This window comes from Henckelia pumila, chromosome 4, assembly GCF_033568475.1.
Source record: "Henckelia pumila isolate YLH828 chromosome 4, ASM3356847v2, whole genome shotgun sequence".
Taxonomy (NCBI): Eukaryota; Viridiplantae; Streptophyta; class Magnoliopsida; order Lamiales; family Gesneriaceae; genus Henckelia; species Henckelia pumila.
Genome location: NC_133123.1, coordinates 147,774,114 through 147,835,061, shown reverse-complemented (window position 1 = coordinate 147,835,061; position 60,948 = coordinate 147,774,114). Strand labels below are relative to the sequence as shown.

Genomic DNA, 60,948 nt, shown 5'->3' with positions numbered 1-60,948 from the left:
TGAACTTTTCTCAGCACCAAATCTCCTACCTGGAAATCCTTCCTGCGCACCCGACGATTATAGGACCGAGCTATCCTGTTCTTGTATGCCTCCATCCTGATAGCAGCAGCTTCTCTCTTTTCACCCAAAAAGTCTAAGTCTTCCCTCCTTCTCTTTCCATTTTCTTCATCATAGAAAATGATCCGGGCCGACTCCTCTCCAATTTCTTCTGGCAGGACGGCCTCATTTCCATACACCATACTAAATGGAGTCTCTCCAGTTCCAATTCTTGGTGTGGTACGATATGACCATAACACACTAGGGAGCTCTTCCACCCAATTTCCCTGGGCTTGGCCTAAACGCGTCTTCAAGCTTTGCACCAAAGACCTATTAGTCACCTCCACCTGACCATTACTCTGAGGATAATGGACAGATGTGAAGTGTTGCTGAATTTTCATTTCTTTACACAAAGCTTGCACTCGAGCCCCTTGAAACTGCCTCCCATTGTCAGATATGAGCTTACGTGGTACTCCAAATCTGCACACAATATTCTTCCACAGAAATTTCAAGACTTCCCCTTCAGTAATTCGAGCTAAAGCCTCTGCCTCAACCCATTTAGAGAAGTAATCAATGGCAACCAACAAGAATTTCTTTTGAGCTGGGGCTGGAGGGAAAGGACCCACAATATCAATTCCCCATTGATCGAAAGGACATGCTGCTACCATCCCTTTCATTAACGCTGCTGGTTGGTGCTGAAGTTTACTATGTCTTTGACAACTATCACAAGAAGTCACCAAAGTTATGGCATCTTTCAGAATAGTGGGCCAAAAATATCCTGCCAAGAGAACCTTACGGGCTAGAGAATAAGACCCTAAATGATTACCACAACACCCCTCGTGTATCTCCTTTAGGACATAATGAGCTTCCTTGGGGCCTAAACACTTGAGAAGAGGTCCGACAAATGACCTCTTATAAAGAACTCCCTCCATCATCACAAAGCGGAGACTCCTCTGTTTCAACCGATATGCCTTCTTCAGATCCTTTGGTAACTCACCCTTCTCTATGTAATCCAAGAGCTCCTTTCTCCAGTCACTCTCTTCCTGAGCTAATGGTGCGAGCTCAGTAGAGGGTGTCAATTCCACTTGCACAACAAATTCCCTGGTCTTCCAGCTATGAAGTGAGCTAGCCATCTTGGCGAGATAATCTGCTTTTTCATTGCCCTCCCTCGGGATTTGTTCAAACAATACCTCATCAAAAAAACCCTTAGCTTCCTCTATCGTCCTCATATATTCCTTCACCTTTTCATTTTTGACTTCATACGTTTCATTCACCTGCTGGGCTACTAACTGTGAATCGGAGTAGAGGTGCACCCGAGCTGCCCCAGCTTGCTTAGCTGCTCGGAGGCCAATCAACACAGCCTCATACTCTGCTTCGTTATTAGAAGCTCGAAAATCCAACCTAACTGCCAATCTGATCTCATCTCCACGAGGGGAGATCAAAAACACCCCCACCCCACATCCTTCACTATTAGAAGAGCCGTCAACGTATACTTTCCACAAATCCTCTGCTTCCATATGTCTCGTTTCGGCAAGGAAATCAGCTAACGCCTGGGCCTTAACGGCCGTCCTTGGTGCATACTGGATATCATACTCACTGAGCTCCGTAGTCCACTTTACCAACCTTTCCGAAATATCAACTCGAGTTAATATCCTCCCAATATGGCTGTTGGTTAGCACCACAATAGGATGTGATAGAAAGTAAGGTCTGAGCTTCCTTGCTGTCATAACCAAGGCTAATGCTAACTTTTCCACCTCTGAATACCGAAGTTCTGCACCCTTAAGGGCATGTGAGAAGAAATAGATAGGGTGTTGAGCTGTTCTCTCCTGCCTAATAAGTACTGAGCTAACGGCCCCTTCCAAAGCTGATAAGTAGATGTACAATGGTTCACCAGGAATTGCCTTAGCCAACACAGGGAGCTCAGCTAAGTAACTTTTTAAGTCATCAAATGCCTTCCCGCATTCATCATCCCATTCAAACTTCTTGGCTTTGCGAAGCACCTTGAAGAAAGGTAAGCTTCTATGGGATGATCTTGATATAAATCGAGACAAGGCTGCAATCCTTCCTGCCAACCTTTGAACTTCTTGCAAGTTACGGGGAGCAGACATGGATCGAATAGCCTGCACCTTCTCAGGATTGGCCTCTATGCCCCTCTCAGTAACCATATACCCCAAAAACTTACCTCCCCTGACTCCGAATACACACTTCTCCGGATTAAGCTTCACCTGATAAGCCCTCAAAGTCGAGAAAGTCTCCTCTAGGTCGGCCAGCAACCCCACATCATCCTGAGACTTTACCAGAATATCATCTACATAAACTTCCACATTTCTGCCAATTTGGGAGGCAAACACTCTGTCCATGAGTCTTTGATAAGTGGCCCCTGCATTCTTCAAACCAAAAGACATCACTCTGTAACAAAAAGTTCCATGAGAGGTGGTGAAACTTACTTTGTCCTGATCTTCCTCCACCAGAGGAATTTGATGATACCCCTGATATGCATCCATGAAGCATAAGTACTGATGACCTGCCGTTGAATCAACCAATTGATCAATTCGAGGCAGGGGATAGCAATCCTTTGGGCAGGCCTTATTTAGGTCCCTGAAATCAACACACATCCTCCACTTGCCTGAACTCTTAGGGACAAGGACCACATTGGATAACCAGGTAGGGAATTGCACTTCCCTAATGTGTCCTGCCTTAAGAAGTTCCTCTACCTCTTTTTTAATGACCTTATCCTTGTCTGGACCAAAGTGTCTCTTCTTCTGTTTTATCGGTCTTACTCCCGCAAGAATATTTAATCGATGAACCATAATTTCTGCACTGACCCCTGTGAGCTCCGATACAGACCAAGCAAAAACATCTTTGTTCTTCCTTAAGCAACCAACCAAATTTTGCTTCACTGATGGGCTCAGATCAGCAGCTAATTTGACAATCTGAGCTCCCGAGATTAATTCCACCTTCTCATGACCTTCTTCGGACATCAGAAGCACCTTCTGTCCGTGCGCCTTCAATGTTCGACCTATTGAAACCATTCCTACCTCCCTCTTCTTCTTCTTTGAATCAATCCTTACCTCATTCACATAGCATAACCGAGCTGCTTTCTGATCACCCCGAACAACCCCCACTTCTCTTCCACTTGGGAACTTCAACTTCTGATGATAGGTAGATGCCACGGCTCGGAAATCACTCAGGGCAGGGCGCCCCAATATTCCATTGAAAGAGGATGGTGCCTCCACCACGGTGAAGCAAGCCATTTTGGTTACTCTCTGCTCTCCACTCCCAAGGGACAAGGGGAGCACTATCTGTCCCAATGGTTGCAGAGCATGACCCGTGAACCCATACAACTCTGTGGTGATTGGATCCAATTCAAATCCTTCCAATTTCATTTGGTCCAGAGTTTCTTTAAAGATAATGTTTGCTGAGCTCCCAGTATCCACAAAGATACGAGCCACGTCATAATTGGCTATGGTCAAGGTGACCAGTAGGGGATCATTATGAGGTAGCACCACATCCTTTAAATCTTCCCTTCCGAAACTGATGTTCGGGTCAGTGGGACAGCTGAGCTGAGAACTTACCTCAAAATTTTCCAACCTACGCCCGTGAGCTTTGCGAGCCCTTCCCGAATCTCCATCCGTACTACCACCGGAGATCATATGGATAACACCCCGATCGGGATGATTTGCAATCTTTTGCACCCTATCTCCTCGACCGTTTGGAGGAGCTCTTCCCTGATGATCACCTTGATTCTCTCTATCTTCATTCCTTTGATTCCTCCATTGGGGAGCTCGGCCTTGGCGAGGAGGATTTGCTCTTCGAGTCAGCTCAGCTCTGATTCGAGGGTCATCATACATGATCCTTTGAACCTCCTCACCTAGCCTCTGACAATCATTGGTGATATGCCCATACTCCTGATGAAAATCGCAAAACTTGTCAGATGGCGGTAACCGCGGGCCTTTCTCAGCATTGCGGGGCCTCACAAGTGCTCGCCTATCCTCATATACTTGCATTGTCTTCTCCAGGCTCACCGATAGGGGTACATAGGGGTAGGGTCCTTTGGCCCTATTCATCTCTTCTGCCACCCTCTTCCTTCCTCCTTCTGTCTTCCCCTCGGCCTTTGCTCCCACCTTGGCACTAGGCTTACTCCCAGACATTCCTTCTTGTCTCCTCTGCCTCTGTGCATCCTCCAAATTCACGTACTTCTCAGCTCTACTAAGGAGCTCATCATAAGTCAAAGGAGGCTTCTTGACTAAGGATCTGAAAAACTCCTCTCCTCTCAACCCTTGAGTGAAAGAGTTGACCAAGGTGTCAGTAGTGGCAGCAGGTACTTCCAGAGCTGCTGTATTGAAGCGCTGAACATACTCCCGCAACGATTCCACCTCAGATTGCTTCATATTGAACAAACTGAGAGAAGTCTTCAAATATTTCTTGCTACTCGCATACTGGTGTAGAAAAGCTGAGCTGAAGTCATTGAAACTCTGAATACTACCAGGCTGTAAAAGGTTGAACCATTGCTGGGCTGACCTTACCAAAGTAGTGAGGAAGACCCGACATTTAATTGCATCTGAATATCTATGCAACAAGGCTGCATTTTCAAATCTCCCCAAGTGTTCCTCCGGATCTGAGCTCCCGTCATACTCCCCTAAAGTAGGCTGCTTAAAATTTGCAGGGAGTTCCTCATCTAGAATAGCCCGAGCAAAAGGACTTTCCCTTTGTATAGGCCCAGGCCGACCTCCTACTTGCCGACCTAGTCTCCTAATCTCTTCCCACACCGCATCCATTGGGTTTAGCTGACCCACGGGAGGAGGTGGTGGATTGTGACCCATGGTCGCTTGCACCGTTTGAGTGATGAACTGGCTGAGCTGATCTACAGTCATATCCGCCACATTTCCTCTTCCCCTTCCTCTTCCTCTTCCTGCCATATCTACGTCTTAGCTCGATTTTCCCACAGACGGCGCCAATTGATCTACCTAAATAAAGTGATCTCCTTGGACGAGCTGAAGAAACTCCTCCAAATAAGAGATGAACTGCTGCTAACCTGAAACCACTAACAAGAATGTTAAGGGGGGCCGAAAGGTGTTCCGGTGTATCCCCTCCGACGCTCAAGTCAGATGTTAGGATAGCGAAAATATAGAGAGTGGTGTGTGCCCACGAGTGAAGAATTAGGATGCAAATAATGAAAATGAACCTGGTATTTATAGGAGAGAGCTCCGGATTTAGCGCCTACTTTCCTTATCAAGAATCCGCGAATCCCGAGATCACAATCCCGAATATTTAGGCTGAGATCTCGCCCGAATCTTGTCTGACAAAGGAAATAACAAACATTTAATCTGAGCTGAACTGTTATCATGAGGACGCTATACTACCTGGGGTCATATGGAAAAGGGATGAGTGATCTATTGCTGAACCCCTGAACTCAACCCGAGCACTGATCCTAACATCTTAGCTAGCTCATCAAGGTTGTCCAACCCCTTTACCGAGCTAACTCCCTACTGACATCGGGGTTGAGATGAATTCCAGAGCTCCCAACCTAAGATGGAGATGATGGTGGAGGAGTTTGAAGGAGGTCCTGAGCTCCCGAGCTGAGCTCCCGAGCCGAACTGGATGATGGTGTGGAGGAGCTTGACTGAGCTCCCGAGCTCCCGAGCTCCCGAGCTGGGTGATGGTGGTGGAGGAGCTTGACGGATCTCCCGAGCCGACCTCCTGGACCATCCTGTCTATCTAAGGATTGATCTTTACCTTAGGGTCGTCTTTGAGCTGAGGTGATTTCCTCATCGGGGTATCAAATATGTTTTTAATAGAAAATGAAAGGTGTTATAATATACAATTAAAAAAATTGATCTTTCTATAGATAAATATATACATTTTTTTTTTTTTGGTTATCGAGTCTCCTTTCCTTATACGGATACGATTTTCTACTTGGGGTGAAGTTTCCGGACACAACACCATCAAAAATTGTTGGCTATTCATTATAATTTTAGGCAAAGTAGTTTAATTGTTGGCTAATCATTATCTTGTGTATGAATCACATTCAAGTATCCAATTACATCACACGTGAACCAACGCATACCACAATTGCGGCAGACATTCAGAAGAAATCCCAAACTCTATTTTAACTAGCGACCGAGGCACACGCGATGCGTGTGCGACGATTATACATGAATATTAAGTATAACATGTGTAATAATCAATGTGCTATGATATAAAATTATGCTGAGATTGATGGTCTAAAATAATATTGTATCTTGACTTACAATTGAAATGACATAGTTGTTGATAACATAAACTTGTACATAAAATTCAAATTAATTTTTGCCGTAGGTTAGAATTGAATATATATATATATATATATATATATATATATATATATAAAGAGAGAGAAATTTTCAGCTGCCCAAACATATTTTTCCACTTGGTTCGCGACCACTAAAACCCGGTAGTGGGTTTAGTGGTTTTTGTATTTTTTTCGCATCACTTAAACCCACTACCGGGTTTTAGTGGTCGCGAACCAAGTGAGAAAATATGGTTGGGCAGCTAAAAATTCCTCTATATATATATAATTGAAACACAACGATTTTTTTTATAAACGATCATAATTCTCAACAATAAATGCAACAAACCAACATCTACGGGAAAAAAAAATCAAAGCATGTAAGTCATTGAAAACATATTTGAGCTAAGACTGAAAAACTTTATTGTAAATCTAAGTTAAAACTTCTTGTAATAAAATTTTTAATATCTCTGCTATTCAAAACATTGAAATTGAAAGTTGTTTCACAAGCTCTCATGATCCTTGTGATATACTGATGCATTGACATGTTATGTGTCCAAACAAAAACAACCTTAAATAGAATGAATTCCGAAAGTTGACATAATTTTCAATACGAAATTTTTGTTGTATTTAAGAATGTCATAAGGGGATGAATATTAAATCATGTTAAAAATGTCATAATATTCATTTAATTCTAGCAACCGTGGCACACGCGTTGCGTGTGTAATGAAAAAATATGACAAACACATTCGTGTATATAAAAATACATGTTTCAAAAATAAATTTAATTTAATGCAGTCAAATAAGATAACTAAAATATTTAAAACACATATATATATACATGATCATGTACCTTTTATATATACAACATGTTCCACGAAATAAGCAATAATTTTAGTTAAACTTCAAATATATGAACCAAATAATCATTGCGGTATAAAATCCAATATTGTCATTATATTATAATTTCTAGCAAAATAATAGAGGAAAATCATTAATTAACATACTTATATACCAATAGTAAAATTGCAATAAAAAATGTTCATGAAAAGTAATTCTAACTAATTCAAAAAGAAACTTGAGAAATTACAATTTCAGGCTATCAAGAAGAAGACAACATTGGATCAGGAAGTCATCGGCCATATACGAAAACTTAGGAATAAAACACTATAAAAATGAAGAACACAATAACATTAAAATTTATAGATGAATTCAAATCATGGCAAAATTACAAAGTAATAAACTTAATAATATTTACAGTATATATTTACCAAAAAACATACGAATAATTTTATTTATGTCTATGCTAGCTTCAACTTTGCGTAATCAAACAAAAAATTTACACGTATACATATTTAGACAGATACACGTACATGCTTTAAACACAAATTTTTATTACTATATTTCGAAAAATTTTCAAAGAAATAAAACTTTAGAAAAAAATATTTTTGACTTATCAGAAACTTTGGGAAAAAAAGGGAAAATTGCATATATCACTCCTGTGAAATGTCGATTTTGCTAATAACTCCCTATGAATTTTTTTAAGCTAATAACCCCTTGTGATTCAAAATTTGTAGCATACACACCATTTCCAGTTAAAAATTGACAAAATACCCTTACTTAAATAAATAATTAAATTAATTTTATTTTATAATTCTATATTTAATTGAGTAAAATAATCAAATTTTATTTAAGTAACTATGAAAATTATATATAATTATTTTATCATAATATTTGTCATACATGAAATATATTTTAATATTAAATTGTATTATAACATTAAGGGCATTTTAGTTATTTTTTAGCCAAAATGGGGTGTATGCTACAGATTTAGAATCATAAGGGGCTTCTAGCTCAAAAAATTTTCATAGGGGATTATCAGCAAACATGCGATTTCACAGGGATGATATATGCAATTTTTCCAAAAAAAAAACACAAAAGCTCCCAAAACGATACCAATAAGGACCACGAAAATAAAACAGTATATGAAAAAGTTCATACTATATGCCATCATTTTAAACTGGCATGTTCGTTTGGGTTTTGTTCATGCCACCCGCAGGGTACTACCCTGCGGGCGACGTGTAACCCCATGATTGGTCAAAATCAATGGGTTCTATGTGGGCCCTACTGATTTTAACCAATCAAAATCCGTCACGCCACCCTGTGGGTGGCATCTACTTAACCGTTGGTTTGAAGCCACATTATGCAGTACTCATAAGCCAATAAAATAAAATTTCATCAAATTGAGTAACATATATAATCAGAAAAAAGAGTGATGCCTAAAAATAAAAATTCGATAATCAAATATCCTAAATAATATTGAATCAGTCATATGTAAGAATTTAATAACCATAATATTCCAAATAACATTGAATCAACCATCGTCCATCACTTTTCAGAATGTTTAAATTAGATTTTTTTTTAAAAAAAAACAAATTAAATTTCACTGTCAAGCTATTAAACTGTTACATTGGGTTTGTCCATATCGCCAAGCTATTGAACTGTAAAGCTACCAATACACACACATTGCGTGTGTAATATAATATGTAAATATAGATATTATATCTTGTTGTCGTGTATATATGGTTTATTTATAATAAATTAATTTAGTTAGTTATGATTATCTATAAAATGAATGAGATATGAATAATATTTTTTTTAACCTCGAAATAAATGAGGTATATAATAATTTTTTTCTGACCAATGAACCAATTAACATAAGTTTATTCTTGAAAACCACAGAAAATATAAATATGATTTTTCCGTTAACACATTATATCGAATAGTTATTTTGCAAATGAAAAACATAACAAACAACAATTTGATGCAAAATTGCTAAATACTTTTATTTTTCATACCGTTCACAACAATACAACTTATATTAACAATATAATTTTAACAAATGTATAACTAAATCAAGTACATATATGATTTTTCTTCTCCTGAAAAATAACATGATTTCTTGGTAATTTACTAAAAGAGAAATGACCGTGAATCAAATACAACAAAAACGCCTGCTTCAACCTTTGAAGCATAAAAAACCAGCAATAATTTTGAATCTCGAATTTAAACATTTGATAAAGATAACTTCAAATTTAGGTAGCAAATTATGAAATTTGGCAATCTTCTTCAAGAGAATCAGTCAAGGTCTCATACATGCAGATGATGGTGTTGCCCATTTGATTTCATTCTCCGGACAATAATCATGATAAATGTTTCAATTAAAGCCATTTAAGCTCAAAATAAATACACATGAAAATAAAGACTATTAATCCTAGAAAAAAGACTATTAACATGCGATCGAATGAATTAATACATAGTAATCTTCGTCTAAACACGATGATTTGATGGCATGATCAATACTAAAAGAATGAAGGTAGAAGTTAAATAACTCCCATAAACTGAAATTGAGAGCAAAGACCTAAATATCAAAATCCTATATGAAATGAAATTATTCCATGTGATAATAAATATGAAATATAATCATGAAAAAAAGTCAGTAGAACTTTAGTTAATAGTTGTGTATGGATAAAGAATTATGCCACATAAAAATAACCTAAATGATGAAGTAAACATTAAAAACTATTTTTTTTTCCCCTTGTGTCTTCGAAAAATCCGTCTTGCGAATACTACCTTTTTTTTTTTTTTTTTTTCAAATTAAATGATTGATTTTGGTCTAAGCTTTCTGCATGTTTTCCTATAGTTTGAAATGTATACTTTTCATAATTAAATTCAAATATAATTTTTAGCCGAGAAATGAAAAAGTAACCACATATAAAATACAAAAGTACCTTAATTTCCATGGCTTCAAGTCGATGGCCCCTGTACTGTAGTAGAACTTGGGAAATTGCAATCTATAGAGGAAATAAATTAAAAAATTTGCAAAGACGTGAGGATAAATTAAAGGACATCAAATTTGCAAAAAATGTGACATGTAAAACAACATCACTGTCATCATCAACCATGCATAAAAAATAAAAAAAAATTCTTCAAGACCATGTATTCCAAACACCCCCCATAAAAAAGTAAATTCCGTCTTCAAAACACATCTACGTGATCTTTATCTCTAAATTTAATGCAAGGCTAAGATAGTAAAAGTGGAAAAAGTTAAAATGTTCACGGGGTTAGAACAAATTGAAGTATCACAAATATAGCTTAAACAACCATAATAAAACAAAGAATAATTTGTAAACAACATAATATAACTAAGATGAAAAGAAACAAAGGCACCTTAAAAAAGATAAGAGGAAACCTGGAAGAAATTGATTGGCTGGATTAAAGGTATTTGACAGATCTTCGAACATCTCCGTCATCTGAGGGACTGTTAATTGGGATTCAAATCCTTAAACGAAGGGCACAATTTTTTTACACACATGTCGTCTAATATAAGGAGATTGGCTAATGTGAATGATCAATGTAAAGGCAGACAGAAATAACTTGCTCGCACTAACAGTCCCTCAGATGGTGGTGATGTTCGGTGGTACTTCTGCAAGTTCCATTTGGCTGTAAATGGTTAGACAGACCTTATTCATTGAAGAAATTTCTTCTTGGTTTATGTGGAAATATATCTCAAAACTATATTGTGTTTGAATCTGCATTAATTATTTATAGTTTTACTGATTTTATATTATCATTAATACTTTTAACTCATGATCTCATATTAATACGTAGTTCAATGAACGCATATGACTTTTGAATGTGAAGGCTTTATTATTTTTAGATTCAAAACTGTAGCTGTAGGAGTTAAAAAAAAATTAGTGTAATGAAGTTTAACGTTTGATGAGTAAACATTTGTACCTTATAAGGGTTCGTCTGTTGGTTTTGGTGTTCAAGGTTTTGAAGATTTGATGAAGGAATAATGAAGCAGTGGAACGCATTCACCTGCGGCAAAACTAAATTAAACCAATGGATAGTTGGTTTAGATTTAATTTAATGAATGGCCGGTTTGATCTCACCTCTTGTGGTCCATCTTTTGCAATTGTAAAGGAATCATGCATGTCTTCGAATCCAATTTAGTGGCTGAAAAACTTTGTCGGCATCGACTGACGAACCAATGAGTTTTGAACTGAAGGATTTGTGGCAAATAAATTTGTTTTGTTTGATGCAGGAGGTAGAAAATGCTCGGTGGTTATGGATATTATTTTCAACATCTCATGACGATTTTCACCCACGATGAGAGAAGAGGTGAGTGAAAGTGAAAGTTGTCATTTAACTGAAGTGGTTTTTTTTCCATTGGTTTTTCCCGAAGCAAATGAAGGGCCTTATTTAAGTGAGGTGATTTTTTAAAATAATTTTTAATTGATTTGGCCATACCAAAATTAATGGGTTATACCAAACAGTTGGTATAATATACTGAGTCTTTATTAAATAGAAAAAGATATGATTTGCAAAGAAAAATAAAATAAACTATTTCACGACAAACATGTACGACATTAATAATCCGAGACAGCATCTGAAAAGGTAAACAAAAACATGAGTCCTAGCATATCAATCGTGTCTCCAACAAGAGCACCATTTCTAGTAATATTAGGACACAACCAATATTCTCTGTGGACTCAAACCTAAGGCAGACATTCGAAACCATACACCTTTGGAAATATGATGGTTGGCGATTACATTTTCTCCCCAGCTCTAGTCGTCACCATGGCCATTCTCGCCATCCTCCTGTGCAGCAGCCATCAATTCGTCAAAGTTTGCTGTTTTTCCCAACACTATTTCAATCTGTAGCAACATAACAAGCTGTATTAAGGAGAGAACTCGATACACAGTATAGTTAGCCCATGATTTTGCTAATCAACTCATTCTATTACTCAGCAATAATGCAGAAAGAAACTTATGCAGGTTTTTGAATATTGATTAGATATGCAGTGTCAAATAACATGCACCGGTTAGAGGAGTTGCTGTCCGTACAAGTCATTTTTTATTATTTGGTCACTAAGATTGAGATATTATAATTTCCCTCTACTTCCATTAGAAAGCTGCTATAGCTAGCGTCCATGAACTACAAAATAGGACTATAGGAGACAAGGAAGCATAATAACTAATTCTGGACATGCAAAGGTTGATAAACCCAATAACTCATGCAGATTAGCTTCCTAATCACATGTGAGCTTAGCCCATAATTACTGACATTTCACCAACTTAAAAGATTTTTATTAGTTAAAATAATTCCGAAACAACTAAAAAGCCCCTTTTGTAAATAAGGATTCACCTTTGCTTTTTGAACGGGCCTGCCCCTTGAATCATCCTTTATCTCCACTGTGGATGTCATGATTTCTGAAAATGGTAAATTAAAACGTGTAAAATACATCTGAAATTTAAGATATACTACCCAATTTAAAAACTCTAAAAAAATGGTAGGTAGTATTGTACTGAAAACTCACTTTTCTCAACAGCAAAACCATTGTTTTTCAATATTTCAGCTATCGAGACGACTGTTGAAATTGCTGTAACAACATAACCAAACTAGAGAATCAGCACGTGTTTACCAAATCGCGCAATTAAAATTTAAAAGCATCATTCAGAATATCAAAAGAGAGTCTTGACAATCAGCAGCAATATACAAACAACAAGGATTCATTCGAGTTAGTTGCTGTTGGCGGGCAGTGTCATGCAAACTACATATCCAGACGAAATTTACTGAGTGATTGATTGATTCATTAGTTTATGAGGCAGAATCAACAACTGGAATGATATTGTTTCATAAATTTATGACAATATCAAAAGAGTCTTAAAATCCTCCTTCAACCTTCTTCCACATAGCTCCATCCATGGTTCATATCAGCAGTTTCATTTACATATCCTAGGTTCCAACAGAAGGTGGATCCATCGTATACCTATGCGCACATGAATTGACTTGACAACATTGCTCGAATTGTTGGGAAAAAAACATTTTACTCAGCTCCAACTCAAGAATGACACCAAAAAAAAATTATGTTTCCTAAAAATAATATTAATCGAGCATACTTGAAATCTCCGAACATCTTCAGTTAAGAAGCATATCTTTCCCGTGAGGTATCATAATACACTTGTTTCTCATTAGCTAAAGAATTTAGATGCTGCCGACATTCGCGGAATCCGGCCAAAACTAAGCTAAAATCTTTAACTCGGTAACCACTAACCAATCATCAGCTTCAAATAAACCAAACTCTCACTAACATAACATAACGAGCATACAAATACACAATAAGTACGAGCAATCGTAATTACCCATTCCAAGAGCCGAAAGCTCCACCTCATTGTACTGTTGCATGTATCTCTACACATTTACGAAAGGAAAACACAAATTAATAAACCTAATTTCAAAAGGACTCACATTTGATTACAGGAGCTGAGATATCGATACCTTGGTGAGATTAACGTAAAAGAAAAGAGGCTTCTTAGTATTGGAGACTTGAATCCGGTTCTTCTTCTGGAATTCCACGATGTTCATCTTGTTCACACCCTCCGTAATCTCCTCCATTAAATTCTCAACTTGCAATCGAAAATTGAACCACGCAGATACTGGAAGATCGCCCTAAAACGTATTCACCCGAGCTTGCTTCCGGTCTTCCTGCTCAAAGTTTGCGGCTGAGATATGATGGAGCTAGGGTTTTTCTTATCAGAGAATTGGGGATTTGCACCAGTTCTACTAATACCTGGATACAAGGAAAGCCCGGACTTTTGGGCTTTTCAGCCCAATATCTATTTGACATTTTCAAAATTTTTATAAAACATAATTAATTAATTAATTTCGACTACATAATTAATTAAATAATTAATTTCAACTCTTTAGTTTACAATTTATATAAATAAAATATTTAAAACATACAAATCCAAGAAATGAATTTTCAAACTTTATCAGTCATTTCGATATATTCTTTTTAAAACACGTCATGATTTTTTTAACCTTTTAACAAATCAATCTTTAACATTTGAAATTTTTGTTTTTTGGAAAGCGCATTTGAATATTTTTCAAGATCAATAGAAATCAAATAAACACAGCATAATAATTTTCTTCTATCTAAATTCTCGTCAATGTCATCTGTAGCATTCTTAATTGAGTCATGTTGCATAGAACGAGATTTGTACAAATTCTTACAACATAAGAAATTTAATGCAAAAAAAAAAAAAAAATTGTTCAAGTTGATGAAGTAGATAAGTATTTGATCAATTATCAGGTGCTCGATTATTTTACCAATATTTTCTTGGACTATACTGTTGCACATAGCTTGCTCAATGCGATTTACCTAACGAGGGTGATTTACAGAGGCTGTTGCGTTAAAATTCGGGGTTTATTCAATGCACACAGAAAGATATTAATTGTTTGTTCTCGCGTCATATAAAAAGATTCGATACAAAAATTCATTTATCAAATATCATGATAAATAACAAAATTTCACGATATAATTGTTATAAATATTGATATACTATGTTGTATTTTTAACAGTATTCATCTTAATTATGTATAATTTGTTTAACTTTTCACAATCAATACAACGTGGCCAATATTCTTTATTGGTGATATATAGATTCACGATTCCAAATCTCCCTAATTACAAAGCCATCTCGACAAAAGATATGTGTTGCGTGCGTTGTGCCTCATATTTCAATTACAGCTAAAAGCATCCACTTTTCATCATGCACACAAATCTATTAATTTTACTTCCTTTTTTTTCCCGAATGTCACCATTAATGTTAATGGATGACTTAGCACGTTTGCACTAGGGAAAAGTAACTACGCACAAATATGTCCTCAACAAAAGAGGGGTTGTTACTAATTAAACACTCCTATATTTTATATATATATATATATATATATATATATATATATATATATATTTTGTTGGACGAAGAGTTTGTTATAATTTTGTACTGAAGAGTTTGTTTGATTTTTGTAAACGATAAAATTTTTTCTATTTTACATTTATTGGAGGTCGGAGGTTCAACGAAAACAACATCAATGGATCAGTATCAAGAGCATACGTATATCCCGTGAATATCGTTTGGACTTGCGTAAATATTTGTCCAAGGTCCAACAATTAATTGGCCGCCTTCATAATTTTCTTCAAAAGTGGGTAAATTAAGCTTATGAAACAAAATGGTCATTGATTCAAAGTTTTACTTTGCCCCGATCCATCTACTCTTTGGTTTCAAAATACAATGCATCTATTATTATTATTATTGTTGTGAAAAAGTAAAAATTTACGGTAAAAAGTAAAAACTCAAAAACTCAAAATTTATCAAATTCTACACTTTATAAAATTTTTCTCTCTTCACAATTGTGTTTTTCTACACAAATGGAGAGACCTATTTATAGATCTCAATTGGAGATTAGTCAAAAATTAATACATCATTAATTACATCATCACACACTAATTTTCAATATTTTACAACTCAATTTTCAACTTTCAACCTTCAACATTCAACAATAAATAATAATATATATTTATATATATTTTCAACACTCCCCCTTGTGATGATGATCATGATAGAATGACTATCTCCATTACGTGTTGTATACTGCCTCGTTAAAAACCTTACTAGGAAAAACCCATTGGGACAAAAACCATAGTAAGGAAAAAAGAGTGCAGCCACGTAAACTCCCCCTGATGTCAACATGAATGATTCTTCACATATTTCGTAGATTGCGCATCCCAATATTATAAATGTGTTTTCTGAATATCGCCGTGGGAAGTGCCTTTGTGAAGAGATCGGATGAGTTCTCACTTGATTGAATGTAACAGATATCAATATCTTTATTCTTCTCCAGCTCTTGAGTGTATGCAAAGAATTTAGGAGGAATATGTTTAGTTCTGTCACTTTTGATGTATCCTTCTTTCATTTGGGCAACACATGCGGCATTATCTTCATACAGTGTGATTGGATTCTTGTCCACTGATAATCCGCAAGAAGTTTGGATATGCCGAGTCATTGATTTAAGCCAGACACATTCACGGCTTGCTTCATGTAGTGCAATAATCTCGGCATGATTTGATGAAGTTGTAACAAGTGTTTGTTTCTGTGATCGCCAAGAGATTGCAGTGCCTCCACGAGTAAATACATATCCGGTTTGGGAACGTGCCTTATGTGGATCAGATAAGTATCCAGCATCAGCATAACCAATTATTCTCTGATTTGTATCTTTTGGATACAAAAGTCCCAAATCCGTCGTTCCTCGTAAATAACGGAATATATGTTTAATTCCGTTCCAGTGCCTCGTCGTTGGACATGAACTGAATCTTGCCAATAAATTTACTGCAAAAGATATGTCTGGTCTAGTGCAATTTGCAAGATACATAAGGGCACCAATGACACTTAGATATGGTACTTCAGGACCAAGAACAACTTCATCATCTTCACATGGACGAAATGGATCCTTTTCTATATTCAATGATCTGACAACCATTGGAGTACTTAAAGGATTTGATTGATCCATATTGAAACGTTTAAGGACCTTTTCTGTATAATTAGACTGGTGAACAAAAATTCCACATTCTTTTTGTTCAATTTGTAAACCAAGACAATACTTGGTTTTTCCAAGGTCTTTCATTTCAAATTCTTCCTTCAAGTATAACATCACTTCTTGAATTTCTTTATTCGTTCCAATGATGTTTAAATCATCAACATATACAGCAATAATCACGCATCCCGATGTTGTTTTCTTGATTAAAACACAAGGGCATATTGGATCATTTACATATCCCTTTTTCATCAAGTGTTCACTTAGCCGATTATACCACATTCGGCCGGATTGCTTTAATCCATACAATGATCTTTGTAATTTCACAGAATAAAATTCTCTGGGTTCTGAACTTTGTGCTTCTAGCATCTTAAATCCTTCAGGGATTTTCATGTATATATCACTATCAAGTGATCCGTATAAATAAGCTGTAACAACATCCATTAGACGCATGTCCAAGTTTTCAGACACTGCTAAACTGATCAAATACCGAAACGTAATTGCATCCATAACAGGAGAATATGTTTCTTCATAATCAATTCCAGGCCTTTGAGAAAAACCTTGTGCAACAAGTCGAGCTTTATATCTCACTATTTCATTTTTCTCATTTCTCTTTCGAATAAAAACCCATTTGTACCCAACAGGTTTAACACCTTTAGGTGTAAGGACTATAGGTCCAAAAACACTACGTTTATTTAGCGAATTTAATTCAACCTGGATGGCATCTTTCCATTTTGACCAATCCTTTCGAGTTTTGCATTCACCAAAAGATTTTGGTTCATTATCTTCATTTACGATGTCACATGCCACATTGTACGAAAATATCTCATCAATATCTTGTACATTCTTTCGGTTCCATATTTTTCCAGTATTAATATAATTGATAGAGATTTCATGATTCTCGTCAGTTTGTGGTTCTGACAAAATATTTTCATCATCGTGTGTTTCTTCTGGAACACCATTTTCTATTTTCTGATCATCATTTTTCTCTATGTATTTTCTTTTCCGAGGATTTTTATCCTTTGAACCGATTGGCCTTCCACGCTTCAGGCGTTTTATGACATCATGAATGTCTTCATTTTGTTTCTTTGGAATTTCAACTCGAGCAGGGGCATTTACAACAGGTATATATGATTTTGTTACCCCTTTTGTGTCTGCAAATGCATCTGGCATTTGATTTGCTATTCTTTGCAAATGCACAATTTGCTGTACATCTTTATCACATTGTTTAGTTCTAGGATCCAAATGTAATAATGATGGTACATACCATGTGATTTCTTTTTCGATGTGTTTCTTTTCTCCCCCTAACATTGGGAAGTTATTTTCATCAAAATGACAATCAGCAAACCGTGCTGTAAACACATCGCCTGTCTGAGCCTCAAGATATCTAATGATTGATGGACTATCATAGCCGATATAAATACCATTCTTTCTTTGAGGTCCCATTTTTGTTCTTTGAGGTGGTGCAATAGGCACATACACCATACATCCAAAAATTCTCAAATGAGAAATATCTGGTTCTTTGCCAAATACAAGCTGCAATGGGGAGTGTTTATGATATGCACTTGGCCTGATGCGAATCAATGCAGCAGCATGTAAAATTGCATGTCCCCATATAGAAATAGGGAGTTTCGTTCTCATAATCATTGGTCTAGCAATCAACTGCAGACGTTTAATCAATGATTCAGCTAATCCATTTTGTGTATGAACATGAGCTACAGGATGTTCAACAGTAATTCCCATCGACATACAATAGTCGTTAAAAGTCTGGGAAGTAAATTCTCCAGCATTATCAAGTCTTATTTTCTTGATCGTATATTCGGGAAATTGATTCCGCAATTTTATTATTTGAGCCATCAATTTTGCAAATGCCACATTCCGAGTGGACAATAAACATACATGTGACCATCTGCTAGAGGCATCGATCAATACCATAAAGTATCGAAATGGTCCACATGGTGGATGAATTGGCCCACAAATATCACCTTGAATACGTTCAAGAAATATGGGTGATTCCTTTTGGATTTTAGCTGGTGATGGTCTTATAATAAGTTTCCCCAGAGAACATGCCTTACACTGAAACTTATTATTCTGAAAGATCTTCTGGTCTTTCAGTGGATGACCACTTGTATTTTCTATAATCCTTCGCATCATTATTGAACCAGGATGTCCCAATCGATCATGTCAATTTGTTAGTATTGAAGAATTTCCAATAACCATATTTGATTCGATTGGACTTATATGTGTATAATGCAATCCAGTAGGGAGCATTGATAATTTCTCAACTACATATTTCTTTCCTGATTTATATGTAGTAAGACACATATATTTCTCATTTCCTTCGGTTATTGTTTCCGTATCATAACCATGAGAATATATATCATTAAAACTCAACAAATTTCTTTGTGATCGTGGTGAATATAAAGCACTATTTATCAAAAATTTTGTACCATTAGGTAACAAAAATTGTGCTTTGCCACATCCTTCAATCAAGTCTACAGGACCTGATATTGTATTCACCATTGTTTTTGTTGGTTTTAATTCCAAGAAATATTTTTCATTTCTGAGGATAGTGTGCGTTGTACCACTATCTGGTATGCAAACTTCCAGTGCATTATTTCCATCTTTGATCATAGCATTTTCCATAATGATCTTCAAAAACAATATGCAATAAAATGAATTAAGAAAGATACATGCAAATTATAATATGTTACAATTTAATTGCAGAATAAAACAATACATGCAAAATATAATATGTTTTACAATATAAAAATTACATTGTTACATTCTTTTCCCACCAGTACATTTAATCAATATCTTCGAAATCATTCAAAAAGTAGGCAGCATCTAAATTCATTGAACCACTTGCATGGTCAATGTTTTCAGTAAAATTGGTCTCTTTTTCTTTCCCCTTTATTGAATCTTTATAGAGCTTACACAGATGCTCAGGGGCTCGACAAGTTCTTGACCAATGTCCTGGAGTGCCACATCTATAACAAACACTCTCAGTTCTTTTTGGATGATTTTCATTTTCACCCGTATTATCATGCTGCCTCTTTTGTGGGTGGTTCGTGACGTTCCTTTGAGATGAGTTATTGAAATAACTATCTCTTTTATTTTCAAATCCACGGCCTCGACCACGACCGCGATCATTTCTACGCCCACGTCCACGCCCACGTCCTCGTCCACGACCTCGACCAAAATCTTGTCTATATCTTTGATTTTGGTTTTCATTTTTACTTACGACATTTGCTTCAGGAAATGCCGTTGAACCAGTAGGTCTGGACTGATGATTTCTCATGAGCAATTCATTATTCTTTTCCGCCACGAGTAAACATGCGATGAGTTCTGAGTATCTTGAAAATCCACGCACTCTATATTGCTGTTGTAGAGTTATATTTGATGCGTGGAATGTGGAAAATGTCTTTTCAAGCATTTCCATCTCAGTAATATTATGCCCACAAAATTTCAGCTGTGAGACAATTCGATACATCGCAGAATTATAATCACTCACCTTTTTAAAATCTTGGAATCTTAAAGTATTCCATTCATCTCGTGCGGTCGGAAGTATAACTTCCCGTATATGCTCAAAACGTTCTTTTAACCCTTTCCACAAAATCATTGGGTCTTTTTCGGTCAAATATTCACATTTCAACCCCTCATCAAGATGTCTGCGTAAAAATATCATCGCTTTTGCTTTATCTTGTGAGGATGATATGTTATTTTCTTTGATAGTTTCGTTAAGACCCAATGACTCGAGATGCATTTCTACATCGAGGGTCCATGGCATATAATTCTTTCCGGTTATATCAAGTGCAATGAATTCGAGTTTCGCCAAGTTCGACATGGTGGTACTAGAAAATAACAATGCATTTTATTAGTTAATTTCCATAAATATGACAATACAAAATAATGGAAGAACGTAAATTACAAGTGCGTATACAAATAGAGAAAAAATATGTGTTGGAAAATCGCTGGTGAGTAAAAGACTCGTGAGCATGATGATCATAGTCGTTATGAAAAATATCCTTATAAATGTCATCATTTCCATCTTCGAAAAAACCGAGGATAAAATATTTTGAGAGAAAGAATGAATTTGGTGTGATTGAAAATGAGTTTGAGTGAACATATTTATAGGGCAAAAACTAGCCGTTTTGTTACCGTTTGTGACCGTTGGGGGTAAAGAAAAAATTGAGTATGTGTTGAATAAAAATTCGTGATAATCATGTAATGCATATAATGATAATCATAATTAAATAATTATGTATATCATATCACATTATTATAAGGTCAGTGTCGTAGATAGCCTTTTATATAATGTTGTGAAATTATACCAATATAGTTAGTATAAAGTCAGGTATAGTATATCATATCACATTATTATAAGATCGGTGTCGTAGACAACCTTTTATATAATAACATGAGATTATACAAATATGGTTAGTATATAAATACACAATAATATATATCATATCACGTTATTATAAGGTCAGTGTCATAGACAACCTTTTATATAATAACATGAAATTATATTAATATAGTTAATATATATACATAATAAATATATATCACGTTATTGTTTAAAAACCTTAGAGGCTTTTATACTTGTCGTATCCCTTACCGGGAGTGTGGGATGTCGTCTTAACATCCTCCCAGGATTTATAACAAGTTTTGAAAAAAACTTATTTTTTTTCATAACATGATATTATATATTAATATATACACAATAAAAATATATAAACAGTAAAATAAAAATTCTTACTTGTTGAATATTTTTGACTTCTTCTTGTATTTTGGAGCGTCGGAAAATATAGAGAACCTTCGAGCGATCGTGCTGATAACGTGTTGTGAAAAAGTAAAAATTTACGGTAAAAAGTAAAAACTCAAAAACTCAAAATTTATCAAATTCTACACTTTATAAAATTTTTCTCTCTTCACAATTGTGTTTTTCTACACAAATGGAGAGACCTATTTATAGATCTCAATTGGAGATTAGTCAAAAATTAATACATCATTAATTACATCATCACACACTAATTTTCAATATTTTACAACTCAATTTTCAACTTTCAACCTTCAACATTCAACAATAAATAATAATATATATTTATATATATTTTCAACAATTATTATTATTATTATTATTATCTATTACCAGTGTCTTATTACATGCATCGCACGCTTAAAATTTGAGATAATTATCACACTTGATAATTTTTTTTATTTTCAAATTAATGCTTTTTTCATATTTTAAAATTAGGAGGAATATCTCAAAATTTAATAATATAGATAAATAAAATAACACTTTTATAAATATAAAAAATTTTCTAAAGTGGATAAGATATATGTTGTATATAGATAATTTATGAATGATTAAAATAGGTTCTTTATTATAATTTTTTTATTAAATAATAATTTGTAACTTTGTTATTCGATAGACATATTCGGTACTTAAAAAATGTTATACTAGAAACGTTACATACGAAGACGATATACCATCGACACCACTATATATAATATGAGTTAAGGATTATACAACTGTTCATATCTCGTAATATTATCGTTTAAAGTTATAAAATTTGTCATTAGATTAAGATTAACCTAAGCAAAACCTATAACATCAGCGTGTAGAGTGTACGGTTGATTAATAAGGATTGGATAAGGATTTAAAAAAAAAAAGGAAATGCCTCCACACGAGTCACCAAACATTGGAACCTACGTGTCCACGAACCAAAACATTTGTCATTTTATTCACACGAAAAATCTGGCACAGAATCGAAGAATCATGCACCCTCTTTCCCCTATTATTTTTCTATATAAGTCCATAGATATCGCTTCTCATTTCTCCTATTACACCGCCCATAGATTTTCTATTATCATATTATTATATGCTTCTTCAAATCCCATTTATAAAAAAAAAAAAAAAAATTGCGTAAATTTAGCGATAAATTTTGGAGTAATTAAGATGAAGGAAAACAAGAGCAACCCATTGCAGCTATCGTCTTTGAATCACATCTCTTTGGTCTGCAGATCAGTGGAGGAATCCATTGATTTCTACCAGAATGTTCTTGGGTTTGTACCAGTCAGGAGGCCTGGATCATTGAAGTTTGATGGGGCTTGGTAAATTTTATTCAAAATGGAATTTGGTTAAAATGTGAATCAAGATTCAATTTTTTTTTTGAAATTCTTGTGATCTTTAATTTGATTTGCAGGTTGTTTGGACATGGGATCGGGATACATTTGCTGCAGTCGGATGATCCAGGAAATATTCCCAAGAAAACTGTGATTAATCCCAAGGACAATCACATTTCTTTTCAGGTGACTACGTTTATCTAATTATAAATAAATTTTATATTTTATGTGAATTTAGTTCATTAATTAAAAAAATAGTTTCACGTTATATGGAAAAAGATATATCATTATCGGAATATGAAATATTTATATAGTGCAAACCAATAAATGCTGAGGGAAAATTTCAGAATCATATCTATGCTTGGTGGCTGCACTTGATAATAGCCCCTTTCGACATTTTCTTAGTTGATACATGAAGTGTCACGTTTTGATTGTCAACGTATTTACTTTTGAAGAGTTTCAAAAATAATATCAAAGATTTTAATGAATTTCCACATACATTTTATAAAATTATTTTTTGAGAGATGTTTCTGGATTATAATAAAATCTCATAAAATAACCGGAAAAATCAATCGACAACTGAAAATATTAAATGGATATATTCTAACATTTTGAACCGTAATCGATTATAACAGTGTGAGAGCATGGCGACGGTGGAGAAGAAGTTGACGGAGATGGGTATCGATTGGGTGCGGCAGAGAGTGGAGGAAGGCGGTATATACGTGGACCAGCTCTTCTTCCACGACCCGGACGGTTTCATGATCGAAATATGCAACTGCGACAACCTTCCGATGGTACCGTTGGCTGAGGAGATGGTACGTTCTTGCTCCAGGTTGAATCTGGTGCAGCAACAACCGCAGCAGCAGATCAAGTTCCCCGTCGTACTACCTTAGATATTTGGAATATAATGGGAAGTTAGTTCGAATGTGTACATTCCGTGTTTTAATAAAAAATTTTAGTGTCTTGCATAAATTTGGTATGGTGCATCTCCTAGAGCTTATATGGAAAAGTTGTTTGAGTTCTTGTTGCGTCCATTTCAGATTATCCTCCCCACTTGATCGTCACATTGAACCTTAAATCGAAATCATCAATCAAACGTTGCTCTTAACTTATAAGAGTCATATCAATGTAGGTCGATTATCATTATTTTCTTTGAAATATCGATTCTCTAAGATATGGATCTTAAAATGATTATCACCACCAATTTATAGGGATCTGAACCCACATCAAGTCCGGTTCGGCGGAGTGAGTCTAGACTCGACATACCGGGTTCACATGTCGTCAAAGTCTCACCAAAAATATATTTATTAATATATATTATATATATTTATATATATAATATATATGTATATAGAGTTTTGCTATGCTAGCTATCTCCGGTGCCCACCTTCATGTCCATCTATGAGGTGTCAATCATCCGATGGATAAGATCAATCATATACAAATTGTTCATCTAATAGATGAGTGTCACCTCATAGGTAGACATGGAGGTGGGCAACATAGTTAAACTATATGTATATATATATATATTAATAATATATAAATATATTAAATAAGCAACATGTTATCCAAAATTTGAATATATAATATTTTTGGGTTGAAATGATTTAATATATATTATGATATTTTTAATATGAAAATATATTATTATAAATTTTTTAGTTTTTAATTATTAATTAAATAAAAATGATATATTTTAACTTGTGATGATATTTTTTGTTTTAAATATTGTTAATATAAATTTGAAAAATATATTTAATGATGTTTTATTAAAAATTTTTTTAATTTATTTAAATTTTTTATTTAATAAAATTTAAATTATATAAAATTTAACGAGTTCATCAAGTCTAATTCCATCTAGTTCACGAGACGAGGCAGAACGAAATCTTCTACTACACTTGGTTGGTAAAAAAAATTTCGTTTGCACAAATTATTAAAAATTAAATTCACTAAACAACATGGATAAAATATAATTAATCATTGATAAAATTTTTGATTCACTTTTTTTTTTCAATTAAAATGGCCAATAAATTGTGTCACAATCACAATAAATGAGTAAAACAATGTATTGATAATATTTTTAATTGAAAAAATAGGTGAATCAAAAATTTTATCCATGATTAATTATATTTTGTTCATCAATGTTGTTTAGTGCTTTAATTTTTAATAATTTGTGCAAACAGAATTTTTTTAACAAAGTATAGCACAGTTTGTAGTACCAAGTGTACTAAAGGATTTCGTCCCGAATAGGACTGGGCGTGTCTTTAGTTTGTCTTACACCCCGCTACCATTCCTACCTATTTCGTACCAATATTAACAAAATTATGCCATAACATTGTACAATAGTCAATATATAGCTACGTGAGCTTTATATGTATGTATCTTTGAAACAACAATGATTATATTAAATATGTACGGACAATAAATTGTCATCATATTATCTTATTATTCATTATCGTCAAATCCAAATATTTAATTTGGAGATCTACAATGGTGTTCCCGAATTCAATATAATAACTTTTTCATTATCTTTTTTTTTTTTGTTATTGAATAAGCAATGAGAATAATATTCCAACATCTCATTAACCATCATTGTCGGTTATTATTAAATCCAAATATTTAATTTGGAGATCAACAACGTCGAGTATGATATTTACAAATTCAATATAATCATTTTTTTAATCTTTTAATGTATTTTTAACAAGCTAATGGGAATACATTAATATTTGTTATATAATTACATAAGTAATTCATATTTTCAAATTTTGAATACATGCACAACAGAAATAAATGTATTTTCTGAAAAAATGGTTTTAATCAATAAGGAACTCGATGTCCACCAACTAAATAGATATGAATATTAAAAGCAATAATATCAAATTAATATCACATTATTTAATAAATATATATTTTAAAAACTTCGTTTATTTCTGGACAAGTCCCCAGCCCAAAAATCCAAACCACAGGGATCAATCCATATATGGGCCACATAAAGCCCATATTAGTTTTAGGCCCAGTAAACTCACGTGGAAATGGAGCAGATGTCTCTATGGTCCAAAATGCCATTTACCTCTTCAAATCCACAAGTTCCCGTTGATGCTGTCATTCGAGGGCACCAAACCTGTCTCCATTGCGCTTCCCTTTTGATCGATCAAACCAGGTAAAATGTTAAGATTGGGCAATTGGGTTGCTTAATAAGATTGATGTGTTTTGTGGGAGTATGAAGGCTAGTTATCATTTCCATATCTTGTTATTCAAACTCGTAACTCGTGGCCAGAAATCATGGATGGATGTTATACCAGATTCTGTGGATGTGTGGACTAGTAATTTATTGTTTGCTGAATTGTTCTATTTTTTCATAATTTGAGGGTTTCGAGTTTTGATACTTTTTAGCACTTTGAGAATGTACATACAAGCCTGCGGAAGCACTTTGTCGGGTGTATGCGGAAGTGTGAGTTTGATCTAAATGTTGTTAGCTAGTAAAGGAGTTGCTCGCCATGTGGGATTCGATATTTGATGTATGTTATCTGAATCTCATGTTTTACTCTTTTATTTGTTTGCTCTGCACTTTTCTGTTATTTGTTTGCTCTGCACTTGTCTGTATGCCTCAAATTGGAATGGACAAATAGAGAAACTATTCACTGTCATTACTTGGATGAGAATGACACAGATGATTTGATAATTTTCCAGGTTTGTTTTGTTTGAATTCATTTGTGTCTGTGAAAACTTGTTTTTTTATTTTTGTCTGTGAGTGTTCATATATCCATTTTGGAATGGGCTTCAACGGCATAAGCGTTCCTTTTTACTTGTTCCGTTAAATTCTAAATCCAAATTGACGGAAAACCAAATGGGTAAAAAAACGTGAAAATATGGGACTAAATCGAGTCGGGAAACACCCAAAAGATATGGGACTAAACCGAGAATTTTCCCTCACTTTCACCCAGGAAATTGAGTGTTCTTCCCAAAACCCAACCCGGGCGGAAGTGAGAAATAAGCATATTGGAACGATCCCAAGGTTGTGTTGGAAAATCCATTTCAGGTGAGTTTTCGATCCCTAATTTCTTTGTTTAGGGATTTATGATCGATGAGGATTTGAATTGGGTGTTTTAATCGGGAGAAATGATTGGTTTTACGGTGTAAAATGGCTTTAGAAGTTATGTTATTGTTCGTTAGTTTCAGATCTTTGCGATTTCGGATTTGTGATGGAGAGTTTTCATTTGTTTCAGGCGTCATTTGCATTTGATAAAGATTCGTGTTTGTTTGCGGAGTAAATATTTTATGTTTTTAGCAAGTTTTGGAAATGATCAATCTTTGAGTTGAGGTTTTTGCAAAAACTTTTTAATTGAATAGATATGTGTAATCCTAGTTTTAATATTACCATGGTTGAATGATTGAATTGAGAGCTCCTTCGAACAATGGCTTACCCAATAACACCATGGCAAAGGAGAATTAAGAAAGTTGAGATGCGTGTGGTTTTAGATTTAGTTTCTTTTCTTCAAATCTGTTGAAGCACATAAAAATATTTGTTGTTGAGAGAATAAGTGCAGTTTGTGAGAAGCTTATGGGAGCAGAGGGAACTAAAAAAAAGCAATGTGAAGCCGTCAGTAGATGGTTGGGGGAAGTTGAGAAAATCTGAGGCTTGTCCATTTAGAAACGATTTGCTGTAATGTAGCATATATTCAGTAGGACCTTCAATATCAGTTTCACCATGCCAATGTCGGCCACTTGTTGTCCCATTTTCGAGTTTGTTAAATTTCAAAAGACCCCAACTTGGATATAAAATGGAAGGTTATAAAATGATTAGAGATATATGGATATATTTTCAATTGTTGGAAGTTTGGTTCAATACTAGTAGAAATGTTAAAGGCTTGTTTGACTATTTTATATCATGAGCTTCTTGATGGTTCTTATCCTTTCTGTTTTGTTATTGTTCTGTGCATCGTCTATCCATCTTTTCGGGTTTAAAAATCAGGGTCTCTGTACTGGTGATTATTAATTCTTTTTCTTCACGATTTTATGAAGAAAAAAAAAATCAATAATCACTTTTTTAGAAGTTGCAAGCACTCCTTAAATATGAGAGTAGCTTTCTGATCCACAGTCGGTGATTCAGCAACGCATATTGGTGAAATCAAATTTATTAGTTTAGTCCTAACTCTTAAGTGAGATTAATTTTACACAAACATTCTAAATTTATTCTCAAATTTGTATATATATTTACATTTATCAGAAGTAAGCAACTTTAATAATGCATAACTTCCTATGCTTTATGTACATATATCATATAGCAATATAAACAAGTTCTCTCTATGCCCATGTTTGCAGGCCCACTCGATAATAGATTTACTGAGAACCTAAATTCATAGAAAACAAAGAAGAAGAGGAAGAAATTGATGGCAAGTACTGCGTGCTTCATGATAGTAAGCAAAAACGATATCCCCATTTACGAAGCTGAAGTTGGTACAGTTCCCAAAGTATGATTCTTTTCGACCCCCGTCAATTTTAGATTTTTTTTAATTTCATTTTGGCCATTATGGCAATATGATTTATTCTAATAATTTTGAGATCTGAAGAAAGAAGAGGCTGCTCATCAACACCAATTCATATTACATGCTGCTTTAGATATTGTTCAAGATGTGGCGTGGACTACAAGTGCTATGTGAGAAACCTACATGATTAATTTGGAAAAAAATTCTTGTTTATTGATTTTATTTGTGGTGTTGACACTCTCATCCCTGTTTTTGTTTTGTGAATTAGGTTCCTGAAAGCAATTGATAGATTTGATGATTTGGCGGTGTCTGTATATGTAACTGCTGGTCATATCCTTTGATTTGTTTTCATTGGTTCAATCATGTGCATTCTTTTTTTGGAAAACGCTTGGATAATTATGATACTTATTTCTATTACTGTATTTATTATGTGCTCTGGCTCGCCAGTATGAGTAAATGTCAGTTGATGCTTAAAATTTTCAAACTACAAGCCTTCTCATGTCAAGTTGGATTTAATTATTCTTATGTTTTGATTGATGTGGATCTCAAATTTATCTTTTTTTTCCGATTCGTATTAGTTGGCATTGATGATATTGAAGCAACTTTAATAAGCATAATTGATCCACTTTATATTTTTCTTAAACCAATTATGCTCATACATACTCGACTGATGCTGCTCCACGATTCTCGTAATGATGATGGAATTAAGAGCTTCTTCCAAGAGGTTCATGAGTTGTACATTAAGGCAAGTTTTATATGCGTTGTGTATTTGAAGTTTGCTTTATATTCTTATAGAAGCCATATGGTAGCTCGCTCAGATGTCCATCCAAAACCACTCTTACCTCAGAAAAATCTTCACTAAAAACTAAAGTTTCTAATGTTTTTCCAAATACTGTAAGTAACTGGACTATATGCTACTTGCCATCGTTCTATAGTACAAATTCAGCCAAAAAAATTACATGCTGAGATATTTGTTGGAGTGAAATTGCTGATTGCTGTGTTGATATTTTCCAGACAGTTCTCAACCCTCTTTATCTCCCTGGGAGTCGCATCACTTCATCGCATTTCGACACTAAAGTTCGAGCCCTTGCTAGAAAGTATCTGTGATAGTCCTTCCTTTTATTTTGGAGTCACATGTTAACTTGGATAATTTTTCAAGAATTCTTCATATGGCTTCAGCTGTTATTAATTTACTGTAAAACTACATGAGGATCTTTTGTTGTTTCATTTTTTCAACACTTTTTGCTATGAAATATTCTGGTTTTGCGATACTCATTAAGGATGTCATGTGGCTACAACAAATCCAACATGTGTGTCATGTTTCAGTATATCACTGTGAAGGACCTTTTGTGTGTTCCCTCTGTTTATTCTTTTAAAAATTATTATTATTATAAATATAATTTTTTTTTGTTCGTTTATTTTTGGTTATTATTATTATTATAAATATAATTTTTTTTGTTCGTTTATTTTTGGATTTAAACTACGTGGATGAATCAGAGTAGTCTCCTCGGGTGTCAGCATGCACGTGTCGTATAAGATACGGAAAACCGTGCTTAGGACATGAAAACAAGGCCACTTGTATGTATCAAATTCATGTTGACTTTGAGGTTTCCTTTGGAGTAGGGATATCGTTCTTAATTATCTCAATTATTATTATTACTAGCCACGAAGTTGTATGTGTATGGTAATATTTGAATATGATTTTATTTTAGAGTAAAATTTATTTTGGTATACGAACTAGTGATAAATTGTCAAATTGGTACATAAACTATTGAAAATGGCTTAATTGGTACACGATCCAACTAAAAAGTCGATTTTATCCTTTAGTAAAATTGCTTTTAAGTCCAATTATTTTTACTAAATTCAACTAAGTGCATATTTTATTTTAAAATAATTTTTATTTATTAAAAGTGTAAAACAAATTTATATTAATTTTAATATTATAAGAAATAAGTACTTTACTATTTTTATAATATATTTATATTTTACTTATTAATAAATTATTTATTCAAATATAATATAATTTTAAAATATTAATAAATATATAATCAAATGATATTTTTTCTATCTATATTAAATAATTATCCACTTTTTTTGAAAAAAAATTGAAATAAAAATTATATATTAATAAATCCACACTCAATAAATAAATCATATAAACGATTAAAATATATTTAATACAGATAAAAATATAACAAAATAAATATTTATTTATTTATTTTTAAATTTAAGCATGAGTAAAAAAATACAAACTTAAAAAATATTAAATCAGGTGTAGAAATTTTAGGTCATTAGAATAGCGTAAATTGAGACAATAATTACAATTTTTTTCTATTAGATTTGTTTTGTCATGACATAAATTAATGTTGAACATTTTTTTTTTGAATTACCAACATAACAATACTAGATTTTGGAAAAATAAAATGATGATTATGTTTTCTTCAACAGTTTAAAAACAAGATTAATGAGCTCCGGTTATATATATTTATTTTATTATATTTTTATTAATATATTATAATATTTGTTGTTGTATAATTTGACTTGAGAATCATTTATCATGATATAATTTTAAATAAATATGATATTTTTAAAATTAATCAATAAATAACTTTGAAAATAAAATTATGTACCTAATCAAATTTTACTAATATTAATTGGAATTAGTAGCAATTTAGATTAAGGATAAACTTGATCTTTTAATTTGATCATGTACCAATTAAACCATTTACAATAGTTCATGTACCAATTTGACATTTTATCAATAGTTCATGTATAAAAATGAATATTACTCTTTTGTAATTTCTTAATAAGTCTTATTAGCATGTTTTTTTAAAATCATAAATTTTACAATAAATAATTTAAATAATCAACACGGTGTTTGCAAAAAGTAGGGATATGAGCTTATAAATTGGAGAGAGTGGCCTTCATAAGTTTGAAAAAAATGAGGATAGAAGGTTATAAATTATAATTGAGGTGATCAATTTTACATTATTGTCTAAATTCAACGAGGTTATAAATTGGAGAGAGTGGTTTTCATAAGTTTGAAAAAATGAGGATATGAGGTTATAAATTATAATTGGGGTAATCAATTTTACATTATTATTTTCATTGTTGAATTCAGACGTGAATAAATTTGAGGGCTAATTTAAGATTTCTACTTTTAAAACCAAAATAGTTTTTATAAGAAGTTCATCTATTATCAAATAGTAAAGATAATTATTATTATGATTAGTATTATATGACGTTTCGTACCTCTTGTCTCTTGAGATTGAATTCATGCAATAAACAGATATTTATGTTATTGTATCACAAGTGAGAGTATCACACCTATTATTTTAAACTTTTAGTGGTATTTAATTAATATAATCAACATCAACCAAAGACATACAATAGGAGTATAATTCAAAACCACATAGGCTTCTTATGTAGAAAGGGCAAGGCTACAAATACAAAAAAGAAAGATAGTTTTTAAACGATTAAGATTGAATTATTGATTGAAAACGAAGACAAATCATGAAAAAACATTTAAAAGATCAAATTTGCAGTTTCTCTTTAAAATGAAATTCATCTTGGATGAATTTTAAATCCATTAAGCTATATCAATAAAAAGTAGATTTGAACTTCACCAAATATAATAAGTCATTTCCACAGTAATATGAATTTCAAATCATGTGTGATTTCGATTATTTCGATTCAAATGCACTTTGTAATTAGTAGCATTTTATTTGATCTCGTCAAACATTTTGTGCGGGCATAACACCGTTTGGTGCAAATCTTTTTTAAAAAACTAATTGGAAAGTTATTACTAAAACTTGAAGGATGTAACTTTTTCTTTTAAAAACAAATAATAATAATATTTGGGACAGCTTAAAATTGACGATTTGGGTGGAGGATGAAGGAATATATGTTAGGATATCAACATAAGTCGTACATTGGTAGATCAAAGAAATAATCATGGGTTAATAAATGGAATGATATCTTCATTGGTATGAGGCCTTTTGGGTGGGTTCCCAAAAACAAAAACCATGAGGGTTTATACCCAAAGTGGACAATATCATACCATTGTGGAGATATCCGGATTTCATTGATCTAACAAGTGGTATCAGAGCCATGGTCTGATCGAACCAATGTGGTGGAATCCTCGGAATTAAAAACGAAGGAGGTGAGGCTCCCGGTAAGATCCGTGTTAAGCTCTCGAGGGGTGATGCTCCCGGGAATTCATGTAAGACGTGTGCCTCAACGCAGTGTAGTGGAGTAGCCTCGATTGGAGACGGATTGAGGGGAGGCGCGGACCATGTGAATAATGGTGTGACTTCGTTTGAGGGGAGGATTGTTAGGATATCAACCTAAGTCCCACATTGGTAGATCAAGAAAATAATCATGGGTTAATAAATGGAATGATATCTCCATTGGTATGAGACCTTTTGGGTGGGTTCCCAAAAACAAAAACCACGAGGGTTTATACCCAAAGTGGACAATATCATACCATTGTGGAGATATCCGGATTCCATTGATCTAACAATATATGACGAGTATTTACTTTTAGATGCACATTTAGGATATTATCTTAGCTTGAAATTTCTCATTTACAATTAGAGATGTAAACGAGCTCGGTCTTTTAATGTTCAAGCTCAGTTCATTTATAAATGAGCCGAGCCCGAGCTTATTTAATGAATATATTCATGGCTCGCGAGCTTATTCGAGCTTTTATCGAGCCTAAACAAGCTTAATATATTTAAACTATAAATTTAAATATTCATTAAATTAATTAAAAACTAAATTATATATTTGAAAACAATATAATATTATTATTAAAATTTGTAATTTTATTCTAATAAATTAATTTTTATAGATTTTTCAATATTTTTCATAAGTAAAGTGTAAATTTATAAATTAAATATCAATACTATTATTTTTTCGTCTAAGAGATGACTTGCGAGCTTGTTAACGAGCCTGTTAACGAGCATGTTCACGAGCTAACGAGCCGAATATTGTAAAGCTCGAGCTTGGTTCGTTTGCCTTAACGAGCCTCATTAAACGAGCTCGAACGAATTTTTAATGAGTCGAGACCTGAACAATTCGCGCACTGTTCGTCACATTTACATCCCTATTTACAGATTCGAAATCTTTTCTTTTGGAAAAAATAAAGATACGAAATATTAAAGTCTAAAGGTAATTAATGAAGGAGTAGGACCACCAAAAAAATCACAACGTTGAAGAACTAATGAGCATCCACTAGATGTCAAGCTTAAGATTTAATGAAACCTAACTTGCATGACTCTTTTATTCATTGTTCACAGACACAATGCCCCTTGTGAAATAGTTAGAGTTGTCAAAGTGGTTTTCTCGTCCCGCCTCGCTATATAGACGGGTTGGATTGATAAATTTTTAATTCGTCTAAAAAGTTGTCGAGTCGACCGGTCCCACACTGCCAAATAGGTGGGTTGAGTTGATAATTTTTTAACTCATCTAAATGGTGAGCCACTCCACCCCGCGAGCCTTTTTTGAGAGCTCTAGAAATAGTCCAGCATCTATAAGAACCTACAAAACAAGAAACCAATTATTGAAGGTTGTTTTTTAAAGTTCAGGTTAAATTGGATTTTAATTTGATCATTTGATTAGCCAAAAAATTAAAAATTGCACAATAATTTGGTTTCTTTTCTATCTTTAATATTTTTTTTGTGAGTGCCAATATATTAGCAATATCTCATGTCAACTCCACAATATCATTGTTATTTTTATAAATTTATTTTTAGTCTTTAGATGAACCCTATCGTAAATATTAATTTACAATTCAACTTTTAAAAATGTCATTATTAAATTAAATGTATCAGGAAACTAAAATCAGTTAAAATTAATTTAATAATTTAATTCAAATATAATCTAACTGTGTTATATTTATTTTGTACGTGACTAAATTTAAGAATTTTTTTAAAATACTTTTATATATGGTGATAATTCTAATAATTATTCTCCATAAAGATTTGAATGCATTCAAGATGTTCTCATGTTAAATCATAATTCATGCATCAAGCATATTGCCCAAGGCACAAAGGAATAAAATACCAGACATATCCAACAATTATCGTTTCTTTTTTTCTCTTTTGAAATAAAAAGTTGATAGAATTGACACGCTTTTAAGATTAAAGTTAATTTACAAACTTCTGAATGTGAAAATTCCGTACATATCAGTCAAGTATGTACATGTATTGTGTGTAAGATAATGATAATAATTTATATAAGAGAAATGATCGATAATATTATTTTCAATATATATAATTAATCCCTTAATTTTGTAATTTTATCAAATCATAAATGCACGTAATAATGACTAAAAATTTCTTCCCAAAAAATCGATGATACTATACTCGATCGTTTGATATCTAACCTGAAGAAGCTGTGAATTAAATGAGTAAAATGGGAAGAACAAAACGATCCTATATATATATGGGAAAATACTTTTTTTGGTCCGGTAATTTTATTTTTTTTTGAGTTTTGGTTCATTAACTTTTTTGAAATTTGGTTTTGGTACATTAAATTTTAATTTTCAGTGATTTTGGTCCAAATGCATACGTGTCAACTAGAAATTGACCGAAAAATGCTGACGTGAGCTAATGTCTAGCTGACACATATGCATTTGGACCAAAATCACTGAAAATTAAAAATAATGTACCAAAACCAAATTTCAAAAAGTTCATGGATCAAAACCCAAAGGGAATAAAGTTACTGGACCAAAAAAATTATTTTTCCTATATATATTAAGATAAGCAACTATTTTTATAATGAATATATATGTCTCTTGTGAAACGACATCAAAAGAAATATATTATTATTAGTGACTCAATCAATAGAGTCATTTCGTAAAATTTATCATGAACCCGTTTCACAAGAGACTTTGTGTTTTATAATAATTAATACATGTATATAATATATATATATATATATATATAGAGTAATGATCCCCTGCACACCAGTGTGCAGGAATTTTGTGTGCACCGCGTGATGTTCGCGTGAACATCTGAGACGCGAACATCTGAAAACAAAAATCAAATGTTTGCAGATGTTCGCGCGAACATCATGCGGTGCACACAAAATCCCTGCACACTGGTGTGCAGATGATCAATATTATATATATATATATATATATATATTTGATCACATGGACAACCACCATGTGCAACTACGTGTTGTACATCTAATGAAAGATTGTCACATCAGTTGTTGTTCATGCAATTGCCCATATGATTGAAATTTTATATATATATATTAATGGAAAAATAAATATCCCTTTGTTCCTACGTACAAACCTAAAGATCACCATTGACAGAGTCAAAAAAATTATACTAACAGAGCATCATTCAACATACGATCATCCCATTGATTTGAAGAAAAAAAAAGGGTAAAAAAAAAAAAAAAATTACTTTACGTTCTGATCTTGCATATGTTTGTTGGATTCATATATATATTTTACAATCTAACATGAATACACAATATCTAAAACTCACATGGCGCGCTTACCGGACCTCGGCGGCCGTGGATGGCGGTTCTTCTCATGTTTTCCGAAAGCTGCGGCGCAGAACCCACATGCAGAAACCTTAGGAGACGGCGGCTCAGCCGCCGTAGTCACCTTTCCGGAGCGGAAACCCTTTTCTTCTCCGGTGGATGGGCTCCTTTCGATCCTTGATCCTGCGCCGGCTGCATCTTGATTTTGTTGATTAATGAGCTGATTCAGCTTATCGTTCCATACCAATCCCGATGATCCTTGTCTCCTGAATGATACTGCGGATCTCTGCAAACCTGCCATCAAAATATTAATCTTGATTTTTAAGCGATGTTTTTTGGTGGGGATATATTTTCTTGAATTCTTTGTTCTTGGGGATTTGATTAATCTTGTGTTGGTTTTCTATCTTTGAGGTTTTTGGAGAGATTTGTTATTGTGAATGATTATTGGAAATGCATGCGTTGGGGGTTTTATAAATTTATTAGGATTTGATTTTTTCTTATGATGATTAATTATAAACAATTATGATGTTTTTGTATTATATATGATGCTTTTATTTGTGTGTATATATGTATAGGTATAATGTATATACAACATTTAATATGAACTAATATCTTCCACAAGTGATGCGTGCGCACGCAAATAAAAAAAATACAAAAAAGTTTCAAATTTTCATATGATTTATGTTTTTTTTTTTATATAAAATTGTGTTGTGATAAATTTATGATAATAGAAATTTTTTCTTAAATAATAAATGAATCAAATCAAAATGAATTAACATTGAATAACAAGGGTTTTAAGTTTAACAATATAGTGTGTATATATATGTTTAAAATTAAAATAAAATAAAAATAATCGAATTAATTAAAGTCACATATTCGTCGTTACTATATTTTGAATTTTTCCTTGCATACTTTATTCTTTAGTCAAAGGCTTTTTTTAATTTGATACTCAACATTTGAATAAAGACCTCTCTCATGTCAATATTTTTTTTTTTGTTATTTTAATTTTACAATTTCAAGAACAATATTAATCGTGCACTCAATTAATTAAATTTAATCTAACACATAAAAACAATAGCATCTTCTTCTTTTTCGAACAAAAAACAATAGCATCTTATGAAGACATAGTCAATAGAGAAATGTTTACTTTATTGCAAGTTGTGGTCAATTCAAGTGCCACTTATAAGCAAAGTTCATTAACTTATGTATTCTCTTTCGGACGTTTGAAAGTTATATAATGAGTTTTTTCCCCCCTCCCTCTAGCTTATTTATGGAATCAACAACACTCTTATAGAACAAGTTAGATGATCAATTATGTAATAAGGATCTCTTATTTGATCCGACTAATAAAAGTTATTTATTTTTATGCCAAAAATATTAATTTTTATTATAAATATGATTTTGATCGATCAATCGCATCTCATTTAAATAATTCTGTTAAACCATGCATCTTACAAGAGATCTATTATTATATAATATATCATATATGCTACAATATCATGCATCATATAGCACTATAAAAACTATCACTAGCTAATGGATTATATATTTTAAAAAAAATTATTGGGTATGTATGGATGATATGGACATATTTTGGTGCTTATGAGATAAGGATTTGAAGATAGTGCTAATTGAAGTAAATCCAAAGAAAAGGAATGTGATTTTTTAATATTTAGCTAATCAACCGATTGGACTTCCTCATGTTATGATTAATCATTCGTATTTAACATGTTTTATGCTAAAATAATAAGTATATATATAAAAGTTTGGATTATTGAATGTTCGTTAATTGTACGTAACATCCAATATCAATCTAAATTTCAAAGCACGAAGATGCAATTACCTAATCAATTAATTCAAGATTCTTGTCGTATTGTTTAAGAATCTTAAAACTAAATTATTAGTTATTTGGATATAACAATTACTAATTCTTGTATTGTGTATACACACTAACACACATTCAACACCCAAATCGAAGTGTGAGGAGTATTACTTTGATACATCGTATAGCGATTAAAACATACTTTCACGATTTAAATTCCCAAAAATTCTTTAGATTTTTTTTGTTAACAAGCATAAAAGTTCTTCGAGCTCGAGCAACTCAATCAGTCAGCTGATTCATTTATCAAGAATAACATGAACTGAACACTCGATCGAGCTAGAGCTTCGGCAAGATTACGAATTGAGTCGAGCTCAAACATAACACGGTTTTCGACTCAAAACCAACTCAATATATATGCACACTCTTAATGACTACAAAATATTATGTTTTCTTCCTATTCCCACTGCTACTAGCGCCTTTAGATCCCTCAGACATGAAGGCATCCACAGCTGCCAAGATTTGAACTTGTAGCTTGTGATTCTTTAGAGCTCCCCTCGCCTTCCGAACGACTTGCTGTTTCATAACCTTTCGTTCCGTCGGAGTAAGATTCTTGCACTTGCTTATTCCCTTCAGAAGTCCAACCACGTACTCGCCGCTCCCTCCAGCGCCCTTCTCGATCTTTACTAGCTTTTCGACGATTTGCAAACCAAACATCCGTTCCATGCATGTCTTGTTTCCCACTTCAACTATATCAAGAATGCAATGCACGCTTACTTCTCGGGTTTTAGGTGATTTGCTCTCCATTGAATGAACCAATCTCTCTAGAACACTTGCTTGGAGGATTTGGTTCAGGACTAATCCTCCACCAGAGCTGAAAAGCATGTTATGTAGAGTGGTGTATGCTGAATCTTGTAATTCGATGACCGTGCACTGCATCGTTTTCACGAGCTCGATGATGATATCGTGCTCAAGAAACTTCTTGATAAAGGGCTCACCCCCGGAGCAAGCGAGCTTCATCAGAAGGAAAGCAGATTCAGACTTGATTTGATCTTTTTGTGTGATTGGTCCATATTGGAGGAGTTCTGAAAGTCTTTTGATAAGGGGGCTGCGAATGATCATATCCCTTGTTTTTGTATCTTCGACCTTTTCGATTATCGGTACAAGATCTTGCATGGCTTCTAAAATCAGCTTGCTTTCACTGCTAAACAGATTTTGAATCAGATCTTCAAAAGTCTGTGGCTTTGGTGAGGGCACTGAAGTTTGGTCAGATAACACAAACTTTTCTAGCCGAAGCCTTGCTTGCCAAGGGAGTAAATTTAAGGTGCCGGCCCGAAGTGAACTACTGCCAGGACCTCCAAGCTCGTAAAATGCTTTTAACAAGACAATGGCATTGTTCTGAGCGACATCTGATCCGGTTTCGAGTAGTTTGATGAGGCTCTTGTCTATCCCGAAAGAGAACATTTTCTCCACAGCTTTCGATTTCCCAGATCTGGTTAAAGACATTAAAGTCGTAAAAACACTTTCGTGCCACTCCTCCGAAAGGGGAGAGAGCAGAATTACCAATTGACTCATGGGAATTCTTTGGAGAATTTCATCGGCAATCCTTTGGGTTCCAAACTCGGCAAGATTCGCTAGGACAGTTAAAATACTGGTTTGAATCAGAGGATCTTCGCAGGTTTCCAAAATATCTGCACATATATGTACTGTTTCTGTATTTTCAAGGGATGGGAAATAATCAAAATAATCAATCTTGGTAAAAACGTTCGTGATCGCGAATGCAGATGCTGCAACAAGATCCTGTGATCCGGAGGATATCAATATTGAAATCTTGGGTCCCAATATCTTGCAGAAGCTTACTCTGCTAGCTTCAAATTCAGAAATGGACATGCTCACTTCAAGGGCTTGAGTAATTGCTTCTAAGGTTATCACCGCTCGTTTTTCGTTGAATAGACCAAGAGAATGCTCAATCATCTGCTCAGCAACTATTTTAACTGTCTCCTTACCAAAAATAAAAAGCCATGGACTGACAAACGCAGTTTTGTCTGATCCTGAATCAGTCAGTAACATCTTAACCGAATCATTTGTCTTGCTATCAAGGTAAAGCGAAACCATGTCGTGTATTTGGTACGAGGAATCTGCATCGAGTTTAATCAGCAACGAGCTTTCAACGAGCTTACAAACTGTGAGAGAGAATAAAATATCCGGACCAAGAACCGACCAAATTGCTTCTAGACAAATTTCTGGGATCGGCTCTGCCCAAGAAAGCGAAGCTAAAGCAACAAAGAGTTTTTTGGAGTCTATAGGCATTGCATTTAAACTAAATTCTAATGAACCGAAAATGGTAACCGTGTTCTCAGCTTCTTTCTCATTCGCATATGATATCGGGCCGGGAGCACATTCTGCATATGTGGATAGATTTGAAATGGCCTTTTCCCATTTCTCTGATCTTGTTTCTTTTCTGAGAGCCTTACCCATTACAGCAACTGTCAAAGGATGGTGACCACATCGTTCAAGCAACCTCTCGGCCGCTTCCTATGTATAGGAGAAAAAAGTTCAAAAATATGAACTATGTTGGTTAAAATCGAATGTCAATAAACGAGCATAAATAGCAATAAAGGACATACCGGTAGCTCATCCACTCGAAGGAGACTATGGTAAAGGAGAATGCTCTTGCTTATTTCTCGAATATCATTTTTTCCTAACTCTATCCTTTCAGCTTCTGCTATCTCATACACAGATTCATTCCTAGTGGTAACCATGTACCTACAATCATTATCATACAACTTAGCAAAGCGTTCAACGATATCTTGTTCCCACACATCGTCTAGAAGTATCAAGATTCGCTTCCCATACAATGCTTCTTGAAGCAAGCAACTAACATACTCGAGATCTCTACAATCTTCATCTTTCATTTTCTTCCAAAAACCAATCTGCACCAGAAATTTACAAAGCTTTCTTGTCAATCGCCTCTGATATTCATCTTTATCACCATAACAAGAGACCCTACTGCAATATTGCCCAAATCCAAGTTCAACTGCTCCATCCACAAATTGTGAAGGGAGATCCGAAGCTACTTGACGAGCTAAACATGATTTCCCAATACCAGATAGCCCAACAACTAGAACAACACGACGAGGGCCATCTTGCTCAAGTAAACCTCTAATATAATCACATTTATTGGAAATCGGGTAGCCATGATCTGAGCATACTTTTAATCTGATAGGAATGTTTCTTGCCGTATTTTCTATCACATTTTCAACATTCTCAGTCAATATCTGAGATTCAAGCCACCAATTCAAGTCATGCCTCATTGAGGTCAATATCTTCCCAAGTGGATCCCCTATCATAGAGTTCCAAATTATTTTCGTAAAATTTTTAGCTTTGCTTCTAGACACGGCTCTTCTAGCTTTCACTATATTTGGATGCAGACGATCGATGAGGCTATTCAAACTTTGGATTTGTCGGTCTAATTGCGGACTGTGAAGCTTGTGGGAATGCTTTTGCTTAACACGGCGTGCCAAAGTCTCAAGCTCGTATACAAACTCCTCTAGACCTCGAACCCTCTTAGGAGCTTCATCAAGATCCCTTGAAGCCTGCTCCATCGCCCCAATTGCTGACACCATGCTCGAGACAATCTGAGTCACCGAGGAAATAACTTGCAGAGCATCCATTTTATACCAAACCTACCAGTCCCACCAAATCAACTGTCTTTCTGATTCAAAATCATGTTATGACTTATAACCATTTGGATTGGTAGAGAAAGAACTACCGATTCATTAAGAACTTCACCCCTGACCGAATCATCAAAAAACAGAGCTTTATAGTGATTCAAGCTCTCCAAGAAACAATATGCAACGTTAAAATCAGGCCTGAAAAACCATTTATGATTTGAAGCTCAAACTTGACTCAATCAAATCCACGAACTTCGAACTCTTATTAAATGCTCCACAACACCCAATTTTCAATCTTTATGAATACCCTTTGCACATAAATCATTAAATTGCCATTGGGGAATCAAGAAACTCAATCTCTGAAAGCCAGACATGAACAACAACATTCTGAGCCAATAAACTCAAGCCAACATCATATGAAACATCTTGAACCCGAAAAACCACAAAATATTCCATAAACAGCATAGATTATCCGATGATTTCCAGTTTTATTACCTTACTACACTTCCAAGAAAGACTTCCTTTTGTCATCCTCCATCTTGAGGTAAATTCCACTAGCTTCAGTGTTAAAGCTGAAGTACCGGATTCAAGGTTGTTTGATCCCTGAAAAACAGTTGTTGGGACTTGGGATCTACGTTGACCACAAAAATTTTAGTGGGTTTTTTGTGTTGAATTAAATGATTCGTGATGTAAAACGACTTGGTCTAATTTTGACAAGAATGGTAAATTAAAAAAACGCAGTTGGTACTCGGTAGTGTAATCTTTCTTCTTCTACTAATACTACTTTTTTTGACATGTATATAGCTTAATCTTTCTATCGTTCACATGAGTGAAGGGGTTTGACTATGATAAAATAAATTCTTAACTAAAATTCGATTATAATATCAAAAAGAATATATTGGCGAATTTGGCGTATTCATTAAAATGAAAATACAATTTTTTATTTGTCCATAATAATAATAATAATATAGAATTTTTTGTCAATGTACATATTTGATACGGTGAAGTAGAATAATGCTAAATGTACAATGATATTTACAGCAATTACATTGTACAATGATATTTAGTGAATGATTCATAATGTCTTTTTTAGTAACATCCATATGAATTGTGATTCATGATTAACTAAATCATGGTTGTAGTTTATTGTAACCTATAGTGTGAATATGCATATTGGAAGATGGAATTGAACTTTTTTTAGGTGAAATACAACATGTTTTTTATGATTATGGATTTAAGAGGCAGTATTAAGGTTAGTTTGAGTTGTACTATTCCAAGGATGATCCAATGGATATAAAAAGAATCGTATATTTTTTTTCATGTGATGAAATGTGACGGTTCAACATTTGATCAATTTACCATCATTTGATCTACTCTTGAAATATTCGAATAAATCATGTTAAATCATTATCATCATTTCAAGGGTTGTGGGATATGTTTATGAAAAATGCGATGGACTTTTTACAGCAATTTAAATTAATATTTTTTGCCAAATGGACTCACTAATCACTATAGAAGGGTTCACGATTCCTAGCAATGGCCAATGATCAGCTACTATATTCTCTGAAGTCGACAAGTGAATGAAGCTGCTACAACTATCAATCTCGAACAGTTGGAGGTGTGCTTCATGCATTTCTTGATATCATAGGTGGAGGAAGAGATTTACTACAAAGCTAAAAACTTGAGATTATGTATATATTACTAATTCCAGCTATCTTTCGTTTTTCTTTCATGGCTCATAGCATGTTTAAATCCATTATTGGTGTTTGATTCATGTCAGGTCACTGCAGGAAGCCACCTTTGTGTAGTCGGAGCTGTTTTAGGTCTGATCAGAAGTGGAAGAATGAGTTTCTTTGGTTCAATTCTTGTCTTCTGGGGTATATGTAAGGGAATTTTTGTGGGAAAAAATGCGATGCTAATATGTTCTGCGGGAGCTTGTTGCATATGTCCAATTATGATTTTTGTTATGGTTATCGCTTTCCGTTCTATAAGAAGGGATGTGAGAGAACTTATCAGAAGCTGCAAATCCCAGAAGATTGCTGAACTTCTGAGAACTGGTTCTAAAGTAAAGTACAAATAATGAGTTTAGTTCTAGTCTTCTAGATCAACCGATTATTTTTCTGTTTTTCATTACTCTTGTGTCCATTCTTTAGTTTCGGAATTAGAGCAAATTGTTTGCTGTTTTTGGAGTATCATTTTGATGTTTCTTGGAAGACTACTATTCCAATATTTTGATGCTAATTCTGAAACAGGAACATTCATTGACATAATTGTGAGATGGTGAGAAACTTGAGCTGGTAACTTCTTCCTTGAGAGAAGTGATTGTTATAGACTGAGACAAAGGCTCTCCTTCTGATTTGAGGATGCACTTGAATTCAATTCTGAACTAATTCACAAGATTCTGAATCTCCAAAAATGCTTCAACACAACCATTGAATTTCATTCTCAAGTGCCTCGACACAAACTAGACTTTTCACAAGAGTAACATACCAAGTTTGACTCAATCATTCACGAGCATAAAAGTCTCATGAAGTGTTTTTCATTCTTTACAAAAGATGAAACAAAATATCAAAAGGTATGCAGAAACTTGAATTTAGCTCCCAACTTTGCTCAAAGGACAAGCAGACTGTTCGTACTATCCATCCAATCAGCGTAAACACGACTTATCTTTTCAATATTCCACTTCATAAAAGGCGTCTCGCCTTCAGATTGCACCTTGCGAGCAGTCTCAAGTGTTATTTCAGATATTGTTGCTTCATCTTTGGGTTGTGAAGTCCGAAGTTTCAACCTAGATGAAGTATAGCCATGTATAGGGACTGCATGGGAACTGATCTTCTTAAGTTCTGTCCATCCAAGCCAGCAACAACAAATGGGAAGAAAGTTCAGTTATGGTTACAAGAAATACCTTTAACTAGCAGAATATGCAAACTTTCAATCTACATAGAAGATGTAACACCAAATATAGCCAAAGAAGTGTGTGTGTATGTCATAAAGTTTCAAATAGCTGTCTAATCGTAATAAAGTGTATATAAATATATAGGATTCTCATAGTTTTAGGGCCATATGTGATCTCAGTTCATCAAGAATTTTGAACAACCCCATCCAACATGATAAGATCTTTCACCACAACTTCCTCTGTGTAAGCTTCAACCTCAACTTATCTTTCACAACACTATTTAAAACATGCATAAGAGATCAAGATCAAATAACTAATCCAGTCAAGAATTTAGAACAAGATGCACAAATGCGATGAATTCAAGCAAAGAACAAACGGAAAACCACCTGCATTTCCATGAGCAAAGATACATTTCACCCCATAAGGGCAGTTGCCAAATTTCTCCCACGTGTTACAGAGCTTCATCTTTTGAAAGATTCCCCTTTCATGATATTCAACAGTATTCAAGCTCTTGCGTTCAACACCATCACATCCATGAAAAAATTGACATTTATCACCATACGGGCAGATCTTCCTATTTGAAAACCAACGGCATTTTTTTATTTTACCAACATTACAATTTCTGTTATCTGAATGGCAACCATTACGATCAGGGTCGAGTCCAGAGGAAGTAGGGTTACGAATTCCTCTTATTGCACGAGCAAAATGACATTTTTCACCATGACAGCACCTACCATTTTGGTACTGCCAGCAAGAATGTGGTTTGAAAGGGACGGTGAGTTTTGAACATGGGTTTTGAGTTCTCATAGCGACACAAAATCTTGGTTTCCCGAAATGATGAAGCTCGGAATTAGATTGATCGGCAGAAAAATGTTGGCGATGAAATCTTGATCGAGGTTTGCGACCAAATTAATTCATCGTGTCGTACATGTATACAAAATCAAGAAAATGGGATTAGCTCAAAATGAAGTTTTTAGAGTGAAATCGATGGTTCCATCGCCAAATATTTGGGAGTGGATTTGAGAAGCTCTCTACGCTAATGTGATGAAAAGTGAGACCGAACAAGAATTTAAACATTGGGCAGTTCCGCAGCATGAGAGCTTGAAAAAGTGTGTAAAATTTAGGGGAAATTACAATTTTGGTCGATATTTTTTAGTGTTGTAATTTTGGTATTTTATATTTTTATATTTCAGTTTTAGCCTATCATGTTTCGATTTTAGAAATTTAGTCATTTTTTTTTTCGAAAATGGTTATGTGATACTGTATATGTTAGCTTCACTTCGAAAAAATGATTAAAATTAAAAAAAAAAAATTCGACTAAAAATGTAATCTACAAAACATAAATGATCGAAATCGCAAAATAACAAATAAATAAACATAAAAAACAATATTACCTAAATTTTGACAGCAAATGGCGACGGCTACTTAAACAAATTTTCGTTTCTCGATTTACCAAAATCTAGTATATAATTAATGGAAACGAAAAAACTCAAATATTTTAAATTATATTCAAATTTTACGTTTCGATTACGCAACGAGAAGAACATCATGCCCAACATGGCAAGACAAGAGATTGGTAAGAAAGAAATAAGAAACGAAAAAAATCACGCATATGGAAGAAATTGCACCAAGAAGTATATATTTATTTTCACAAGTTTGGCGGAGGAATTTGCATTTCACGTCGAGTATTTCTGTTAATAGGTTTTGGTCAAATTTTAACTCCTCAAAAAAGATTTTATTATATTAATATTTTCTTAAACCCTTTTTTCAAAAATATATGTTAAAATATAATTGTTCTTTTGTTAGTGTCATTTCTTCTGTTTTTTTAATCCCTCGTTATATTTTGATTTATTCCTCTTCTTTTATTATATATATATATATATATATATATATATATTATTTTTTAGCATAAATAACTCTGAGTCTAAGAAATTTTCTTGTATATTGTATGATGAACAAAACGTAAAAATGAAAATAAAATAATAAAAAATAAAAAAAGAAAAGGGGAAAATGCTTACAAGTTACAACACAGCAGTGGAATTGGAATATCAAAATTTCAACCCTTCCATCCACTGTACTTTAGCTGGTGCAGTTGTTCGAGCTCCAATTCAATCCCGATTCCTTGTTTCGCATCTCGTGCTGGAAGTAGAATCAGATCGTGAAGCCATTTTCATTCCAGCATTTCTGGTTTCCAAGGAAGAAAACCCTAGATTCTTCTTATGAATTAAGCTTTCAGGCAGATACATACAGAGAGGGATGTCTCTAACGAGGGTGAAGATGTCGGAGGAAGTGTGGTTGACGTGTCTGACCCATGCATTGTCAACCGAGACCGAGGAGATCATGGGCCTTCTTCTTGGTGACATCAAGGTTTGTTTGTTTTTTCACAATTTTTTTGGTGGGTTTTTTGCTTTTAGCTGTATACCAAATTGATGTTATAGGTAAAGATTGTATTTTTTTGGTGCTTTACTGCTGGGTTCCCTAATTCTTGTTTCACAGCTTTTTCTTTCGGTGTTTTTGATGATTGAAGTAGAGTCATTGAGTGAATTTGGGATTTGATTTTTAGAAAGATGATAGATTTATTTGCCATGTGGTTGTATATGTGTTCATAGCATAGAATTTGAAGGCAATCAGGAGTTGCTTTTTTATATACTTCTGAGCTCTGCATAAGTCTACCCTTCGATGCAAATTCTGTTTCAAAACAGGGGTTATTACACTTTGTTTTGGTTTGAAATACTGCCAATTTGTCCCCCGCGATGCTCTGAATTATATTACCAGACAAGGAAAATTTCTTCTTTTTACCATCTATATGTCTGTGACTGGATGTTTGTAATGGTTGTAACTGCATCTGCTGACTCATGGTGTCGACCCTTTCTCTGTAAAATTTACTTAGTTGAAGTCTAAATGCAATTCCAGTTATTATTTATTTATGTTTTTGCAAGCACCATAGAATTTTATGTGCTTCTTGCTTTTTTTTTTTTTGAACATTTTTACTTCTTGTTTCTGTTCAGCATTCAAGGAATGGTAATGTAACGGCATATATATGGGGAGCTCTGCCACAGCCCCGTTCTGATCGGCAGAAAGACAGAGTAGAGACTAATCCGGAGCAGCTGACTGCTGCATCAGCTCAAGCTGAAATATCCTTTCTTCAATTTTAATATCACTGATCGCATGAATCTCAATGGGTGGTATTACAAAGAACTTTGAGTTTCCTTTATTTGTTGAATCTTTCAATGTCACAAGCAATGGAGTTTCCTATGTTCCCAGAATTATTCCAGAGGGAAAAACTCGTAGTTATTGCAGCTGTTTTCTTAAATGACATCTGCGTGTATAATTTTTTTAAAAGAAAATATACCTTTCAAATGGCATGTAAGTCAACATTGGCCCGTTTCTATTTCACATTTATAAGAAATGTCTGGACCTTTGTTTTCTCTAGCTGGTTTTTTAAGTTCTGTTAGATTTACTAAAGCAGGATGTTGATTTCATCTAACAAACAGATTGTTATAGCCTTTACTGTGCCACTTATAGGCGATTTTTTTGGTTGTGGCTCTTAGCGCCTATCAGCTTACACATTACATTTTGTGATTATAAATTACTTTGTAAATTAACTCCATAGCACAGAATGACTATAGCGACAGGCACTACGACCAGAGTGATTGGTTGGTATCATTCCCATCCTCATATCACAGTACTCCCTTCTCATGTTGGTGAGTTTTAATTTGGTACAAAATTATAAATGGTTCTGTTGTAATGTTTTTGGTTTTTCATTTAGTGATTTTCATCGAGTGGATGGAGTGATTATATCCGAAAAGCAATAGTAATTCCACAATGATCTTCACGTGGGTTTACCATTGCCAGTATGTTGACAAATTGCTAATTTATGCTGGAAAATAGTGTGATTTTCAAGTTTTAGTCATAATGGAGATAATTTATTTTGTCATTTGTTTCCGAGCATTGTTTATTAAGTTAATGAATCTCAACTTTGTAGATGTTCGGACTCAAGCTATGTATCAACTATTGGATTCTGGATTTGTGGGGTTGATATTTTCTTGTTTCAGTGAAGATGCCCAAAAGGTTTGGGTGAATCAGATGGTCCATGAGAAAGTAACTCTGCTAAATTTTCCGTTCAATGTTTAACTCAAATATTTATTATAGGTTGGAAGAATTCAAGTAACTGCATTTCAGTCTTTAGATGGAAAACAGAATCACGTGTTGAGACCTGTTTCAGTCTCCCATGTGCTTAAAAGTTCGGTCATAGATGTTGAATCATCTTTAAGTTCCTCAGACACAACGGTTAAATTTGGCTCTGCCAAAGGAGAAAATTTAGAACAAGACACTGGTGATTCAAGAGCAACTGCGACAACCTTTAAGGTAAAGCTAAATCATCACGGATTGGTTGTTTTTTTTTCCACTCGTCTTCTACTTTGTGACTTCTTGATGAGTTTGTATGTTCAAAATTTATATGTTCGGTTTAAGGGCTATTAAACCGATATTCTTAGAATCAATTGGCTCGAGTTGACTGCTGATACGTTTTGATTGGCTCTAGGGAGGACTCTTATTGAATGATTCCAGAACGGGAAATAATTCCCATGTCAACAGTTTAAATGATGCAATCCATGATTTAGATCCAATGGATATGTCAGAAGGTATGCAAGAAGCGATGCATCTGTCAAGTTTGGAGATGAGGTAATGTGAGTATGTCCCAAGTCATTATATTTTCAATGTAAACCGAATCCGAAAGTATAATGTTTTGAGGATGACATCTCTCAACCACCTTTCAAGGCAAGGGGCGGCCTGATTTGAATTTGTTGTATTACGACAGTTCAGTGAATTTTATCTAGTGGCCTAAGTCTATATTTTGTTGATTTTTGTTGATCTTATGTTTTCGGGCAGTGGTGCAGAATTTGTCAGAAAGGAAATCCCTCTTCTTGTTTTGCCTTCTTCGGCCCTTCTTGATCTTGATTCCCCTCTGTCATCATTTACAAATCTTCAACGAGTGCTATATGAAGAGGAGAGAAGTGCGTATAACCAATCGTTGATGCAAAACAGGAGGTGATATTGATGTGTTGCTGTTTCTTCTCTTAACTCAGCATTTTGTATTGCCGTTTTTTACCATATAATTTCAATGCATCTCTGTAGGGATGGTAAAGTTCACCCCCTTTCTTTCATTCATCACACATCGACTTATCAAGCTTCCATTTGCAAAATGATTGAATATTGGTATGAAATTAAACGGCCTGTCTTTTCCCTTAGCAATGATAGCTTGGTGTCTTACTAACAATCGTCTTGTTTCGCAAAATCTGCAGCTTGAGTCCTGCCATGAGTGCTCTCCAAGATCGCTTGAGAGAGAATGAAATTCAGGTAACATGTCTGCTGAATTACTGTGCCATATGCAGATTTAGTATGAGATGATCAGACAACTGCCTTTATGAATGAAAATTTTCAAGTGTCCCTAGATTTTATTTTCTATAAATTTTTTTGCTCAAGCAGCTGAAACTGCTGGGTGAAGAGGCCAAGATCTTGGAGTCTGAGCTTTCGGCTGGAAGCAAATCAAATTCAACCCTGCCTCGTTCTCCATCTCACGGTGTTGCCTCGTCTGCGCACAAAGACCTGTACCCCGTGGACACGACCCTTGTCAAAAACAACGCTGGCAGCCGTAGCAGAAGAGGATCGTAGCTCCACACTGGACTTTATTATGACTATGTATTATGCTTTGCCCCTTTTTTGCTTCAATTGACACCTCCTTTTTTCCGCTGTTCCTTGTTTTACGCCAAAATCATGCAGATTTTTGTACTTTTTGTCTTCCCCTGAAAGCAGGTTTATATGTTGCTCCAGCTTATATTTGTGTATATCATATGTTTTCTGTTATGAAGTGAACCAATGGATAATCTTTATGGGTGTATCGCCCACTTTCATTTATCAAGATGTTCAAAGAAATCCCGGTATCGCGCCTAGGAGTGACCGGAACATCCATTCCCGGTCGACAGTTGGCGGTAAAAGAGAACCTTCTATGCTACACGGGGAGTTTTACGTCTCTATATGGTGTACAAATTGCTAATATGACGATGATGGTGTTTATGGTTTGTTTATTCAACCATATCATATACCAAGTCGAATTCAAATACTGTGTGTTTAGTAGAAAAATAACATTTGGGCCTCACATCACTATCCATTTGTCTCGTATGCCAAAAAAAAATTGGACAAATTGCAATTCCGTATGACTTGTACTTAAAAAGGAGAAAAAAGGAAAAAAAAAAGTTGAACAAATATTATATTTCATGTAATTTTGAAACAAAGCACGTATATATTATTGTAAACAAATGTTACATTACGTATTCAGTCTCGATTTTTTCTCTATAAATGCGGAAATTAGTTGTGGCAAGTTTTTAATTTGTGCCACTTTGACACAATATGCAATGCCACAAAGATAGATCTACTTGGTTCTGAAATAATTTCAACGTGTACAACAGACAAATAGGGTGTATTTTGTAGAGATTTATTGTTTTTTTAAATGATAGATTTTTGTGGAGTTGATGGATTTTTATCGACTTTTATAAAATCTTACAGACTTTTAAAGATTTTCAGATAAATTTTGACATATTTGATTTTCATGACTTTTATTAACATTTGTAAACTTTTTCTAGAACCCTATGAATTTTGTAATATATGATTTTGATTTTGATTTATTTCTTAGAATTATTAATCGCGTGTCAATAACTTCGATTTATATTTTTTTAAAATTAAAATAATTATGTTTCTTTAAAAAAAATTATCTATCAATGTAATAATTTTTACTTATCAATTTAATTCACAAAAATCGATTAGTATTAAATTTATTGTAATTAAGAAATTAACATAATTCTATAAAATTTGAATATATTTAATTTTATATAGTATTCTTATTTATATAATATATATATATACACAAACACGCACTCACACATTCGTGTTAATAAATTTTTAAAACTTCGTTAATATATTAAGTTAATATATATGAATCATATACATCTTAATATATATATATATATATATATATATATATATATATATATATAAAGGTGAATAAAATCACTGTCGAAAATTTTTGAGTTATAATAAAAATTAAGCTAAATATTTAAAAAAATATTAAAATAATAATGAATTATTATAATCATAAAAAATAATTATTGTTATTTTAATTTATCATCAATAAAATATTATAATTTTTTGTCCTATATTATAATATTTATTTAAATTATTTAATAAATATGATTTTAAATCTCATGAGGTTTTGTAATTAAATTTTGAAAAATTATGAATGATAAAAAAATTTATTTTATTTTAGAAATAGAAAAATATGTTTGTATATATATTATTTTTAGGAAAAATTGTAATTTTGATCCTTTATGTTTGTCACTTTGCGATTTTGGTCCTTTATGTTTTCATATTTCAGTTTTAGTACTCCTGCATGTTTCGATTTTTGGTAATTTCAGTCATTTTTATTCGAAAATGCTTACGTGACACTATACACGTCAGCTCCACATCAGCATTGCATTGATGACACATCAGCGTCACATCAGAAAAAGGACTAAAATTGCAAAAAAAAATAAAGATAAACGGACTAAAACTGAAATCTGAAAATATAAAAACCAAAATCGCAAAGTGACAAACATACCGGACTTAAAAAGCAATTTTTCCAAAAATAATTATTGACTTTTTATTATTGTACCTTATGCTTTAATTATTGTACTTAATAGATATGAAGTTTTTAAAAATCTATTGACATTTTGAATACCTCTAAAAACTAAACTTTTATATAGTTTTTAAAAGTCAAGTTTAAATAGCACATGATTTCTTAAAACTCATTTTGAATATCACTAAAGTTTTATAAAATATATAAAAATCTAGATCGAATACTTTTAAACTCCACAAAAATTATTAAAAATTTAAAACGAATACATCTCCTAAACCTGTGATGCAACCCTTTGTGCATACTGCATACTAACAAATTTAATTTTGGAGGGCTATAGAATGAGCTGTCCTAATAATAGGAAGGAGACTTTCTAGACCACTCTTTTCTTCTCCCGATCACTTTTATATTATGTTTTTATTACTTTATTATTTTATTACATTAATCTGTATTTCGAAGTCACCAGTAGTTGATTTTTTTTTTCTTTTCTCGATCACTTTATATAAATTATTATTATTTTTATTATTTTATCACATTAATCTACATTTCGAAGTTACCAGTAGTTTATTTTTTTCTTTTCTTTTTTGAGACTAGAAGCTACCAGTAGTTATTTATATTTTAAATATATATTCAATTTCTAGCAGTTTCATCATTTAATGCATCATATTGTCCTAACTTTTTATTAAAGTATATATATACGTACAAAACCCACTTTAATATGATTGTTTTTTTCTCAAATAGCCCTTTTAGTACCTTTGGCGCATTAAGCTACGGTTTTATATTTAGTGTTTTAATGTAAAATGTATAATTTGTGCATAAACAATATGAATGTGGCATGTATGTCCTTTTAGTTACGATTTCCATCAAACATGAATATATAGTTGTTCTTGTCATGTTCCAAATTACTCAGACCTCACCTTCGTCTTCGTTTGAAGAAAATTGCTAATTCAAGTGTTACGCGAGTTTACTATAAATAAATATGAATCATTTTCTAGTTTGTAACCAATGTGAAAATCATTTGAATTTTAATTAATTAGAGCTCGATCAAATATGTATCCAACGCTTAGTGGTAGAAAGATTGATGAAAGTTATATAGCAAGAAGGCGATAAATTCAAAAGCATTTAGACAAATATTCAAACAAATCTTGTTACCATTCCAATTTCCAATGTAGTTTATAATTTCCAGCAGCAAAATATGATATTTAATATTTAACCACACGAATCAATGTAAAAATAAAATATAAAAAATTAAAACTAGAGAATCGTACATACGTGGCCCTATAGGCCTTCGCACAAAAATAATGAACATATAAAAATTTCATAAAATAAAATTTGGGTAAATATTTTAATTTAAGGAGCCGTAATGCTGCATGGGCACGTGGCCTTTACACGCGTCGTGAAAATCAGACACTTGGCATCTTCCTCCCTTCCTCCCAACTCTATATAAACCATTTTCCACTATTATGAATATCATTCAAAAATCTTGCATTGTACTCTCAAAATCAAAATACCCACTTCGAATCTTTGATAGTTTTCTGTTTGTGAAGTAATCCCTCGATCGGAAATGGCATCCAACGACGATATCAACTACAAAGCCGGCGAAACCAAGGGCCAAGCTCAGGTATTTTGATCATTTCTTGTTCTTGGATCATCATTTCATTGGATTTGGTGTTGTGAATTGTGATATTTAATGAGATTATAAATATAAATTTGTCATTACAGGAGAAGATTGGACATGGAGTCGACGCGGTGAAGGACAACGCGGAGGGAGCGAAAGAGAACACCGGAAACTTCTTCACCTCCGCCAGAGACAAGGCGTGGGACACGGCGGTAGCCGGCAAGGACAAGGTGACCGGCGCCGGCCAAGCCGCCATGGACAAGACTTGTGACACGACGGAGTACGCCAAGGACAAGGTTACCGGCGCCGGCCAAACCGCCAAGGACAAGACTTGGGACACGTCGGAGGCCGCCAAGGATAAGGTGACCGGCGCCGGACAAGCCGCCAAGGACAAGACTTGCGACACCACACACGCCGCCAAGGACAAGAGCAGCGATGCAGCTCATACCACCAGGGATCACGCTTCCGGCGCGGCGGAGTACGGCAAGGAAACGGCCGAGTCCGGCAAGGACAAGGGCGGCAACATCTTGCAGCAGACTGGTAATAAGGTGAAGGAGGTGGCGGGGGGAACCGCCGATGCGATTAAGAACACTTTGGGAATGGGTGGGGAGAAGTAAAAAAGCCCACCAATGAATTTGACTATTTATTGTTATTTGATTTCGTTTTGGTTTTTCTAATTTGGTCTGTTTTTGAGTCAAATGTTTTCACTTTGGAAACATATATAAATATTGTATATGAGGAAAGTCTCATCCCTTGGAATATGTTCGAGGGCATGTTTCCTCTTTTGATTCTGTAATTTGGTGCATTCAGTAATAATATAAAAAAATCTACTTTCTTATTTATATATATATTTCTGAATATTAGGTTGAAATTTGCCGAGTAATCCAATTCGACTGTAAAATATGTTCGTTTGATATTTTTCAATTCGTAGTAAATGGTGAACTTATATATTCATAATATATATCGTCCCTGAGATTCTCATGGACGATGAGAAGATACAATTTTTATTTTGTTATGATACAATCCTTAACCACTTAAGGAGGATTCTTATTTTGTTTTATGCAATGCGATGATACAAGTTATAACAGTAGTGAATATAAATAACTACTTCCTTCGTTTCAAATTGTTTTTTTTTAATAGATTAAGAAAAAAATATTAAAAAAAAAAAATTTATACAAATTTTTTATTTTATTTCTATTGAATTTATTAAAAAATAATTGTATAATTTTATGTCGTTAATAGAGATATATTAATAAAATAATGTAAAAATTATTAAATATGAAATATAATTATATATATATTTAAAATAAAAAAAAACGTCTTTCCGTCAATTACTTCAACTATTTTAATTTGTTAAATAAATATGAGAATTACAAACCAAAATATCGTGTTAATCTTATCTTAGTCAAATAATTATTTATATCAATTTGTTAATTTTTTTATTTTAATTAATTTGCTTATTGTTAGATCAATAAGATATGATAAACTATTGTTTACACCCAAATTGTTCAATTGTATTCAAAATTCGAGTGGGCAAATCGCGTTGGACGTGTTACCAAAATCAAGCCAGTATGTATAATTTTGGTTCGATTTCGAATTATCTTAAAAAAACGATTTTTCTTTGTTCGTAAGTTGTCTTTAATCTCCAGAAATATCCGTTAGTTCAAGTTTTATCAATTCGGTTAAACGAATAGACAAAAATGTTTTTTGGAAAATTTGATATTGATAAATTTTAGAGAAAACTATAATTTTGGTGTTACTTTGCGATTTCGGTCTTCTATGTTTTTATATTTCAGTTTTAGTTCTGCATGTTTCGATTTTTGGCAATTTCAATCCTTTTTATTCGAAAAAAATTACGTGGCACTATATACGTCAGCATTGTATTGGTTTCACATCAGCGCCACATCAGAAAAAGGATTAAAATTGCCAAAAAAAATATAGCGGACTAAAACTGAAATTTGAAAATATAGATTACCAAAATCGCAAAGTGACAAACATACATGACTAAAAAAACAATTTTTTCCTAAATTTTATCATAAAGTTTCTTAGGACATAAATATTACAAATTTAATTTATTATAAATTTTATAGGACAATTGAACTAAACTACAATTATTCTTTTTAAAATAAGTAACATTTAATTTATTTTTTTCATTTTTAAATCAAAAATTGATTTTAGAAATACAAAAATTAACGGTTGAGTTAATTCGATTCTCGACCAAAATAACTGATTTTTATCGGTTTGGAACATAGTTTGGTCTGTTAGGTTTTGGGAAAATTATTTTTTTTAGTTCTGTATATTTGTCACTTTGTGATTTCAATTCTTATATTTTCAAATTTTAGTTTTAGTTCGCTATCTTTATTTTTTTGGCAATTTTAGTCTCTTTTTTTGACGTGACGCTGACGTGACACCAATTCAGTGCTGATGTGGAGCTGACGTGTACAATGCCATGTAAGTACTTTCGAATAAAAAAGATCGAAATTGTCAAAAATCGAAACATGGATGACTAAAACTAAAATATGAAAACATAAAAGACCAAAATCACAAAGTGGCAAACATATATGACCAAATTTACAGTTTTTTCGTTAGGTTTTTAACCAAATGTTTACTCGTAGCTACCAAAATCAGACTAAAATCTTGTCATATTAATCCTAATCGTATCGAAATATTTTTTTTTAATAAAAAGTTATTGTTATATTTTTAAAAAAAATAGGTCTTCGATGATACTCAATATTAGTGTCAAACTGAAATACATAAAAATATCAGTTTAATTTGATTCAAAAAAATAATTTAGTGTACTAAGATCGATTTTAAAAAATAAATAGAGGCAAACAAATGTATCATGCGGTCGAAGTAGAATTAACTTTGCATTTTTGTGGTGTTCTCATTTTATGAAATATGGTAGTGTTGACAGTCAATAAATATAAAAATATATATATAACATATATATAACATATATTATACCGCTAATTTACTACTATATATTGTTTATATAATTATATATATATTATAGCACTAATTTACTACTATATATTGTTTATATAATTATATTAATGTAATATAATTATATTGGAATTAATGAAGCTCTCGACTAAAGGCTTCCAGATCTACAAACGGTTTAAAAAATATATGACTGAAGGCGACAGTTGGATCAGATAGAGGTGAGCTCGACGAGAGAGAAATATGCAGCAAATGCGAGGTTTATAAAAATATCATCGCAAAATATATAATATAATATATTTTTTTTAATATATAATATTAATGTCATCAAATATTAACGAATTAATCACGATAATATAATATGTTAGACAATCCCTGAAAAAAAAATACACATAATATAGATTTAATCAATTCATAAGTACGCTGCACTGCATACCAACTTGATATATTAATACTTGTACTCATTACAATACAGTATTTATAGCCAAAATTTTGCGACGATTTAAAAGTATCTTTTCAACGTGTACAAAACGTATTGATAAAGACATCAATGACTTGCGATGATAATTCAGAAAGCGTCGCAATTGCAACGGTTAATTATCTTAAACCGTTGCAAAAAGTTTGCAAGGATTTTTTTTAAAAATATAGGGTTGAACTCGAACATACAATAAAATAATCTCTATAAATTAATTCTAAAATCAGACATAAAAAATGCAAATTTCTTTCATAAATAACCATAACGACAAATATTTTTTTTTTAAAAAAAATAAAAACATAACATATCATTGAACATCTCAAAATATATATTACGTACATCAAACCTCCAAAAATCAATTATAATAACATCACCCAGAGATGGATCTAAGAATTAGAATTAAGATGAGCTTGAATTTAATGTAATAAGTTATATATTATTACAAAAATATATATAATAATTTTATATATCTAAAAAAAGACAATATATATTGTGGTGCTTTGTCAATGGATAATATAGCCACTAAAAAATAATGAAAATAATATATATAATTTATTTTGCATTACATATAAAAGAGGGGTAAAATACATTTTTGGTCCTGTAATTTACACATTTTTCATTTTTGGTTCTGTTAAAAGTAAATTTGCAATTTAAGTCATGTAACTTGCATAATTTTTTTATTTTTGGTCCTATTAACATTGAATTCGCATTTTTAGTCCTGTAACTTTTATGATTTTTTCACTTTAAGTCCTGTTAACATTAAATTTACAATTTTAGTCCAGTAACTTGCATTCTTTTTCATTTTTAGTCATGTTTGCATTGAATTTTCATTTTTTAAATCTTGTAACTTCCATATATTTTTAATTTTAATCATATTATCTATGAATTTATATTTTTAATTCAATAAATTTCATACTTTTTATATTTTTATTCATAATATATTATGATTTACATATTTTTAAGCTTTTAAAATTTAAATGAATTAAATGAAAAATTCAACTAAAATTATTCAAAAAAAACTTTACAATTATAAATATCATCTTATAAAATACAAAATATAAATAAAACTATTAATCTAATGTGAATCATGTTTTTTTGGGTTTAGTAAAATTACAAATTACTGATCTAAAAATAAAAATTCGCCTTTAATATTACTAAAAATGAAAATTCAGTGTTAACAAGACCATTGAATTTCCCTTTAATATGATTAAAAATAAAAATAAAATTATGGTTCGATTTCAGATTATATATATAAAAACTAAACCGAAAAAATGATTTACATTAGATTAATAATTTTAATTATATTATGTATTTATAAGGTGATATTTATACGTGTAAAGTTTTTTTGAATAATTTTTTTGAATTTTTTTTTATTTAATTAATTTAAATTTTAAATGTTTTAAAATATGTAAATAATAATATATTATGAATAAAAATATAAAAAATATAAAATTTATTGAATTACAAATATAAATTTATCGATAATATGACTAAAAATAAAAATATATGAAAGTTACAAGATTAAAAAAATGAAATTCAATGCAAACGGGACTAAAAATGAAAAAAAATGCAAGTTATCGGACTGAAATTGTAAATTCAATGTTAACAGGACTTAAAGTGAAAAATCATGAAATTTTCAGGACTAAAAATGCAAAGTCAATGTTAATAGGACCAAAAATGAAAAAAGAATTCAAGTTACATGACTAAAATTGCAAATTTATTTTTAACAGGACCAAAAATAAAAAATGTGCAAATTAAAAGAGAAAAGTATACTTGTCCCTATAAAAAAATATACACGGGGCTATCAATTTGTTCTAAAATCCAAAAAAAGAGACGGAAAAATACATTCACATATATGTATTAATATTAAATATACTGTATACATACACAATAAAAAAGAAATCGCAAGAAAAATGGTAATGATGGAGGTATCTGCCGGCGGCACTAGCCGAGTTAAAAGCTTCAAATCTCAAAATATAAAAAGGTTGTCGTCTATAGGGATAAATTTAGGGGTGTTCATTGGTCGGTTCGATTTTAATTTTTTTAATTTTAGTTTGGTTTTCCGGTTTTTGGTTTATAAAAAATATAATCCGAAGTCAAACCGTTCTAATTCGGTTCGATTCGATTTTTGTACTATAGTTGACCGATTTATACGGTTTGTTTTGGTCGGTTTGATCACTAATAATACATAACACAATAAAAGAAACATAAATTTCATTCAACGTGTAATTTAAATACCCGAACACACAAATTAAAGTTATAATCATAAATTGAAAAAACAAAAAATAACAAACAATACAAGGACAAACATTCAACCACAATCTTCTAATATTTTCAAAAAAAAAAATAAATTAAACAAATTTTGATTCGATTATTTTGATTTTGATACAATTATTAAAATTAACAAGATAAATATATTTCAAAATATTATATGTTTTTTTACATGATTTCTTAGTAAAAAATTTAAAAATAAAGTTTAAATGACTTACATAAACAACAGTAACTAAAAATTACATAAACAACAATCTATTAACCAACTATAAATTACATAAACAACAACAATGTATTAAATAAACAACAATCAACTAAAAATTATTCAAAATGATTATTCGTTCACTAAATATCATCTCATAACATATATAATATAAATAAAATTATTAATTTAATTCAATTTCGATTTTTTCGATCGGTTCGGTTTTGACATATATAATCCAAAACCGAACCAAATAAACTTCGATTTTAATATTTATATCCGAATTAAAAAATACGGTTTCGGTTCGGTTCGGTCTTTGATTTTTTCGATTTGGATTTTCAGTTTTTTCGATTTTATCCGAAATATGAAGACCCCAAGGGATAATAATTAAATAGTTAGGCACATGGGCTGCCTGGAATGAGTGTGTGGAATGGGCTGGAAAAGCAACATGGGTTGGGTTAAGAAAATATCTATATGGGTACTAAATTTTTTTTTTTTTTGGGCTAGGCTATAGCCTACCATAGCTCATGTATATATCCTTCCCTGACATCAATATAAAATTCATTACTAAATATCTCACAACACAACTACAAGAGAGTTTATGAGTCGCCGAAACAGACTGAGCTTGAGATATATCTATATGTTCCTGGATTGCCGCCTATTCGAGAGATCGAATTCAGCATTGATTTGGTGTCAGGTACTCAATCTATTTCCAAATCTCCGTATCGTATGGCACCTATTGAGTTGAGAGAGTTGAAGGAGCAACTTGAGGACTTGATTGCCAAGGGATACATCAGACCTAGTGTATTGCCTTGGGGTGCTCCTGTTCTGTTTGTTCGGAAGAAGGATGGTTCTATGCGGCTCTGTATTGACTACCGTCTACTGAATCAGGCTACAGTCAAGAACAAGTATCTTTTACCCCGAATAGATGACCTTTTTTATCAACTGCAGGGTTTTTATGTCTATTCAAAAATTGATATGAGGTCAAGTTATCATCAGCTGAGAGTGCGAGAGGAAGATGTTCCTAAGACCGCATTCAGAACCAGGTATGGTCATTTCGAGTTTATAGTCATTCCGGTCGGTTTGACTAACGCTCCAGCGGTTTTTATGGGTTTGATGAACCGTATCTTTCAAAGCTATTTAGATGAGTTTGTCATTATCTTCATCGATGATATTCTTATCTATTCGAAGAACCGTATTGACCATGCAAAGCATTTGAGGACCGTCTTGCAGATTTTGCGAGTTGAACAGTTGTTTGCCAAGCTGTCTAAGTGTGAATTTTGGTTAGATCGAGTTGTCTTTCTCGGTCACATTATTTCTGAAGATGGGATTTATGTCGATCCCAGCAAGATTGAATCGGTTATGAATTGGCCTAGACCGACATCAGTACCTGAGATCCGAAGCTTTATGGTTTTAGCTGGTTATTATTGCCGATTCATCGAAGGTTTCTCTTCAATTGTCAAACCGATTACCTAGCTGACACAGAAAAATGCGCCTTTTTTCTGGACTGCAGATTGTGAG

The 60,948-nt window shown here is 33.0% G+C and overlaps 6 protein-coding genes and 1 long non-coding RNA gene across 12 annotated transcripts; 4 read left to right on the top strand and 3 right to left on the bottom strand.

The window, feature by feature from the left end:
* Positions 1–11,665: 11,665 nt before the first annotated feature.
* On the bottom strand, positions 11,666–13,934 carry LOC140865068 (uncharacterized protein At2g34160-like). The gene is made up of 5 exons (XM_073269576.1): positions 13,650–13,934; positions 13,514–13,562; positions 12,688–12,750; positions 12,516–12,580; positions 11,666–12,025 (listed from the first exon to the last, which is right to left on the bottom strand). Exons 1-5 carry the CDS (start codon positions 13,764–13,766, stop codon positions 11,936–11,938), a joined length of 384 nt encoding a protein of 127 aa, XP_073125677.1. The 5' UTR covers positions 13,767–13,934; the 3' UTR covers positions 11,666–11,935.
* Positions 13,935–22,567: 8,633 nt separating this feature from the next.
* On the top strand, positions 22,568–23,900 carry LOC140866472 (glyoxylase I 4-like). Its single transcript, XM_073271466.1, has 3 exons — positions 22,568–22,865; positions 22,958–23,063; positions 23,513–23,900. Exons 1-3 carry the CDS (start codon positions 22,711–22,713, stop codon positions 23,768–23,770), a joined length of 519 nt encoding a protein of 172 aa, XP_073127567.1. The 5' UTR covers positions 22,568–22,710; the 3' UTR covers positions 23,771–23,900.
* Positions 23,901–25,957: 2,057 nt separating this feature from the next.
* Positions 25,958–29,645, top strand: LOC140865906 (transport protein particle 20 kDa subunit). 5 transcript variants are annotated; one of them, XM_073270743.1, is made up of 8 exons: positions 25,973–26,037; positions 26,271–26,395; positions 26,822–26,916; positions 28,200–28,348; positions 28,448–28,533; positions 28,632–28,696; positions 29,026–29,108; positions 29,378–29,645. In XM_073270743.1, exons 4-8 carry the CDS (start codon positions 28,268–28,270, stop codon positions 29,468–29,470), a joined length of 408 nt encoding a protein of 135 aa, XP_073126844.1. In that variant the 5' UTR covers positions 25,973–26,037; positions 26,271–26,395; positions 26,822–26,916; positions 28,200–28,267; the 3' UTR covers positions 29,471–29,645. The 5 variants fall into 5 exon arrangements, with proteins under 5 accessions (XP_073126846.1, XP_073126843.1, XP_073126847.1 ...); XM_073270742.1 differs by lacking the exon at positions 26,271–26,395 and having other exon boundaries at positions 25,959–26,037; XM_073270746.1 differs by lacking the exon at positions 26,271–26,395 and having other exon boundaries at positions 25,959–26,037; positions 29,026–29,112; positions 29,382–29,645.
* An 8,270-nt stretch (positions 29,646–37,915) lies between these two features.
* On the bottom strand, positions 37,916–42,105 carry LOC140861693 (uncharacterized). The gene is made up of 2 exons (XM_073264709.1): positions 40,313–42,105; positions 37,916–40,220 (listed from the first exon to the last, which is right to left on the bottom strand). The coding sequence occupies exons 1-2, from the start codon at positions 41,357–41,359 to the stop codon at positions 38,130–38,132; spliced, it is 3,138 nt and encodes a 1,045-aa protein (XP_073120810.1). The 5' UTR covers positions 41,360–42,105; the 3' UTR covers positions 37,916–38,129.
* An 885-nt stretch (positions 42,106–42,990) lies between these two features.
* On the top strand, positions 42,991–54,381 carry LOC140866944 (uncharacterized). Its single transcript, XM_073272005.1, has 3 exons — positions 42,991–43,002; positions 53,453–53,542; positions 53,644–54,381. Exons 2-3 carry the CDS (start codon positions 53,486–53,488, stop codon positions 54,154–54,156), a joined length of 570 nt encoding a protein of 189 aa, XP_073128106.1. The 5' UTR covers positions 42,991–43,002; positions 53,453–53,485; the 3' UTR covers positions 54,157–54,381.
* LOC140867642 (uncharacterized) lies at positions 43,729–45,273 on the bottom strand. Its single transcript, XR_012145215.1, has 2 exons — positions 44,642–45,273; positions 43,729–44,202 (listed from the first exon to the last, which is right to left on the bottom strand). It is a non-coding gene; the product is annotated as an uncharacterized lncRNA (long non-coding RNA).
* On the top strand, positions 46,270–50,171 carry LOC140864624 (uncharacterized). 2 transcript variants are annotated; one of them, XM_073268910.1, is made up of 10 exons: positions 46,270–46,622; positions 47,264–47,390; positions 47,873–47,959; positions 48,241–48,356; positions 48,438–48,623; positions 48,799–48,938; positions 49,146–49,304; positions 49,392–49,472; positions 49,559–49,613; positions 49,743–50,171. In XM_073268910.1, exons 1-10 carry the CDS (start codon positions 46,512–46,514, stop codon positions 49,926–49,928), a joined length of 1,248 nt encoding a protein of 415 aa, XP_073125011.1. In that variant the 5' UTR covers positions 46,270–46,511; the 3' UTR covers positions 49,929–50,171. The 2 variants fall into 2 exon arrangements, with proteins under 2 accessions (XP_073125011.1, XP_073125010.1); XM_073268909.1 differs by having other exon boundaries at positions 46,271–46,622; positions 48,241–48,326; positions 48,408–48,623.
* Positions 54,382–60,948: the final 6,567 nt, after the last annotated feature.

Excerpts from the sequence above, each read along its gene's own strand:
- LOC140865068 (XM_073269576.1), bottom strand. The coding sequence starts at position 13,766 with ATGGAGGAGATTACGGAGGGTGTGAACAAGATGAACATCGTGGAATTC. Across the intron at positions 12,751-13,513 it reads GCTTTCGGCTCTTGGAATGG|CAATTTCAACAGTCGTCTCG; the intron begins GTAATTACGATT and ends ATGTTGTTACAG. Across the intron at positions 12,581-12,687 it reads TGGTTTTGCTGTTGAGAAAA|AAATCATGACATCCACAGTG; the intron begins GTGAGTTTTCAG and ends TACCATTTTCAG.
- LOC140866472 (XM_073271466.1), top strand. The coding sequence starts at position 22,711 with ATGAAGGAAAACAAGAGCAACCCATTGCAGCTATCGTCTTTGAATCAC. Across the intron at positions 22,866-22,957 it reads TTGAAGTTTGATGGGGCTTG|GTTGTTTGGACATGGGATCG; the intron begins GTAAATTTTATT and ends TTTGATTTGCAG. Across the intron at positions 23,064-23,512 it reads ACAATCACATTTCTTTTCAG|TGTGAGAGCATGGCGACGGT; the intron begins GTGACTACGTTT and ends CGATTATAACAG.
- LOC140865906 (XM_073270745.1), top strand. The coding sequence starts at position 28,268 with ATGGCAAGTACTGCGTGCTTCATGATAGTAAGCAAAAACGATATCCCC. Across the intron at positions 28,697-29,025 it reads ATATGTAACTGCTGGTCATA|CTCGACTGATGCTGCTCCAC; the intron begins TCCTTTGATTTG and ends TGCTCATACATA. Across the intron at positions 29,109-29,377 it reads TTCATGAGTTGTACATTAAG|ACAGTTCTCAACCCTCTTTA; the intron begins GCAAGTTTTATA and ends GATATTTTCCAG.
- LOC140861693 (XM_073264709.1), bottom strand. The coding sequence starts at position 41,359 with ATGGATGCTCTGCAAGTTATTTCCTCGGTGACTCAGATTGTCTCGAGC. Across the intron at positions 40,221-40,312 it reads TTCGAGTGGATGAGCTACCG|GAAGCGGCCGAGAGGTTGCT; the intron begins GTATGTCCTTTA and ends TCCTATACATAG.
- LOC140864624 (XM_073268910.1), top strand. The coding sequence starts at position 46,512 with ATGTCTCTAACGAGGGTGAAGATGTCGGAGGAAGTGTGGTTGACGTGT. Across the intron at positions 48,939-49,145 it reads CTGTCAAGTTTGGAGATGAG|TGGTGCAGAATTTGTCAGAA; the intron begins GTAATGTGAGTA and ends GTTTTCGGGCAG. Across the intron at positions 49,614-49,742 it reads TGAGAGAGAATGAAATTCAG|CTGAAACTGCTGGGTGAAGA; the intron begins GTAACATGTCTG and ends TTGCTCAAGCAG.
- LOC140866944 (XM_073272005.1), top strand. The coding sequence starts at position 53,486 with ATGGCATCCAACGACGATATCAACTACAAAGCCGGCGAAACCAAGGGC. Across the intron at positions 53,543-53,643 it reads AAACCAAGGGCCAAGCTCAG|GAGAAGATTGGACATGGAGT; the intron begins GTATTTTGATCA and ends TTGTCATTACAG.